The sequence below is a fragment of the Mobula hypostoma genome, chromosome 3 (assembly GCF_963921235.1).
Source record: "Mobula hypostoma chromosome 3, sMobHyp1.1, whole genome shotgun sequence".
Taxonomy (NCBI): domain Eukaryota; kingdom Metazoa; phylum Chordata; class Chondrichthyes; order Myliobatiformes; family Myliobatidae; genus Mobula; species Mobula hypostoma.
The window spans coordinates 94,687,475-94,759,563 of record NC_086099.1 but is presented as its reverse complement, the minus strand read 5'-3'; the positions used below and the strand labels follow the sequence as shown (position 1 = coordinate 94,759,563).

Here is a 72,089-nt window from a genome sequence, read left to right as displayed (position 1 = left end):
CTCTTCTTTAACCAGCAACACCACCCCACCTCCCCTTCCTTCATGTCTATCCCTCCTGAATATCGAATATCCCTGAACGTTGAGCTCCTATCCTTGGTCACCCTGGAGCCATGTCTCTGTGATCCCAACTATATCATAATCATTAATAACAATCTGCACTTTCAATTCATCCACCTTATTACGAATGCTCCTTGCATTGACACACAAAGCCTTCAGGCGCTCTTTTACAACTCTCTTAGCCCTTATACAATTATGTTGAAAAGTGGCCCTTTTTAATGCTTGCCCTGGATTTGTCGGCCTGCCACTTTTACTTTTCTCCTTAGTACTTTTTGCTTCTACCCTCACTTTACACCCCTCTGTCTCTCTGCACTGGTTCCCATCCCCCTGTTGTGAACTAACCTCCTCACGCCTAGCCTCTTTAATTTGATTCCCACCCCCCAACCATTCTAGTTTAAAGTCACCTCTGTAGCCCTCACTAATCTCCCTGCCAGGATATTGGTCCCCCTAGGATTCAAGTGTAACCCGTCCTTTTTGTACAGGTCACGCCTGCGCCAAAAGAGGTCCCAATGATCCAAAAACTTGAATCCCTGTCCCCTGCTCCAATCGCTCAGCCACGCATTTATCCTCCACCTCATCGCATTCCTACTCTCACTGTCGCGTGGCGCAGGCAGTAATCCCGAGGTTACTACCTTTGCGGTCCTTTTTCTCAACTCCCTTCCTAGCTCCCTATATTTTCCTTTCAGGACCTCATCCCTTTTCCTACCTATGTCATTGGTACCTATATGTACCACGACCTCTGGCTCCTCACCCTCCCACTTCAGGATATCTTGGACACGATCAGAAATATCCCGGACCCAGGCACCAGGGAGGCAAACTACCATCGGGGTCTCTGGACTGCGTCCACAGAATCGCCTATCTGACCCCCTTACTATCGAGTCCCCTATCACAACTGCCCTCCTCTTCCTTGCCCTACCCTTCTGAGCTACAGGGCCAGACTCTGTGCCGGAGGCAGGGCCACTGTCGCTTCCCCCGGGTAAGCTGTCCCCACCAACAGTACTCAAACAGGAGTACCTGTTGTTAAGGGGCACAGCCGCCGGGGTACTCCCCATCACCTGCCTTTTCCCCTTCCCCCTCCTAACCGTGACCCACTTGTCTGCCTCCCGTGGCCCTGGTGTGACCACCTGCCTGCAACTCCTCTCTATCAACTCCTCACTCTCCCTGACCAGACGAAGGTCATCGAGCTGCAGCTCCAGTTCCGTAACACGGTCCCTTAGGAGCTGCATCTCGATGCACTTGGCGCAGATGTAGACGTCCGGGAGGCTTGGAGACTCCAGGGCCTCCCACATCCGACACCGTAATAGATAGCCAGCTAGTTTAAATAATGTTCGCTATGCTAATGAATGAATGACACCTGTTAAACTCACCTCAACATGTCTTTTACAGTCATTTAACCCACCATGGGCAATAGAAAAGTCAGTGTTGCAAACAGTGCAGTGAGCAACACTGTCATTATTTTTGACCCCTTTCTGGCAGGGGTGAACTTTAGTGTAGTCTGGGGTGATGTACGTTTTATATTTTCTTTTGGGAACACTCTGCCAGGGTGCTGCAGGACACTAAACTGAACTGACAAACAGTGTGTGTGTGTGTGTGTGTGTGAGAGAGAGACTGAGAGACAGAGACTGAGACTGACTGACTCTCTCTCTCTGTAAAGTCAGTCCACAGAGAAAACTGATTGGTCTCTCTTTGTGCAAAGTAGACCTATCAGGATGCTCTCTCTGTCACTCTCTCACTACGTCAGTTGCTCTCTTGATCTCTCGCTCTTACCTCTCTCCCTCTCAAAAAAAAAATCAATTTCTGGGATATTGTATATAATTTGCGGGCGTCAGTGAGCTGCTGTCGATATGCGGGAGACTCCCTGAACTTCCGGGAGGGTTGAGATGGCTGAAAGGGTCTATTGGTTTTAACAATCTAAAATCTTGCTGTGCTGAGTAATGAAACCAATGCAGATTGAAATTACTTCAAAAGTGATTTTTGTATATTTTGGTTAAATGTTAATTTGGAACATTTTCATAATAATAGTGGCAGTGATTTTTTTGGGGGGCTTTTGAATTTTGACTGAGGGTTGTTTGAAAATGGCACTGAACATTGACCTATACATGAGATTCTGGCGCATCCAGAGTAACACACATAATGCTGAGTTCTTCCAGCATTTTGTGTTACACTGAACTTTGACCTTCAACTTTTTGGTGAATTGAATATCATTTGTTTGATTCATTTTGCCACTTGTTTTTCAAACATTCTCCATCAGCAATGAAGTGGCAAGAAATTTACTGAATTTTCTGCAATAGAAAAGATTAATTGTGTATCTTGGTTTTAATTTACTTCTGTGGTGATGAACAGGTATTTATACCAGGCAGTTGCTAATTGTGCCTTCTAAGCTGTTGGAATGGTTGTGCCTTCTAATTGGTCCAAACTTGGTCAAACCACTGTGAAATTTGCATTTCTCCCTGTAATGCACAATCTGTCGTGCATGGGGTGGGGGTGAAGGGAGCCATAATTTTCAAATCAAAAGTTGAGACACGAGGCAGTAGATGCTGGACTCTGTAACTAGAAATGAGATGGAGCCAGGTGGTGGTTGGGGGGGGGGAGGGGGGGATTGGTGAGGTTGGAGGTGAGAGAACAGACAAGGAGAGGGAGAAAAAATTGGCAGATGGAGCCAAGTTTGGGATGGGAGGATTGTCAGAGAGGGTTAGTATTACAGGCTGAAAGGTGAAGTGGAAGGGATGGAGAGGGTGGAAATAGAAAAGGGAGGAGATGGGAAGGATGGGCCAAGGGAGAAGAATACTGATGGATAGGTGTGTGGGTGATAGGTTCTCTCCCTTTATTCACCCTAACCATTCCCCCTTCACCACATCACCCCTGAGAAGTGGGCTCGCATAATTTGTGTCAGACTGGGTTTAAGTATTGGGGAGGGGAGAGGTAAGCTCCCACTGTAGTGATATCTACAGTACTGTAGGAACTTCACGAGGAGACAGGCTAGCTACTCACTAAGCCATTTCAAACCTATTGATTACATTTTAAACCACCCTGACTCCTGTAAGAACTCTTCCCTTCTCCCAGTTCCTCTGTCTGTATTTCCTCAAATGAGACTTTCTGTTCAAATGAGAAATGTCTCTAAAATGTGTTTCTGACCACTGTTTCCCCTCTATCATTATTTTTCAAAAAAAACTTTAACGATTTCCTGCACCTATGCTCTCACTTGGGATTTTATGATAAATCAGCTGAACTGCTGGAATCTCTTCACACTGAAGAATTTTGCTTGTGCTGCTTTCTCAATTTGTGTGCTGTATTCAAAGCAAACGATGTAGGTGATTCTTGTCCATCATCCATAAGATGGCCAATGGCAGCATTGAGATCATAACTTGAAACCAGATTTCGGTTGTCCCCATATAACGGGGGAGCCAGAAAAGATTCACCACTCAGCATTCGTTGCCCTTGACAGGAGGGGAAGCTCCTTCACTCGTAGGGTGGTGCAGATGTGGAACGAGCTACCAGTGGAAGTAGTAGATTGTAACGTTTAACAGAAGTTTAGATGCTTACATGGATGAGAGAAGGAGATGGAAGGCTATGTTTCAAGTGCAGTTAGATGGAACTAGGCAGAATAGCACAGACTATTTAGCCAAAGTCTGTTTCTGAGCAGAGCCTTTGACTTTCTATTGTGCCTCAGTCCAATTTTATTTCTTATTCTGTTTAAAAATTCATGGGAAGATGCTGCAACCACCAGATGAGGCAAAAATCTGAAATAATAGTGAAGTATGAATAATACTGCAGATATGGGCAGAGAAATGGGGGGAGAAGATGGTGACGCGATGACAGCGAGCGCGGCCACTTCGGTGATGAATATCTGTTATCTGTCAAGTAGGAGACCGTGCACAATCCTGATTTGATGGAGACAGACATGAGAGCACAGTGGAACATCTGAACATCTGGAAAACTTCTGAAATGTCTGCTTTGCTACTGTGTGGTAACCAGAATCTCCGGAGCTGAGGGCCTCGAAATCCTCGGCTTTGCGTGTTTCAGCAGCCGGGGAGAGGTCCAAGGCGCACGGGAGGCTGTATCGGAGAGGCTGCTCGGAAGCTCGGAGTTTTCGGACGGATGGACGCGGGGTCGGCTGCTTCCAAGGTATCGGCAAGTTGACGGTGCCTGGAGGTTTATGGCAGGGAGTTTCTCCCTTTTGCCCCCTGCTATCAGGGACTCAAGAGTCGATCGACTCGGGACTTTGAGACTTTTTTTTTACTCTGTCTATGGACTGTTCTTCAAATTATGGTATTGCTTTGCACTGCTGTAACTATATGTTATAATTATGTGGTTTTGTCAGTGTCAGTCTTTGGTTTGTCCTGTTTTCTGTGATATCACTCCGGAGAAACATATCATTTCTTAATGCATGTATGTATTTCTAAATGACAATAAAAGAGGACTGAGTGTTCTCATAATCTTAAAAAAAAACGGCAGATGGAGTTTAACCCAGATAAATGTGAGCCGTTGCACTTGGTAGGGCAAAAGCTTGGAAACAGTACAGTGTTAAGGCCAAGATCCTTAACAGTTTTACTGAGCAGCGAGATCTTGGGGTCCAAATTCATAGCTCCCTAAAAGTGGATACACAGGTTGATACCGTGGATAAGGAGACTTATAGAATGCTTTTATTAGTCAAGTTACAGGACTCTGCATACATTTCTTGTCACCTCTATAGGAAGGATGTTGAGCCTTTGGAGAGAACACAGAAGAAGTTTACCAGGCTGCTGTCTGTTTTAGAGGGCATGTGCTATCGTGAGAGGCTGGATGAACTTGAGTAGTTCTCTCTGGAAAGATGAAGGCTAAGGGGAGATCTGACAGAGGGTTGTAAGATTATGGGAGGCAGTGATAGAGTAAAAAAAAGGGGGGGGGAATCTTTCTCCCAGGGTAAAAATGTCTAATACTAGGACTTCCAGGTTGAGCATGGAGTGAGTAGGTGCATGTGAGTGTGGCTCCTGATTTTTATTGAAAATCTACCTGTTTATCTTTGCCGTACGATCGAGATAACTGAATATTTAACATATTTAACCCGGGATGTTGCTGGACACTCAAATGGCAAATAAAATGTACCTCTGAAGTAAAATTGAGGAAAAAGACAGCGAAGCCTCAAGCAAGAAAGCTGATGTTACGGTTATGGCGCTGTTGCATGGTGCTGGGCCTGCACCTGCACTACCTGATGACCTCCAGAGGCTTTGTTTAGTACTTCTTACTGACATGACGCAAGCAGTGCATTCTGCCCTGAAAAGAGAACTTGAAGAAGCGTTGTCACCAGTGAATGCCACATGAAACAAATTATGTCTTATTATGAGTCATACAATGAACATATTTGTGAGGTTGAAGACGGCCTAAATGATTACAGTGACCGACTGGTGAGCGCTGAAGTCGCCATTGCAGTGTTGCAGAGCGAAAACGCATTTCTGAAGGGGAAGCTAGATGACCTCAAAAATCAGTCCTGGAGATTGAATTATTATTATTATGATTATGAGGACATGCAGTCCCCTTTTATTCTCATTTAGTAATGCATGCATTAAGAAATGATAAAAATGTTTTTCCAGAATGATATCATGAAAACACATGACAAACCGACTTAAAAACTAACAAAAACCACATAATTATAACATATAGTTACAATAGTGCAAAGCAATACCGTAATTTGATAAGAACAGACCATGGCACAGTAAAAGTCTCAGAGTCTCTCGGAAGTCCCATCATCTCACGCAGACGGTAAACGTCCAGCGCCAACTTGCCGTTGCAGCATCCCAGAAGCATCTGACCACAGTCCGACTCTGAGTCCGTCCGAAAAACTCCGAGCCTCCGACCACCTATTCAGCACCGAGCACCATCTCTGCCGCGCATTTCGACCCCGTCCCCGGCAACAGGCGGTATGCAAAGCTGAGGATTTGGGGCCTTCGTCTCTGGAGATTCTCAATCGCACAGTAGCAGCGGCAGCAAAGCGGGCATTTCAGAAGTTACTCTAGATGTTCCTCTGCATTTTCATGACTGTCCCTATCAAATCTGATTGTGCACAGCACCCCTAGTTACACATATCGATATTCATTTGGAACGGCCGCGCGCTGCGTCGCGCCGCCATCTTCTCCTCCCAAGTCTATTTGAGAGTGGTCAGCATTCCTGAAAATTTGGAAAGTTCAGACCCTGTTAAATTTATGACCCAGTTTTTTGACAAGGTGCTGGGGACAAATTTATTCCCAAGGCCTCTCGTGCTTTCACGTGCTCACCGAGTCGGGCCTAAAGCATCCGGCATCCCTGAAGCCAAGCAAACGAGACCAAGAATGTTCCTGGTTCTCTTTCACTACTTTCAAGATAAGCAACGCATCATCAGTAGACAAAAACAGGGGCTGTATTTCCGCGGGCACCGGGAGTTTTTTTGAGGATTTTAGTGCTGAGCTGGGGAGAAAACGAGCAGCATTTAAGGAGGTGAAATCCCTGTTTTACGGGAAAGGGATCAGGTTTGGCCTCTTTATCCTGCCAGGCTCCAGGTCACCCATGATGGGGTAAAAAGTATAATTTCAATACACCAGAGGCAGCCAAAGAGTTTTACCGTTCGCGCTGGGGAGAAGAAGAACGAGAAGAGCAATGACTTTTTTTTTTCAGGTTATTCATGCAGCATTGAAGGGGCCTCCCGCCGAGGCAAACTTTAATTTTCACAATCCACTTCTTTGTTCATTTTTTCCAGTTTAATTTGTGGAAAGCGATCGGGTTGAACTGTTATGCTGCGGAACCTGATTAACAGGAACTTTCAACCAGCAAAATGTAAATATTTGGGATTTGCATCTCTGGCATTTAGTTTCCTAGTTTTTGTTTTTAATGTTTTGCTTGGCCTGTGTTATCTTTAGCCTACCTATATTAAAGGTAGAATAAATGAGTGTACAAATTTTAAGGAGGGGAGCCATCCTAGATTAGATTGCAAGTTTTGGTTGTATGGGGAACGCTTTGGAGGTTTTTTGTTTGGTAATGCCTGTCATCATCCTCAGTTGGGGAGGTAGATCTAGGTTTTGGGGGTTAATTGTCTTTTATTTGTGTAAAGGGATGGGGGGAGTGTTTTGGGGGATCACCATGGCAGCTTATTCTTTTGTGTGTTACGGATGAGCCAGACTTTCTTTTCATTGTGCGTTATTGAATGCAGTTTGTGCCCTCGCACTGTTTTGGATTGTAGGCCCTGTGTGTCTTTCGATATGGTTAACATACTGATGGAGGCCACCCTCTGAGGTTTATTTCTTGGACTGTAAAGGGGCTCAATGGTCCTGTTAAAAGAGCTAAAGTTTTCTCTCACCTGAAACAATTAAAAGCAGATATACTACTTCTACAAGAGACACATATAAGAGTGGAAGACCATAATAGACTCTGTAAAGTCAGGTTTTTCATTCCAGATTTAATAGTAGGTCCGGGGTGGGGGGTGGCAATATTAATCACCAAAAGAATGCAGTTTACACCATCTGATGTAATCAGTGACCCTAATGGTCACTTTATTATAGTCTCTGGCTCTCTCTTTCAGATACCTGTCATTTTGGTAAATGTTTATGCCCCTAATTGGGACAATGTCCACTTTGTGAATAATGTTTTGTCATTAATATCTGACCTGAATACACACCAGCTAATCTTTTCAGAAGATTTGAACTGTTAGCGACCCTGTAGGTAGCAGTCCTGCTATTGTGTCATTATTAGGTCAATTTGGAGCCTTCTCTGGCTATAAACTGAACCTTCAAAAAAGCAACAACAGGAATTCTGCAGATGCTGGAAGTTCAAGCAACACACATCAAAGTTACTGGTGAATGCAGCAGGCCAAGCAGCATCTCTAGGAAGAGGTACAGTCGACGTTTCAGGCCAAGACCCTTCATCAGGACTAAGCAAATGCTTTCCCATTAATAACTTGGCCCTACAGATCCAACAGGAATCTTTGCCTTTTCCTTTATCTCAAGATGGATCTGTATACCTAGGAATACACGTTACTCGCTCTTTTACAACTCTGTTTGAAGCTAACTACAGGCCTCAGGTTAGCCAAAAGAAGGCTGATTTTGAGAGATGGTGCAGTTTACCTCTTACTGTAGTTGGGAGAATTCAATCAGTGAAAATAACTATACTTCCCGGATTTCTTTATTTGTTCCAGTGCTTGCCAGTTTTCTTATCTAAGTTATTTTTCAAGTCGGTCAACCAAGCTATAACCTCCTTTATTTGGGAAAATAAGGTCCCAAGAGTTAATAAGTGCATTCTCCAAAGAGGTCGTGATGTAGGTGGAATGGGCCTTCCTAGCTTTATTTCATTATTACTGGGTATCGAACATTCAAAAAGTATTATTTTGGCTCCACCGGCCAGATATAATCTGGTGCCTGCTTGAGTCACAGTCTTGCCACTCCTCGTCTCTCCCAGCTTTGGTGTATTCTTCCTTACCATTGAAATCCTCTCAATTCACACCTAACCCGGTCGTGCTCTCTACCCTCAAAATCTTCAATCAATTTCACTGCCACTATAAGTTCACATCAGCTTCAGTTTTAGGTTCCATTCATAGAAACCATCTATTTCCTCCCTCTACTCTCGATTCAGTTTTTAGACAATGGGGTTTGAATGGTCTTATGTGCATTAAGGATTTGTACACTGATAATATATTTGATAGTCTTGATAACCTGTGCAGTAAATATGGTCTTCTGCACAATTATTTTTTTAAATACCTGCAGATTTGCCACTTTGTCAAGGAAAAATTTCCCTCTTTTCCTGATCTACCACCTGCTATGGTGTGGGGAAAAACTCACTGTTGGCTTTAATGATAAAGGGCTGATCTCTGAACTATACTCTCAGCTGATGTCTTTGGGAGTTCAAGATCTAAACAAAACTAAGAGTAGGTGGGAGGATGACCTCGGTATGGATCTGGCTGAGGAATATTGGGCAAAAGCATTGAATCCATTCCTCATCATCATGTGCTAGACTGGGGCTCATACAATTTAAAGTTTTACACAGAGTACATTTAAGTAAAGCCAGGCTTGCTGACATATATCCCGGGACAGAGGCTGGCTGTGTCAAGTGTTCCTTCTCTCCGGCTGGTTTGGTGCATGCATTTTGGTCTTGCCCTCGGCTTGATGGCTATTGGGCACTGGTTTTTAAAATTATCAGTGAGGTTTTGGGGGTGACACTGAGACCTTGCCGGTTTATAGCTGTATTTGGTGTGGCAGATGATGCTTTGGGTTTAAATGCAAACCAGTCGGATAGCATTGCATTTACATTTGGCCTGTAGCAGAATCTTGCTGGTCTGGAAATCTGCCACTCATCTGTTGCTGCTTGGTTAGAGTACGTAATATTTTGTCTGAAACTAGAAAAGATTAAATTTACTCTGAGGGGGTCTGTGAAAATGTTCTATTCAAAATGCGGACCTTTCTTGTCATATTTTGGGAGTCTTATGGAATTACCTACCAGTTGAGGGCATTTGATTGTACTTGGGGATTTTCCCCCTTTTAACGCGCATATGGTTTACCTCATAGGGTGGTTGATGCATTGTAATATGAGTATATTCTGGATCATCTGAGGTGTGGTGGATGTGTGTGGGCCTTTGTCTTGAAGGAATGTGGGGCATGGCTGTGAAATGTCTGTACTTGTATTTGTGAATTGTTGTATTGTAAATATATTAGCTGCCATGGTATGTTAAGGGAGAGTGGGTGAGGGGAGTTTTGTTTAAGTGTAAGATATAAAAGCAAAATGGAGGAAAATGTAATGCACTACGTATTCTGTATTGTGTCATTCCTTCAATAAAAATAACATTTTAAAGAAAAATGTCTAATACCAGAGGGCATGTATTGAAGGTGAGAGGGGGTAGGTTCAAAAAGGATGTGAGGGGTAAGTTTTTTATTCAGATTGGTGGATGCCTGGTATGGTGGTAGAGGAAAACACATTAGAGGCTTTTAACAGACATTTAGATAGGCACATGAATTTGAGGAAAATGAAAGGATAGGTACATTGTGTTGGTAGGAAGGATTTGATTTACTTTTGAGGTGGTTCAGCACAACATTGTGGGCTGAAGGGCCTGTTCCTGTCTGTGTTCTATTTTCAGAAAGGAGAAAAATTCTGCTGCTCTCAAGATTAATTTAGTTAATAATTTATATGTAATTTATATTAATTTAAGTTTATTAACTTATGATTCAAATTACATTTATTATCAAATTATGAATGTAGTATACAACCCTGAAATTCATCTTCCCACAGACAGCCACGAAACAAAGAACCACCATGTTCAAAGAAAAACATCAAACACCTGATGTGCAAAAAAAACAAATTGTGCAAATGGCAAGAAACAAGTGAAAAACACAAAATATGAAACATCGAACCACAGAGTCATTGAAACAGTCCGAGAATGTTCAGTTCAGTTCAGTTTAGTTTAGTGCTGTGTAGTTTGTTGATTACAGAGCCAGTCTGCTCCGATTAAAACTGCACAAAATAGCAATAAAAAAGGAGTAACCAGAAAGAAGCACATCATAACATGAACAGTAGTCCCCAAACCACATCCATTAAATATTGCCCAGACCCAAGATTCTGCTACAATACTCTGGCAGCATCTAGAGAGAACGAGAGGGAGACCAATCGAATGCAGGTAGACAGCACTCACCACCCACTTGCCTTCTGCTCTCGTCCTCATCGATGTCAATCTTGCTCAACAACCTAATCAGCAAGATTGGCGAGAAACGGAGTTGATCTTGAGCTTTCTGCATCTTGGCGACATACTCCACTCAAACTCACTGAACTCCCTCAGAGACAGCAAAGCGCCAGCTCGCTAAATTGGCCCAAAAACGCATTGTCAAAATGTAAATCACAGATTCTAATAGTAGCAGAATCCTATCTGAGAGTAGTAGTAAAAGATGTAGTTCTGTGAACTGTCTGAAGGGCGTTGTCTTTGGTGGCATTGTTTGCGGATGTCATGTTCGTGATGTACACTGCAGCTGCTATACACTGTGCTCTATGTATGTATGCCTGCCATGAACTTAACCTTAACTTGACACTTTCATGATAGCATTAGCCTTGTTTTCAGTGGGTTTCATTCATTTGTATTTATCGTATGACTCGAATATACCACCTTTGACCGAACAAAGATGAATTCATACTGCTTTAATTACACTATGATGTTGGGGTGTCTCAGAACTTTCCCTAAAACACATAAATTATCCTCGGCATCAGATGTGCTGATTACACGATCACTCTTGTCAGACAGAAAATTACTAGTGGGAGCTGGGTTACCTCTGTTGAGGATTTGAGTTTCTGCAGAAACACAACCATTTCTGTCCATTGACTGTGTAGTCCTTGTCACTGAGCCCTCTCAGGGAGGAGATTATCAGGTGCACAGGGGACGTACTCAAAGCCTCCTTGAGAAACTTCAAAGTCCCAACTAAGTCCCAGGAATCTCTGGTCCATGGTTGCTGAAAGTGGAGAAGGAACATTCAAAGGAGGGGAGGAGAAGATGGTGGCGCGACACTGCGCATGCGGCCACTCCGAAATGATATCGCATTTGTAAGTAGGTACCGTGCACAATCCTGATTTGATGGAGACGGACGTGAGAAGCACAGAGGAACATCTGGAGAAACTTCTGAAATGCCCACTTTGCTGCCGCTGCTGCTGTGCGATCGAGAATCTCCAGAGGGGAAGGCCCCAAATCCTCGGCTCTGCCTATTGCCTGTTGCTGGGGCCAGGGTCGAAGTGCTCGACAGATGGTGCTCGGTTTCAGAGGGCTGGTCGGAGGCTCGAAGTCTTCAGGCGGACTCAAGAGTCAGCTGTGGTCGGGTGCTTCCAGGGTGCTGCATCGGCAAGTTTGCGGTGCTGGAAGCTCATGGCAGGGAGAGTTTTTCTTCCTTCTACCATCTGCGTGAGATGATGGGACTTTCGAGAGACTTTGAGACTTTTTTTTTACCGTGGCCATGGTCTGTTCTTTATCAAATTACGGTATTGCTTTGCACTGTTGTAACTATATGTTATAATTCTGTGGTTTTTGTCAGTTTTTTTAGTCTTGGTTTGTCTTGTGTTTCTGTGATATCATTCTGGAGGAACATTGTATAATTTCTTAACACACGCATTACTAAATGACAATAAAAGAGGACTGCGTGTCCTCATAATCTAATCTAATCTAAAATGGCACTGAGACCCAAATGCTCATGTACTGGGAGCATAAGACCCTGGCGTTAGTGGTATAAGGAGTGGACTATTCCTCAATTTAATCATCTACATGCCATCTCTGGAACTATCTGTGGTTCCCACATTGGCCTCATCAGTCACCTCTGTTCCTAATTCTCTCTCTGAGCACCTTGACCAATATCCCTTGTAATTTCCACAGTCGTTTCATAGTTTTGAGGCAAACAAGCATGTATGTGGATTCTGGTGTAAATGCAGTTTTATTCACACACAGTTAATCATGCAGTGCATAACTATCTGCTTCGAGACCCGACTCCATTGGTAACACTGAGAACGTCCACGGGTGTCTTTTCTGAGCTCTCGGAGTCCACGGTTCTCTGCTTCACTGAGCTCTCGGAGTCCGTGGTTCTCTGCTTTTCTGAGCTCTCGGAGTCCACGGTTCTCTGCTTTTCTGAGCTCTCGGAGTCCACGGTTCTCTGCTTTGCTGAGCTCTCGGAGTCCACGGTTCTCTGCTTTTCTGAGCTCTCGGAGTTCACGGTTCTCTGCTTTGCTGAGCTCTCGGAGTTCACGGTTCTCTGCTTTTCTGAGCTCTCGGAGTCCACGGTTCTCTGCTTTCCTGAGCTCTCGGAGTCCACGGTTCTCTGCTTTCCTGAGCTCTCGGAGTCCACGGTTCTCTGCTTTGCTGAGCTCTCGGAGTCCACGGTTCTCTGCTTTCCTGAGCTCTCGGAGTCCACGGTTCTCTGCTTTTCTCAGCTCTCGGAGTCCACGGGTGTCTTTTCTCAGCTCTCAGAGTCCACAGGTGTCTTTTCTGAGTCTCGGAGTCCACAGTTCTCTGCTTTGCTGAGCTGTCGGAGTCCACGGTTCTCTGCTTTGCTGAGCTCTCAGAGTCCACGGTTCTCTGCTTTGCTGAGCTCTTGGAGTCCACGGTTCTCTGCTTTTCTCAGCTCTCATAGTCCACGGTTCTCTGCTTTTCTCAGCTCTCGGAGTCCACGGTTCTCTGCTTTGCTGAGCTCTCGGAGTCCACGGTTCTCTGATTTGCTGAGCTCTCGGAGTCCACGGTTCTCTGCTTTTCTGAGCTCTCGGAGTCCATGGTTCTCTGCTTTGCTGAACTCTCGGAGTCCACGGTTCTCTGATTTTCTGAGCTCTCGGAGTCCATGGTTCTCCGATTTTCAAGAAGGTTGATCTTCTGCCTCGGGTGACACTGGTGCTGTCTTCTCTCCCTTAGCTGGAGCCCTCGAAGTTGTCCTTCGCTGGCCGTGGGCCACACTGGCTTCACTGACTGCTGTCAAGTTCTTTACTGCTGACCGCCAGGGCAGAGTTATCACTTCCCTGACTTGGTTGTTAACAAGAGTGTTGATTTTACCCCTGTTAGTCATAGTCATACTTTATTGATCCTGGGGGAAATTGGTTTTCATTACAGTTGCACCATAAATAATTAAATAGTAATAAAACCATAAATAATTAAATAGTAATATGTAAATTATTCCAGGACATAAGTCCAGAACCAGCCGATGGCTCAGGGTGTCTGACCCTCCAAGGGAGGAGTTGTAAAGTTTGATGGCCACAGGCAGGAATGACTTCCTATGACGCTCTGTGTTGCATCTCGGTGGAATGAGTCTCTGGCTGAATGTGCTCCTGTGTCCACCCAGTGCATTATGTAGTGGATGGGAGACATTGTCCAAGATGGCATGCAACTTGGACAGCAACCTCTTTTCAGACACCACCGTGAGAGAGTCCAGTTCCATCCCCACAACATCACTGGCCTTACGAATGAGTTTGTTGATTCTGTTGGTGTCTGTTACCCTCAGCCTGCTGCCCCAACACACAACAGCAAACATGATAGCACTGGCCACCACAGACTCGTAGAATATCCTCAGCATTGTTCGGCAGATGTTAAAGGACCTCAGTCTCCTCGGGAAATAGAGACGGCTCTGACCCTTCTTGTAGACAGCCTCAGTGTTCTTTGACCAGTCCAGTTTATTGTCAATTCGTATCCCCAGGTATTTGTAATCCTCCACCATGTCCTCACTGACCCCCTGAATGGAAACAGGGGTCACCAGTACCTTAGCTCTCCTCAGGTCTACCACCAGCTCCTTAGTCTTTTTCACATTAAGCTGCAGATAATTCTGCTCACACCATGTGACAAAGTTTCCTACCGTAGCCCTGTACTCAGCCTCATCTCCCTTGCTGATGCATCCAACTATGGCAGAGTCATCCGAAAACTTCTGAAGATGACAAGACTCTGTGCAGTAGTTGAAGTCCGAGGTGTAAATGGTGAAGAGAAAGGGAGACAAGACAGTCCCCTGTGGAGCCCCAGTGCTGCTGATCACTCTGTCGGACACACAGTGTTGCAAGCACACGTACTGTGGTCTGCCAGTCAGGTAATTAAGAATCTATGACACCAGGAAAGCATCCACCTGCATCGCTTGTGGTCTACTGGAAACTTCTCCCTGCTTGACCAAATGGATAGAAAGATTGGACCACTGCAAGTCACTTCAAATGATGAAGAGTTTGGGGAAATGCAACCACCAAATAAAGTAAAGACATGAAATTTGGATCCATTGAATCTCTTTGCTTATTGTTTCTCTTTTTCTGGACTGACACCTACTGTTAAATATTCAGTCACCAGCCAATGGGTTTGCATGTCATAGGTAGCACCTATTCTTGCCATAGTATCATGAACTGGGAGCTCAGACTGGATGTATGGCCCAGCTAGTACAGTAATATGGATTTGGATCTTCCACTAGTCCAAGGTCAGCTTGGCCAGTCTTCCCTTTCTTCCCAGTTCACTGTTCTGAGGAGCTGCTTGGCCATAGTTCTGAACCCACAACACCAGACTGGAAAGGAGTCATTGTCATTCATCAGAGGCTGGCTAAGAAAAAGTTGTTGATTAATTCTGGCTGTCTTCATCCAAGTCCAGCTATTCATATACATGCAACAATCAAATGTCATAAAAGACTTGCTATGTGTGTTTTCCTTAGGAAATTGGTAAATATTGTTACTTATCAGCTGTCAGGGTCATATAGCACAGAAACAGTCGCTTTTGGTCCCGCCTATCCTTGTTGAACGAGGTTCCCATGTGGCTCATATCCCTCAAGACATTTCCTATCTATGTACCTGTGCAAATGTTCCATAAACAGACCACCCTCTGGGTGAAAAAGTGTCTCTCAGGTTCCTATTAAATCTCTCCCCTCTCACCTTAAACTTATGCCCTCTAGTCCTTGATTCCCCAATACTAGGAAAAAGACTGACCACAGAGATTCTGCAGATGCTGGAAAGCTTGAGCAAAACACACAAAATGCTAGAGGATCTCAGCAGGTCAGGCAGCATCTATAGATGAGTGTCCTAATCTTGATCCTGATGAAGGGTCTTGGCCCAAAATGTTGACTGTTTATTCCTCTCCCTAGGTGCTATCTGACTTGCTGAGTTCCTCTGGCATTATGAGTGTGTTGCTTAGGAAATGCAACCACCATTTGCATGTTTTGCATGGATTGCATTCAGCCTATCCATGTCCCTCATGATTTTATAGACCTCATCCCCATCCCCCTCATTCTTCTGAGCTCCAATGAGTAAGATCTCAGCCTGCTCAATCTCTCTTCATAACTCAGTTCCTCGTGTCCCAACAACATCCTCATAACGTCCTTGGCACATTTTCCAGCTTAACGATTATAACATCCTTGGCACACTTTCCAGCTTAACAATTAGCTGTAAGGCTGATCAACGCCTCCACCACTACTTTATTATTTCTCATCAGACACCTGATGTACAGACTAGTATCACTTTATGGACATACAACTGATTTATGTATTTTATGTGTTTACTGTATATTTATTGTGTATTGTTATTATTATTGTGTTCTTTATCTTTTGTGGTTTTTTTTAGCTGCTCTGGATCTGGAGTAACAATTCTTTCATTCTCTTTACACTTGTGTAGAGGAAATGACATTGTAACCCTTTCACCTGGCTAGAATATAGACATGGCTTGATAGCTAACTCGGCTAACAGCCACGTAACTTGGCAGTGAGAAGGCCACCTTTCATAAACAATGTATGTCTAGGGTCGGTATAACTTAGGGTTCAACCAAACAGGAATGTCGTGATGTTCCGATTAAACAAACCTCGATTTGAGCGAATAGTATGTAAATACTGTCCATACACAGTTATCGGTCGTCAAGAAATAACAGATTGTACACCACATAAAATGATAAAGAAAGTATATTTACAAATTTCAGCTTTATCAGACAGTTATTAAAAGAAAGAAAAATGTATAAAAGGGCCATTACAGTTAAACCCATCTAAATCTGCACATAAACGTTGGAGCTCGTCTCTTCCAAAGCCACGTATAACCATTACTCGCGGAGTCCAACACACAGTCTGCATGGAAGCACCAGCCACCATCCAAACTCCTCTTAAAGTCCATCTTGAACAAATTCGCTCTCTCTCTCTCAGGAGTAATAGCTCTCCTCCTTGGAGCCAGTGACCTGCCACAAAGCACTTCTTTCAACAAGGAATCTCCTTCCCACGGCATTCTGTGGCATCTTCCCTTCTGTCCCGCTCCACAGCTCCCGCCAAAAAGCCCCCACACCAGACTACTGTCCATCACAAATCTCTTTCCGCCCTGCTCTCTCTAGAACTTTCTCCAGATCCCACCATCCTGATTGGCTAACACAACATTCCTAATTTGAAAAGCAGGGCTACTTATCTTTAGCCGAAACAAAAGCATTCTACCAGCAGGACACACTGATTTTGCAGAAAATTGCTAAAATGAAAAACCTAAAGCATAGCAGTAGAAATCCTAACCAGGACATTACACTCCTCCCCCCTCCACCAAAAGTAGTCATGTCCTCATAACTGTGGAACTTATTAAACCATTATTAATAACAGTATTCAAATGAAGTTTGTGATTTCAGGACCCCCCAATCCATTTGTAAATGGAAGTGGCATATCTCACCGTGGGAATGGATGGAACACTGTTTCCCAGGTGCATCCGCTGCCAGCCAGCTAGGGGTTTCCTGACTCCCTGAGACTTCCTTATCTCCTCTTCAGTTTCTCCAGCTTCAGCCACTCCTTGTGACCTTTCCTATCCACTAGAGGATGCCTCTCCTGTCTACCACTCATACCTTCCGACAGCTCAGGTCCCCCTGCTCCATGACTGAGCTCAGCTTCCTTCAGCCCAAGTAGTTGTTGCCAAACATCTTCAACCTCTGTTGGTGCCAGCCGACAAGACCTCTCTCGGTGTCCTCAGTCACTTTAAGAGTGTGGCAAGTACTCTTGGAGCAACCAACATCAGACTTGTCAGTAGAAAGGCATCTCTGCATTCCAACATCTTCTCAGTTAATCTCCTTTTCCTTTCCTTGGGTATTGGTAAGTCAACAAAATTGCATGACTTCAACATCAACTTCCCTGAGCCAGGAGATGGTTTCTCATCCGTTTCCCCAGAAAGCTAGACACTACCATCACAGGAAAAAAAGGGGCAATCGGCACACCACATCTGAGGGTAACATCTCTTTCTGAGGCTTTCCTGACGATCACTGTTACCCTGTTTGCATAGACACCCAAAGATTTCTGCAGTTCAGGTCTACCAGCACTCCTACAGGTAAGCGTGACTCTTCTTCCTGATCTTCAGGGCCGTCCACCTGGATGGCCAGGTCATCCAGGGCCGTCCACCTGGATGGCCAGGGCACTTCAGCAAATCTGGGGCTTCCTGTCACTCTAGCTACTCCTCCAGATGGTTGATTGCCCCCGTCGTGGCACAAACAGTGCAGCAGCTACTCCAACATGAAAATGTAGGAAGACAACTTCTCTTCTTCCTCCTGAAATGTGTGCCTAAACTTCATCCTAAAATCAGCTACACTTCCAGCAAAGCCAAAAGCATCTTCCAGAGTTTGCAAGTAATTAGCTAATGTGGCTAATGGGTTTTCTGCCTTTAGGAACCTCTCTATATCAGCCGCTGGACCCTTTAAAGTCTTTACCAGTCTCAGTTTTTTCATATTTTCTGAGAACTACCATTCATCCAGTGACTGAGATGTCTGCTCTGCCCAGACCTCATATTCTTCTTCCCCATTAGGTGTGGGCTTGATCCCAGAGAACACACCCAGCCTACAATAACTTTGGCTCTCCGCAGGTACATTTCTGCATTTATCAACCAGTGATCTAGTAACTGAAGCCAGGTCAGAATTTAAATCAACCACTGAAGGACCCCTTAGATCTTTCACATCAGACAGCTCCTTTCCCTCACTTTGCAGAAACGAGAACATCTTGTCTTTAATGTCTTCACTCTCAGCTACATCCCCCCTCTCTAAAAATATGGACTGCCCATGGCCCCACCTCTCCAGGGTCATTCCAACCTATCAGATAGCGCAACTTCAGTCATGTCACTGCTAGTCTGGACTAACTCCACATCCTTACCAGCTGACTGACCAAAACACTATTTAATCAGCGTAACTTTCCCCAACACCTTTAAGAACTCAGCACTCTCAATAGCAGTTCATCGGGAATTAAAGTATCTACCCCGCCCAACCCTTAATCCCTATGGCATCCATAATAAAATACCTTAGTCACTTTCCCCAGTGCAAGATTAAACACGGGCTTAAGCACACAAACCACTTAATCAACATTAAAACAGCAATCACACAGCATCTGAAAACTCCTGGGCAAGCCCCCACAAATGTAACCCTCTCACCAGGCTCGTATACAGACTCGGCTTGTTAGCTAACTCTGGTAACAGTCACGTGACTCAGTGGTGACAAGGCCTCCTGTTGTAAATAATACATGTCTAGGGTCAGTGTGATCAACCAGACAGGAACATCATGATGTTCTGATTAAAGAAACCTCAATTTGAGCAAATTCTGCCCATATACAATTGTCAGTCAGCAAGAAATAACAGATTATACACCATATAAACTTATAAAGGAAGTATATTTACCAATTTCAGCTTTATCAAACAGTTATTAAGAGAAAGAAAAGAAAGAAAAAATATAAAAGGGCCCATTACAGTTAGACCAGTCTAAATGTGCACGTAACGTTGGAGCTCATCTCTTCCAAAGCCGAGTATAACCATCACTCATGGCGCTGAACCCATGGTCTGTGTAAAACCACTCGCCACAATCCAAACTTCCCTCAATGTCCATCTCAAACCAACCGGCTCTCTCTCAGCAGTAATGGCCCTCTTCCTTGGAGCCACTCATCTGCCCAAAACACGCCTTGCAAAAGAGATTCTCCTTCCCACGGCATTCTTCAGCATCTTCCCTTCTGTCCCACTCTGCAGCTCCCACCAAAAAACCCAAACCAGACTACTGTCTGTCACAAATCTCTCTCCACCCCACTGTCTCTAGAACTGCTAAAATGCAATTCCTACTGCATAACCAGGGCATTACAACATTAAACACTCATGGAATTTGACTTCCAAAAAGGAACACAATATCCATATGTGTCTCACCAACACCTTATAGAACTGCAACATAACATCCACATTTCTATACTGGATGTACTGACTTATGAAGGGCAGCTTGCTGAACTCCTTCTTCACCATCCTGTCTACCTGTGACAGTACTTTCAGGAAACCAGGTACTTGTACTCCTACATCTCTCTGTTCTACCACACCCCTCGGGGCCATACTGTTTACTGCAAAACTCCTTCCCTTACTTGTCTTCCCAAGTATGTACAACACCTCACACTTACCTTTCTTTGTCCCACATACTCAGCTCATCAAGCCCCCTCCGTAAATCCCGATAAATATCTTCACTATCTACAATACCACCTATTTCAGTGACATTTGCAGACTTACCAACCCTGCCTAGTACATTCTCATCCAAATGACTGACATCGATGACAAATAGCAATGGGCCTGGCACCAACTTCTAGGGAACACAGTTATTCAATCGTGATAGGTCACTTTGACCAAAACTCAATTTTCTGGGCTCCTCCACTTGGCTCTTCATGTGTAAAGGACAGATCTTTGTTTCCAATAGACAGGTGTGGGTGTTTTCTCTATCACCTGTCCTCTAAATTTATTTGAACCCACAGGAACTGTGGAGCAGGGGCAGGGTGGTGGTGGGAGGAGCATAATAGAAGACAAGGCTCACCAAGCAGCACAACCCAGAATTCTGTTTAAACTTCATTAAATACCACAAAATAGTATAAATACCTAGAAAAATATGGTATTAGGTTCAATTGCTAAAGACTAAATGTAGTAAGACCATAAGGTATATGAGCAGAATTAGGTCATATGGCCATCAAGTCTGCTCCACCATGTCATCATGCCTGATCTAGTTTTCCTCTCAGCCCCAATCTCTTGGCTTCTCCCAATACCTCTTCATGCCCTGACCAATCAAAAATCTATCAACCTCTGCCTTAAATATACCCAATAATTTGGCTTCCAAAACTGCCTGTGGCCATGCATTCCACAGATTCAGCAAATTTTTGGCCAAAGAAATTCCTTCTCATTTCGGTTCGAAAAGGACGGCCTGTGGCGACCCACTTTCTGGCACACACGAACCGGCTCACGAAACAGCAGGCGCAGGCAGAGGGTCGGCCCCAAAAAGGGCGCCAGGCCATCTTCACCAGCAGGGGGAAAATCCCGCGTGCGGAACGGGTCTGGGAATATGCATTCCCCACAGCAGTCCTGCCCAGGGAGGGCGGGAACGGGAAGGCTTTAAAGCAGGCCGTGAAGTTTGAATAAATCTCTTTCATCGCAACTCCAACTCACCGACTCCGTGTGGTTATTCTAGCGCTGTGTGTAGCACACCGCTACAATTGGTGACCCCGACGGCCCAAACGATATTTGGACCAGAGATGACCGACGCTGCATCTGTTCACGCAGTTTCGTTAAAACTGCCAAGCTTTTGGCAGCTGAGAACCTATCTGTGGTTCGAACAAGCAGAAGCACAATTCCACATTCGGCAGATAACCTCGGAGTCCACTCGCTACTACTACGTGCTGAGCTCCCTCGACCAGGAGATAGCTGCACAAGTTGAGGAGTTTATACAGTCGCTCCTGGAGAACGGCAAATACACAGCATTCAAAGCCCTGCTCATGAGGACTTTTGGATTCTCACGGCTCGAACGAGCACGCCGCTTAATGCACCTGGATGGTTTGGGAGACAGGCCGCTGTCGGCATTAATGAACGAAATGCTGGCCCTGGCTGAAGGGCACAAACCCTGCCTCATGTTTGAGCAGGCGTTCCTGGAGCAACTGCCCGAGGACATACGCCGCTGCTGTCCGACGCAGATTTCAGCGACCCACGGGAGGTGGCGGCCCAGGCAGATGCGCTGTGGAATGCCAGGAAAGAGAGAGGGGCATCCGTCGCACAGATCACCAAGCCGCGTGCCCACCGACAGACCAGACCAGGCCCGGCAGCAGAGCCTACAAAACCCAGCGACGGGAGTGAGGAGCCCAACGAACAATGGTGTTTCTACCACCAGCGGTGGGGCACAGAGGCCCGCCGCTGCAGACCGCCCTGCAAATTCCCGGGAAACGCCAGGGCCAGCCGCCGCTGATGGCTACGGCGGCTGGCCATCAGGACAGCCTCCTGTATGTCTGGGACAAGCAGTCGGGACACCGCTTTTTGGTCGACACCGGAGCGGAGATCAGCGTCTTACCTCCAATGAGTTACGACACCCGCAACAGAGAACCGGGACCCACCCTGAGGGCCGCTAATGGCAGCACAATACGAACCTACGGCACCCGCACGGTGCGGCTACAGTTCAGCTCCAGCCGGTTCACATGGGACTTCACACTGGCCGCCGTGGCCCAACCACGCCTGGGGGCGGATTTTCTACGAGCCCACAGCCTGCTGGTCGACCTGCAAGGGAAGCGATTAGTCCACGCCAAGACTTTTCAAACGTTCCCCCTGGGTGAAGCAAAGATGCCAGCCCCACACCTGGACTCCATCACGCTGTCCGACAACGAATTCACCTGGGTCCTGGCAGATTTCCCATCAGTACTGACACCGCAGTTCACGGCAGCCATGCCCAGACACGGAGTACAGCACCACATCCCGACCCAGGGACCACCCCTCCTCGCCCGTGCTCAAAGGCTTCCCCCGGACAAGCTCCGACTGGCGAAGGAGGAGTTCAAGAAGATGGAGGAATTGGGGATCATACGACGGTCCGACTGCCCATGGGCCTCCCCCCTGTAAATGGTGCCCAAGGCAACGGGGGGCTGGAGACCATGCGGTGACTACCACAGATTGAACGAGGCTACAACGCCAGACTGCTACCCTGTGCCGCACATTCAAGACTTTGCAGCAAACCTACACGGCGCAAGGATCTTTTCCAAGGTAGACCTCGTCCGGGGATGCCATCAAATCCCGGTACACCCGGACGACATCCCCAAAACAGCGCTCATCACCCCGTTCGGACTTTTCGAATTCCTCCGAATGCCGTTTGGTCTAAAGAATGCCGCACAGACTTTCCAGCGGCTAATGGACGCGGTGGGACGCGACCTGGACTTTGCATTCATCTATTTAGACGACATCCTCATAGCCAGCAGTAGTCGGCAGGAGCATCTGTCCCACCTCCGCCAGTTCTACTCCCGCCTGAGCGAATTCGGCCTTACAATCAACCCGGCCAAATGCCAGTTCGCACTCGACACCATGGACTTCCTGGGCCACAGGATTACTAAAGACGGGGCAACCCCGCTGCCCGCCAAGGTAGACGCGGTCCGCCACTTCCCCCGACCCAACACAATCAAAGGCTTGCAGGAATTCATGGGTATGGTGAATTTCTACCACCGTGTCCTCCCCTCAGCAGCCCGAACCATGCGCCCCCTGTTCACTCTGATGTCGGGTAAGGGCAAGGACATTACCTGGGACGAAGAGGCTGCAGCCGCTTTTGTTAAAACCAAAGAAGCCTTGGCAAACGCCGCGATGCTAGTGCACCCCAGAACGGACGTTCCTACTGCCCTCACAGTGGACGCATCCAACACAGCAGTCGGCGGAGTGCTGGAACAACTCATCGAGGGTCGTGGCAACCGCAGGCGTTCTTCAGCAAACACCTACGACCACCTGAACTCAAATACAGTGCTTTCGACCGGGAGCTATTGGCACTATACCTGGCAATCCGACATTTCAGGTACTTCTTAGAAGGCAGGCCCTTCACCGCGTTCACAGGCCACAAACCGCTTACCTTTGCGTTCACTAAGGTGTCCGACCCCTGGTCGTCCCGCCAGCAGCGACATCTGTCCTACATCTCCGAGTACACGACGGACATCCAGCATGTCTCTGGAAAGAACAATGTCGTGGCAGATGCACTTTCCAGACCTACCGTACAGGCCCTGTCCCAGGGGGTGGACTATGCAGCGCTGGCAGAGGCACAGCAGGCAGACACTGAGATCCCCAGTTACAGGACTGCAGTCTCCGGTTTGCAGCTCCAAGACCTCCCCGTAGGCCCAGGTGAGAGGACCCTACTATGTGACGTAGCTACCGGCCAACCCCGCCCCGTCGTCCCAGCAGCCTGGCGCTGGGGGGTTTTCGAATCCATTCACATCTTAGTGCACCCCTCCATCAGGACAACCGTCCGGCTGGTCGCCAACAGGTTCGTGTGGCATGGGCTTCGTAAACAGGTCAGTGAATGGGCTGAAACGTGCATGCAGTGCCAAACGGCCAAGGCTCCGCCGCAGCGGTTCGAACCCACCCGCCGGAGGTTCGATCACATTCATGTGGATATCGTGGGGCTCCTGCCAGTGTCACGAGGAGCACGGTACCTCCTACTATGATAGACTGGTTCACCAGATGGCCAGAGGCAGTCCCGCTCACCGAGACCACCTCCGAATCCTGTGCCCGAGCACTGATCGCAACCTGGGTAGCCCGCTTCGGGGTACCGGCCCACATTAACTCTGACAGGGGCGCCCAGTTCACCTCCAGCCTGTGGTCAGCGATGGCCAGCCTTTTAGTATCGCAGCTACACCACACAACTGCCTACCACCCACAGTCGAACGGACTAGTGGAGCGCTTCCACCGTCACCTGAAGTCGGCTCTCACGGCCCGCCTGAAAGGGCCTAACTGGGTGGACGAACTTCCTTGGGTCCTGCTCGGAATCCGCACGGCGCCCAAGGAGGATCTGCACACCTCGTCGGCCGAGTTGGTGTACGGCGCGCCCCTGGTCGTCCCAGGAGAGTTCATACCAGCCCCAAGGGGGCAAGAGGAAGAACCCGCAGCAGTCCTGGACAGACTACGGGAGAGGCTCGGTAACCTGGCCCCCATACCCACTTCACAGCACGGACAGAGCCCGACCTGCGTACCCAAAGACCTGCAGAACTGTAAGTTTCTTTTTGTACGACGGAGCGGACACCGGGCACCACTACAGTGGCCCTATGAGGGACCGTTTAAGGTGATCAGGAACAACGGGTCCATGTTCGTGCTGGACATTGGGGGGAGAGAGGAGGTTTTCACGGTGGACCGACTCAAACCGGCCCATGTGGACTTGGCGCAGCCGGTCCAGGCTCAGGCACCGCGGCGCAGGGGCAGACCTCCCAAACAGAGGCCGATCCAGACTGTGGACATTGGGGGAGGTATCGCCGGTTCTGGGGGGAGGTTATGGGGCGACCCACTTTCTGGCACACACGAACCGGCTCACAAAACAGCATGCGCAGGCAGAGAGGCTGGCCCCAAAAAGGGCGCCAGGCCATCTTCACCAGCAGGGGGAAAACCCCGCGCGCGGAAAGGGTCTGGGAATATGCATTCCCCACAGCAGTCCCGCCCAGGGAGGGCGGGAACGGGAAGGCTTTAAAGCAGGCCGCAAAGTTTGAATAAACCTCTTTCATCGCAACTCTAACTCACCGACTACGTGTGGTTATTTTAGCGCTGTGTGTAGCACACCGCCACAGCCCCTCTATTCTGACGCTGTGTCCTCTGGTCTTAGACTCTCCCACCATAAGAAACATCCTCTCCACATCCACTCTATCGAGGCCTTTCACCATTCAATAGGTTTCAATGAGGTCACCCCTCATTCCTGTGAATTCCAATGTGTACAGGCCCAGAGCCATCAAACATTCTTCATATGAAAAGCCATTCAATCCTGGATTAATTTTTGTGAACCTTCTTTTAACCCTTTCCAGTGTCAGCACTCCCTTCTAAAGGGCCCAAAACCACACACAACACTCCAGGTGAGGCCTCAGCAGTGCTTTATAAAGCCTCAACATTACATCCTTGCTATTATATTCCAGTCCTCTCCAAATGAATACTAAATAAATGCTAATGTGACCTCTGTACTGTGTAACATGGACTGCATTAATGTTTAACTGTAACTATGACATCCACCCATTGTGTGCTCTCTGAGCAAGCAATTCTATCCACAGTTCCCATGCAGTAACTATAAATATTACTCATGCTTATGTCCAGATGCTTGTGTATACAACTCATGCTGAAAATTATTTGGAATTAACTTTATCAAGCCTGCCGTGATCCTCCTAATTTTATAATGGAAAGGTCTCGCCCATAATTCCCTTTACTCCAGATGCAAAGGTTATTGGAAAACATTTTAACTCTGTTTTCTAAGTGTTTATGTTAAGTGTGCTTTTCTTGCATATTAGGTGTTCATTCAGAGGTTGACCATGCCTTTACTATGCATTAAGTGTCTGTTACTGAGTGCGTGGGATTACTGTGGTATTTGGGATGTAACCATTGAATGAAACCTGTATACTTTTAACCCCTGGAGAAAAACGAATGTAGCCAAGTAAGAGAGATAAGAGCAATTGATTTATTAGTGAGAGTAAAAAACTTACAGAGGTATGCTAACCCAGAAGGGCTATAAAGAATGCTGTGTGAAAACGACAAATGGGCAGTCAGTGACAGACTACACAGCCTTGTCCACTGTCTGTCTCAGCTTTACTTTGCAAATTAAAGTTTAAACATCTCTTGAAGAATCTTTGGCGCTTCCTTGTCATTTGTGAAACCACGACAAACCTGGCGTAGTCGGCAGGATCGGGAAGAGACCCGTGGAAGAAGGAAACGGCAAATTGAGGGCGCTTCCCGGTCCCTGGGGGACCTCCACAGAGCTAACAGAATTCAGGGTGCACCCAAACAAAGGTAAGTGCTTTTTAGTGACAATTTGGACTAAGAATTCTGTTGGTTTTTGGGGAGATCCCGGGGACTCAGAAGTGTGAAACAACTGCCGAAGGGTCTCTCTGATTCAAAGAATCTGGCAGAATTGAGGGTTAGAAGGAGGCTCGAAGGATTAATCAAGAACACTGCAGCGAGGGGGGTGAGTATGAATAAAGTAATAAGAAGTTAAGTGAGAAAAATTCCACGTGGTGTTGGTGAGTCCCTGTGGATTCCGCTTCGTACGAGACGAAGGTCTGAACGGACAGGGAAATAAAGGTAAGGTAAGTCCCTATGGATACCGCTTCGTACGAGATGAAGGTCTGAATGGACAGGGAAAGAAAGGTAAGGTAAGTCCCTATGGATACCGCTTTGTACAAGATGAAGGTCTGAATGGACAGGGAAAGAAAGAAAAGAGAAAATCCTTGTGAATACCGCCTTAAGAAAAGTTAAGGATCTGAATAGGCGAGGTGCAAAAAGAAGGTTCTGCGGATACCGCCCGAGAAAGGGTTCTGCACGGACAGAACAGAATAGAAGATAAGGATAGCTTAAGTAGATAATTTAGACGCGGGTGAGAAGAAACCATAAGGCTAGATAGAAAATAGGTTACAGAAAATAGTATTACTTTGGTGTGAGATGCCAAGAATACCTTGAAAAGGGGAAGAACAATATGACAGGGAAAGGAACAGCAGTAGAAATATTGAGTAGAATATTCCCGGAGTGTCAAGGTAAGATCGCGGAAATTTCAGAAAAATGGGAAAAAAGAACCAAAAATCTGGTCACGAAGTGGCCGAAAGAAGGAACATTTGATGTAAGTTTATGTGAGGAAATGGGGGCGCTGATTAAAAATTATAAACCAAGAGATAAATCTAAAAAAAGGGAGAAAAAAAGAAAGTAGGAGATTAAAATTCTTTCAGATGGAGGGAGAAAGATTGAGAAAGAAAGGACAACTATCAGTAGCAAGTAAAGAAGACACTGAGAAACAAGAAAAGCAGTTTGGTAAATCACAGGAGAAACGGAATAAAGAGCAGACTCTATACCCAGACCTGAGAAATGTAGAAACCCCTCCCCCTTATTACGAGAAGGAGACTCTTAAACAGTGCCCTGTATTAACATGAGAACTAGAACTGGGGGTAAAGTTTAAAGTCTGGGAGAATGAGGAGGAAAGAAGGAAATATGAGGAGGAGAGAGGGGCACTGTGGAAGGAGATACAGGAAGATAAGAAAAAAGTAGAACAAGAAAGTAAGACAATAAGAGAACGTTTCAAAGAGTTGCAGGAATTGAGGTTGAGGAAAAATCAGGAGGAATTCCTGTTACAGGAACAGGACACTGAACAGGCTGAAAAAGAAGATGATTTATCAGAAGAGCAAGAGTCAAGTAATGAGTATGAGGGTATAAGAGAGTGTAGACGGGATAGAAGAGGAGTTCCTTGAAGGGGAAAAAGAGAGAGTGGAAAGGGAGATAAGAGAAGCGGAGAAAGAGTATAAGAGATTACAGCGGAAATTGGGTTTGCAACAACAGTTTGAGGAATTCGCGAGGACCCGAGCAAATGCTAGCCTGAATCAGAAAGAGAGGACTCTAAGGAAAAGTCAAGAGAAAATAGGAAAACAAGGGAGAGAGCAAACCCCGGAGAGATTTGTGTGGCAGCCAGTAAGTACGAGGTCAGAAGGGGATGAGGAGTCGGATGAGGAGGAAAATCAGAATATGGGGAGAGAAGGAAAAAAAGTGATGCCTTTGTTAGTAAAAGGATCAGGACAAGTACAGTATGTTCCTTGGGGCTCCCAGGACCTGGAAGGGCTGAAAAACACCCTGCCTAGCTTACATGAAGGAGCAGGGAGGTGGATTAGAGCTTTTGAAGAAGAAACTACGGGACGGTTATTGGCTATGGGAGATTTGAAGGCACTGCTGATAAGGTTGATGGGAACCTCTGAATTAAAAGAGTTGATGGAAACGGCTGGACTACTAAATGCGTTCAGCCCAATGACTGACGGGACCAGCTTTGACCAAGTGAGGCAGAGGGTATGGCAGGCCCTCAGGAAGTTTTACCCACCCAAAGTGGACCCCAAAGCTTTGAAAGGGGATCTGCTGGGGGACACTGAGAATCCAGCAGCCTATGTAGAAAATCAGTTGAAAAGGTGGAGGTTGGAGACTGAGCAAGAAGTGGAAGACAACTCGTTTATGACCATGCTGTTCTGAACCGCCGTTTTGGAAGCAATGCCTCTGCAAGTTAAATCTAAATTGGAGGAAGTGGTCGGACTGATGTCAAAGAACTCACAAGAATTTAGAGACCACGTACTCCATGCGGTTGAGAAATATCAGAAAGACAAACGGAAGCTGATTGAGAGCAGGAAGAGGTGCAAAGAAAGCTCACGCAAATGCAGCTTGAAGAACTCAAAAAGAAAGAAAAAGAGAAGGGAAAAAAGATGCTGCCAGTAGCACCCGATTTGAGTGCAACCGTTGAAATGAATGAAACACCACTGTATGGAGGAACCGGTCGTGTTGTCAGACAGGGGCCAGAAAACCCCATGCCAATAATAAACGTCTTTGGAGGAGCACTCCTACGAATGCCCTATCAGGAACAGAGTAAATTTAAACAGCAGCCCAGACAGGACTGGAAACTCCAAGGAGGGGGACAGAGAGGTTATGGACAAGGAGGGCCAGTGAGGAGACAAGGGGAGAGAGAGATAGAGAGACTGTGCTGTGGGTGTAACCAGCCAGGACATATGAGAAAAGACTGTCCACTCAGGTTATGGCCCGTCACGTACCAACAGGGGCCGATGAGAAGGGAACCGCAGGTTAGCCAAGGACCAGCCCCCACAGGCTCAGGCGGACCCGTGAACCCCTGTGCAAGATGCTAGGGGTGCCCAGAGAACCCAGGTGGGAAGGGACATTACCAGGGAGGCGGAAGAGGAACCCATTGTTCAGGTTATGTTAGAAGGGCAATTGACACCCATGATGATAGACACTGGAGCCACAGTATGCCCTCCACCTTCCCATGTCAGCAAAATTTATTAAGACTGTAGGGTTCTCAGGGAAAATACAGTTAACACAATATACAGCTCCAGTACGGTTGGGGATGGGCAGTAAAATAGTTCTGCCAGTATTAGTGTCCAAAGGAACCCTGATTAATTTGCTAGGCAGAGATGCCCTATTAAAACTAGAATTGAAATTAGAATGCACTGGAAATGGGTTGAGTGTGGAAAGAGCCAATACTCAGTTACTAGTGTGGGAAATCAAGAAAGCTAATGTTTTCTGGATAGGAGACATAGAAGATCAGATCTGGGAAACCTGGGAAAAATGGAAAAAGGGCGTGCAGGTCATATTGCCCAAGGCGGGAAGCACCTATGTCTGAGTTACACTGCACAGTAATTTTTGACGAGACTCAGAGTAAGGAGTTAGAGCAGAGATGGCACGAAGGGTCATGTACCCGGCAGCACCTAACAGGAGAGGCTATAATAATTGGAAAGCAAGGGGCAGCCCTACAAGTCAGGTGGAACACCTTCTTGGAGAAATGGTATAGAATACTGGAGGCTGTCCCCCACATGACGTTGCTGGTGAATGAAGGATACCAGTCCAGAGACCTAGGACCCTTAGTAAAACGCACTGGAACCGTAATAGTTTGGAGGGAAATCATACAGGAGGTATGGGCATCGGGAGACAACAGCTACATTAAAATATTGGTAGCTATAGATATGACAGGAACTATAAAGGAGGTCGAAGTAATTCCTCAGCTGCACATGTCACTATTGGAAAAGGAGAAAGGTCAGGGAAAAGATAACAGGCTGGATAGGTTACCATCTATTCTGCGGTCGCAACATGACACGGACGTAGGGAGAATGAAAACAGCAAGTCCGGTCGAAATAAAACTGAAAAAGGGAGCAGTTCCACCTTGGAGACCACAATACCCTCTAAGACCAGAAGCAGAGGAGGGAATAGCGCCCACGATACAGGGGTTGCTCGACGCAGGCGTACTTAAGAGGATAGATAGTCTGTGTAATACCCCGCTGTTGCCCGCCTTAAAAGCGGACAAATCCAAATGGAGACTGGTACATGATTTACGAGCGGTAAATGAGGTAGTGGAGGACCAGCCAGCCGTAGTCCCCAACCCGCACACGCTTTTCACTAACGTTCCGCCGGAATCAAGCTATTTTTCAGTGATTGATTTGTGTTCAGCTTCCTTCAGCATTCCCCTGGCCGACCAGTGTCAGTATTTATTTGCATTTACATACAGAGGTAACAAGTATACCTATACTAGAATGCCGCAAGGATTTAAGCACTCACCGCACATTTTTAATCAAGTATTAAAGGCAGACTTAGAGGGTATACAATTGGAAAGTACATCAATACAGTATGTGGATGATTTGTTAATTTGCCCCGAAAGTGAGGAGCAGTGTGAACAGGATACTTAGAAAGACTGGCGTATGGAGGACATAAGGTATCCAAAAAGAAGTTGCAATTCTGTAAGCAACAGGTAGAATACCTAGGTAGGGTAATCTCCAAGGGAATGAAGGCGATAGCGCCAAGTCAAATTGAGGCAAACGCTAAAGCTCCTAAACCCCAGACAGTAAAGCAGATGATGACGGTTTTAGGATTAACAGGATACAGTTCAGATTGGATTGGGGAATATGCTGAAATCGTAATGCCATTAAGGAAAATAATGAAGGAGGCAGGACATACAAGTTTGAAGAGTGACTTACAGTGGAACGAGGAGGCGGAAATAGCGTTTAATACTGTTAAACAGGAATTGCAGTCAGCCCCAGTGTTAGCTTTGCCTGACTATGAGAAGGACTTTCATTTGTATGTATCTAACCGGCAGGAAGGCTATGTCGCAGCGGTTCTAACACAAGAGACGGGCACAGGAAAAGCAAAACAACCAATAGCATACTATAGTGCGAAATTGGATGAAGTCCCTCGGGTACCCACCCTGTTATCAGGGATTAGCAGCATTATACTATGCCTATGAAAAGGCATCATCCGTGACCATGGGCTACCCTGTGATCCTGTACACACGCCACAAGGTACCAGAATTACTGGAAAGAGGTAAATTCGTGTTGACACCAGCCAGAATAACAGCATATCAGATGTTATTGACATTTCCAGATATAACTATACAGAGATGTACTACCAGTAATATAGCTGATAACGTCCCCTTGGGTCATGAAGGAGAACCCCATGACTGTGTAAGGGAGACAATGGCATTTGCCAAATTAAGAGCAGGTTTACAATCCGAACCACTAGAAGAGGAAGATAAAAAGGTTTTGTTTGTAGATGGCTCCTGTTATAGGGATTATGATGGAAATCATGCAGATTTCTCAGTAGTGCAGCAGGATCAGACAAGCTTTAAGACTATTAGAATGGAAGCTTTCCCCCAGTCGTGTTCTGCCCAATTAGCGGAAATCAAAGCCCTGACAGCAGCGTGCGAAATGATGGAAGGTGAGAAAGTAGACATTTATACTGATTCGGCATATGCGCATGGAGTGTGTCATTTGTTTGGGGCAGTGTGGAAACAGAGAGAATTTAAGAAGAGTAATGGAGATCCCATATAGCACTGTCAGCAAATTTTAGATTTAATAACAGCGATGATGAAACCCAAAGCGCTGGCTATAGTGAAGTTTCAGGTACATAAAAAAGGAAACGATGTAATAACTAAGGGAAATCAAGCTGCAGACGAAGCAGCCTGGAAAGCATCTGGGTGTACCTCGGCTATCACTGCGCCCCAGGTAAGCTTGGAGCCGGAACCTATGGTAGAGGACCTGATTGAAATACAAGGTAAGGCAACTTTGGCAGAGCAGACAATGTGAAGACGAAGGGGGGCCAAGCAGAGCCCAGACGACCTGTGGAGCACGGAGGACGGTCTATTAGTAGCACCCATCCCATTGTTGACTATCCTGATCTCAGAAGCGCATGGGATGGATCATTGTGCAAGGGGGGAAGTGATAAGGAAAATAAAGAAGGACTGTTTTTGGTCGCCTTATTTACAGGCTTCAGTAGACCATGTGTTGTCACAGTGCGAGGTATGTGTACAGAATAATGTTCGGAAAGGAATTACAACCCCAATAGGTCATATACCCGTGCCCGAAGGGCCATTTAAACATTTAGTGATTGACTACGTAGACATGATAAGGACAGTAAGAGGGAAAAGATACATGTTGGTGGTAATTGACAGATTCAGCAGATGGTTAGAAGCAGTACCCTCGAAAGATCAAGGGGCAGGAACAGTGGTAAAATTCCTGACAAACAAGGTGATCCCAAGATTTGGAATACCTAAAGAAGTCAGCTCAGACAATGGTTCAGTATTTATCCAAAAGGTGGTCAAATTAGTATTGCAAGCACTAACAATAAAGCAGAGGTTTGGACGCATGTATCATCCTCAGTCACAGGGCATGATGGAAAGAATTAAAGGGACTCTAAAAACCAAACTGAATAAAATTTGTGCGGGTACTAAGCTCAACTGGATTGACGCGCTGCTGTTAGCGTTAATGAGTTACCGCATGCAAATTAATCGATTGACGTGTCTAACACTGCATGAAATGCTAACCAGAAGGCCCATGCCAGTGCCCCAGTGGAGAGGACCATACAAAGGGCCTAGCTTGGAACAATTGGAAGTAGAACTAAAATAATACATGCAGCAACTAACCATGATACATTAGTCTATCTATGCACAGGAAAAACGGAAAAAGCCAGAGATCGTGCAAAGGGAAGGACCAATCAAGCCAGGAGATCAGATCTATATGTGAGCTTTTCGAAGAAAGTGGAACGGACCAAGAAGGGAAGGGCCTTTTACGGTAGCCAAGGCGTCACCCACCGCAGTTCAAGTAGAGGGACGTTCCACCTGGTACCATCTCAATCACTGCACCAGAGCAATCCCGCAGGTACAGTCAGGTGTGGAGCCGAGGTAAGTAGTGAAGAGGAACGGGTAGCAGGGGACAGACAAGAAGAACAAGAAGTTGTCACTGTACCACAGGAGTTTGATTAGACCATAAGGGAAGTTTTTGGGTTTGAGAACTGGTCTGATGACCCAAAGGATGAGGTTGTGGATAGTAGTACTCCTTCAGACAGTGAGGATGACTTGGGAGTGACCAGTTTTGCCCCTTGGTGTGATACACCCACAAACCCCTGTATGGACTTGGAAACCATTAATTTGGCCGATATGGCATAGGAATGTTAGGATTCCGCAAACCTTAAAAGAAAGGAGTAAGCGGAGCGCAACAGTTACCTCTTTGCAGTGGCAGCAGACACGTACTAGCCAGTGGTACCAATGGGCACAATGCACAGCAGGAATGATGGAGAGACAGAATTGTTATCCGTGCTCCAGGGCGAAGCCTGTGCAATACGCAGCCCCCATGCCTTATAACTCCTCCACCTGCACGCAATGGCAAAAGGAGCAGAGGGGGCAGTGTGCGTGGCAGTATCCAAGTGTGGTCAAGACTTGCAGTATGGGAATTTGTAGAGGGACGGATCCTTGTTATCAGAAATGTATTGATAACACCCCATATTGCCCTTATTGGTGTATGCTCTATCCCAAGCCTCCTCGCATTCGATCGAAATGTGCTCGCCCATAAATGTAATTACAGCAGACCTTGGGCCATTAGTAAAAGAAGTCAGACCTCCATAGTGGGAAAACTGATAATGCAGGATCATTTGAATTATGAATGCTTTACACGGACAGGTGCTTTTTCGGTCGGCCATTTTAGGGGTAACTGCGTGCAGACTTGGGATGTAACCCCAGGCCGAAGATACATAGTAGGTACCCCTCCACCCGAAGGTGCGTTGGATGTCCAGAACATTCCCCTTAGTTGGGCAGGTACATGTACACGGGTTATGCTGATGCAAGAAGTTGTAATATCCCCTGAAGTACAATTTGACGCTCCAAAGCAGCAGACACTGTGGCGGAAGAGGCGAAAATATGAACCTGATCCAATGATCCAAATCGACAGTATAGGACAGCCGAGAGGTATACCTAACGAGTTTAAGGCGAGAAACGAGATTGCTGCTGGCTGGGAAGCGATTATACCTATAATAAGGGTTAGCAAAAACATTGAGTGGATAAATTATATGTATTATAATCAACAGAGATTCATTAACTACACCGATGATGCGCTGGAGGCACTAGGACAACAGCTGGATGCAACTAGTAGAGTGGCGTGGCAGAATAGACAGGTGCTAGACTGGCTGTTGGCAGAAAAAGGAGGAGTTTGTGTAATGTTTGGAGAACAGTGCCATACTTTTATACCAAATAACACGAGTCCGGAGGGATCATTTACCAGAGCAATGAACAAATTGAAAAGTTTGAGAAGAGAAGTTAGACAGAATGCAGGGTTCAGACATCAGCTATTTGACTGGTTAGATAGTAAACTAGGGGGATAGGGAGCATGGCTAACCAAGATAGCGATAACTGTAGGTATTGTATTGGTAAGCTGTGCGGTTGTTTTGTGCTGTTTTCTTCCGTGTCTCAAGTCTCTTATAGTGCGGGCCACAACAAAACGCTTTCTGATGCTCCTGGAAATTGCTGAATCAAGCCCAGTGGAAAGAGAAACACCGATGATATACTGTTACAGCTTACACGACATGCAAGGTGTACAGGAGCGAAATGATAATGTGGCAGTAGACTGTAAAGGCTCCTGAGTCTTTTTTCCTGTCTCAGACACCAAGGGACAGGTTTTTGGCTCAGTGGCCTAGGAAGGTAGGGAGAGAACACTTCGAGTTCTAAGCACAAGAAATTATGGTTTGACCCAGATTTGGGAGTAAATTCTGGAGTTTATTTGAGCTTTTGTGTGTGTAGTCAGAGTTTCCTCTCTGTATATGTGAGACTTTGTAAGTCTCAAAGGAGGGATTATATTGGAAAACATTTTAACTCTGTTTTCTAAGTGTTTATTTTAAGTGTGCTTTTATTGCGTATTGGATGTTTACCATGCCTTTACTATGCATTAAGTGTCTGTTACTGAGTGCGTGGGATTACTGTGGTATTTGGGATGTAACCATTGAATTAAACCTGTGTACTTTTAACCCCTGGAGAAAAACATGTAGCCAAGTAAGAGAGATAAGAGCAATTGATTTATTAGTGAGAGTAAAAAACTTACAGAGGTATGCTAACCCAGAAGGGCTATAAAGAATGCTGTGTGAAAACGACAAATGGGCAGTCAGTGACAGACTATACAGCCTGGTCCACTGTCTGTCTCAGCTTTACTTTGCAAACTAAAGTTTAAACATCTCTTGAAGAATCTTCGGCGTACTTCCTTGTCATTTGTGAAACCACGACAAACCTGGCGTAGTCGGCAGGATCGGGAAGAGACCCGTGGAAGAAGGAAACGGCAAATTGAGGGTGCTTCCCGGTCCCTGGGGGACCTCCACAGAGCTAACAGAATTCAGGGTGCACCCAAACAAAGGTAAGCACTTTTTAGTGACAATTTGGACTAAGAATTCTGTTGGTTTTTGGGGAGATCCCGGGGACTCAGAAGTGTGAAACAACTGCCGAAGGGTCTCTCCGATTCAAAGAATCTGGCAGAATTGAGGGTTAGAAGGAGGCTCGGAGGATTAATCAAGAACACTGCAGTGAGGGGGGTGAGTATGAATAAAGTAATAAGAAGTTAAGTGAGAAAAATTCCACGTGGTGTTGGTAAGTCCCTGTGGATACCGCTTCGTACGAGACGAAGGTCTGAATGGACAGGGAAAGAAAGGTAAGGTAAGTCCCTATGGATACCGCTTTGTACGAGACGAAGGTCTGAATGGACAGGGAAAGAAAGAAAAGAGAAAATCCTTGTGAATACCGCCTTAAGAAAAGTTAAGGGTCTGAATAGGGAGGTGCAAAAAGAAGGTTCTGCGGATACCGCCCGAGAAAGGGGTCTGCACGGGCAGGACAGAATAGAAGATAAGGATAGCTTAAGTAGATAATTTAGACATGGGTGAGAAGAAACCATAAGGCTAGATAGAAAATAGGTTACAGAAAATAGTATTACTTTGGTGTGAGACGCCAAGAATACCTTAAAAAGGGGAAGAACAACGTGACAGGGAAAGGAACAGCAGTAGAAATATTGAGTAGAATATTCCTGGTGTGTCAAGGTAAGATCGCGGAAATTTTAGAAAAATGGGAAAAAAGAACCAAAAATCTGGTTATATTAAAAGAAAAAGGATTGTAAGGTATAAAATTGGCCCTCTTGAAGATCAGAGTGGTCGGCTTTGTGCGGAACCAAAGGAAATGGGGGAGATCTTAAATAGATTTTTTGCATCTGTATTTACTAAGGAAGCTGGCATGAAATCTATGGAATTGAGAGAATCAAGTAGTGAGACCATGGAAACTGTACAGATTGAAAAGGAGGAGGTGCTTGCTGTCTTGAGGAAAATTCAAGTGGATAAATTCCCGGGACCTGACAGAGTGTTCCCTCGGACCTTGAAGGAGACTAGTGTTGAAATTGCGGGGGCCCTGGCAGAAATATTTTAAATGTCGCTGTCTACGGGTGAAGTGCCGGAGGATTGGAGAGTGGCTCATGTTGTTCCGTTGTTTAAAAAAGGATCGAAAAGTAATCCGGGAAATTATAGGCCGGTGAGTTTAACGTCAGTAGTAGGTAAGTTATTGGAGGGAGTACTAAGAGACAGAATCTACAAGCATTTGGATAGACAGGGGCTTATTAGGGAGAGTCAACATGGCTTTGTGTGTGGTAGGTCATGTTTGACCAATCTGTTGGAGTTTTTCGAGGAGGTTACCAGGAAAGTGGATGAAGGGAAGGCAGTGGATATTGTCTACATGGACTTCAGTAAGGCCTTTGACAAGGTCCCGCATGGGAGGTTAGTTAGGAAAATTCAGTTGCTAGGTATACATGGAGAGGTGGTAAATTGGATTAGACATTGGCTCGATGGAAGAAGCCAGAGAGTGGTGGTAGAGAATTGCTTCTCTGAGTGGAGGCCTGTGACTAGTGGTGTGCCACAGGGATCAGTGCTGGGTCCATTGTTATTTGTCATCTATATCAATGATCTGGATGATAATGTGGTAAATTGGATCAGCAAGTTTGCTGATGATACAAAGATTGGAGGTGTAGTAGACAGTGAGGAAGGTTTTCAGAGCCTGCAGAGGGACTTGGAGCAGCTGGAAAAATGGGCTGAAAAATGGCAGATGGAGTTTAATACTGACAAGTGTGAGGTATTGCACGTTGGAAGGACAAACCAACGTAGAACATACAGGGTTAATGGTAAAGCACTGAGGAGTGCAGTGGAACAGAGGGATCTGGGAATACAGATACAAAATTCCCTAAAAGTGTCGTCACAGGTAGATAGGGTCATAAAGAGAGCTTTTGGTACATTGGCCTTATTTAATCAAAGTATTGAGTATAAGAGCTGAAATGTTATGATGAGGTTGTATAAGGCATTGGTGAGGCCAAATCTGGAGTATTGTGTTCAGTTTTGGTCACCAAATTACAGGAAGGATATAAATAAGGTTGAAAGAGTGCAGAGAAGGTTTCCAAGGATGTTGCCGGGACTTGAGAAACTCAGTTACAGAGAAAGGTTGAATAGGTTAGGACTTTATTCCCTGGAGCGTAGAAGAATGAGGGGAGATTTGATAGAGGTATATAAAATTATGATGGGTATAGATAGAGTGAATGCAAGCAGGCTTTTTCCACTGAGGCAAGGGGAGAAAAAAAACCAGAGGTCATGGGTTAAGGGTGAGGGGGGAAAAGTTTAAGGGAACATTAGGGGGGGCTTCTCCACACAGAGAGTGGTGGGAGTATGGAATGAGCTGCCAGACAAGGTGGTAAATCCGGGTTCTTTTTTAACATTTAAGAATAAATTGGACAGATACATGGATGGGAGGTGTATGGAGGTATATGGTCCATGTGCAGGTCAGTGGAACTAGGCAGAAAATGGTTCGGCACAGCCAAGAAGGGCCAAAGGGCCTGTTTCTGTGCTGTAGTTTCTATGGTTCTATGGTCACGAAGTGGCCGAAAGAAGGAACATTTGATGTAAGTTTATGTGAGGAAATGGGGGCGCTGATTAAAAATTATAAACCAAGAGATAAATCTAAAAAAAGGGAGAAAAAAAAATAGGAGATAGAAGTGTTAAAACTCTTTCGGATGGAGGGAGAAAGATTGAGAAAGAAAGGACGAATATCAGTAGCAAGTAAAGAAGACACTGAGAAACAAGAAAAGCAGTTTGGTAAATCACAGGAGAAACCGAATAAAGAGCAGACTCTATACCCAGACCTGAGAAATGTAGAAACCCCTCCCCCTTATTACGAGAAGGAGACTCTTAAACAGTGCCCTGTATTAACATGAGAACTAGAACTGGAGGGAAAATTTAAAGACTGGGAGACCGAGGAGGAAAGAAGGAAATATGAGGAGGAGAGAGGGGCACTGTGGAAGGAGATACAGGAAGATAAGAAAAAAGTAGAACAAGAAAGTAAGACAATAAGAGAACGTTTCAAAGAGTTGCAGGAATTGAGGCTGAGGAAAAATCAGGAGGAATTCCTGTTACAGGAACAGGACACTGAACAGGCTGAAAAAGAAGATGATTTATCAGAAGAACAAGAGTCAAGTAACGAGTATGAGGGTATAAGAGGGTGTAGACGGGATAGAAGAGGAGTTCCTTGAAGGGGAAAAAGAGAGAGTGGAAAGGGAGATAAGAGAAGCGGAGAAAGAGTATAAGAGATTACAGCGGAAATTGGGTTTCCAACAACAGTTTGAGGAATTCGCGAGGACCCGAGCAAATGCTAGCCTGAATCAGAAAGAGAGGACTCTAAGGAGATGTCAAGAGAAAATAGGGAAACAAGGGAGAGAGCAAACCTCAGAGAGATTTGTGTGGCAGCTACTAAGTACGAGGTCAGAAGGGGACGAAGAGTCGGATGAGGAGGAAAATCAGAATATGGGGAGAGAAGGGGAAAAAGTGATGCCTTTGTTAGTAAAAGGATCAGGACAAGTACAGTATGTTCCTTGGGGCTCCCAGGACCTGGAAGGGCTGAAAAACACCCTGCCTAGCTTACATGAAGGAGCAGGGAGGTGGATTAGAGCTTTTGAAGAAGAAACTATGGGACGGTTATTGGCTATGGGAGATTTGAAGGCACTGCTGATAAGATTGATGGGAACCTCCAAATTAAAAGAGTTGATGGAAACGGCTGGACTACTAAATGCGTTCAGCCCAATGACTGACGGGACCAGCTTTGACCAAGTGAGGCAGAGGGTATGGCAGGCCCTCAGGAAGTTTTACCCACCCAAAGTGGACCCCAAAGCTTTGAAAGGGGATCCGCTGGGGGACACTGAGAATCCAGCAGCCTATGTAGAAAATCAGTTGAAAAGGTGGAGGCTGGAGACTGAGCAAGAAGTGGAAGACAACTCGTTTATGACCATGCTGTTCTGAACCGCCGTTTTGGAAGCAATGCCTCTGCAAGTTAAATCTAAATTGGAGGAAGTGGTCGGACTGATGTCAAAGAACTCACAAGAATTTAGAGACCACATAATCCATGCGGTTGAGAAATATCGGAAAGACAAACGGAAGCTGATTGAGCAGCAGGAAGAGGTGCACAGAAAGCTCACGCAAATGCAGCTTGAAGAACTCAAAAAGAAAGAAAAAGAGAAGGGAAGAAAGATGCTGCCAGTAGCACCCGATTTGAGTGCAACCGTTGAAATGAATGAAACACCACTGTATGGAGGAACCGGTCGTGTTGTCAGACAGGGGCCAGAAAACCCCATGCCAATAATAAACGTCTTTGGAGGAGCACTCCTACGAATGCCCTATCAGGAACAGAGTAAATTTAAACAGCAGCCCAGACAGGACTGGAAACTCCAAGGAGGGGGACAGAGAGGTTATGGACAAGGAGGGCCAGTGAGGAGACAAGAGGAGAGAGAGATAGAGAGACTGTGCTGGGGGTGTAACCAGCCAGGACATATGAGAAGAGACTGTCCACTCAGGTTATGGCCCGTCACGTACCAACAGGGGCCGATGAGAAGGGAACCGCAGGTTAGCCAAGGACCAGCCCCCACAGGCTCAGGCGGACCCGTGAACCCCTGTGCAAGATGCTAGGGGTGCCCAGAGAACCCAGGTGGGAAGGGACATTACCCAGTGATAACAAGGGAGGCGGAAGAGGAACCCATTGTTCAGTTATGTTAGAAGGGCAATTGACACCCATGATGATAGATACTGGAGTCACGTATACCTGTGACACTAGCAGTATGGTGGAAGTTCAACAATGTTGGGACTCGAGAAACCGAGTTATAGAGTGCCATTGCTAGGGAGAAAGTGCTTGGAAAGCTGAAAGGTCTGAAGGTAGATAAGTCACCTGGACCAGATGAACTACATCCTAGAGTTCTGAAAGAGGTGGCAGAAAAGATTCGAAACATAGAAAGTAGAAACCCTACAGCACAATACAGGCCCTTCAGCCCACAAGGTTGTGCTGAACATGTTCCTACCTTAGAAATTACTAGGGTTACCCATAGCTCCCTATTTTTCTAAGCTTTATGTACCTATCCAGGAGTCTCTTAAAAGACCCTATCTTATCCACCTCCGCCACCATTGCTGGCAGCCCATTCCACGCACTCACCATGCTCTGCGTAAAAATCTTACCCCTGACGTCTCCTCTGTACCCAAGCACCTTAAACCTGTGCCCTCTTGTGGCAGCCATTTCAGCCCTGGGAAAAAGCCTCTGACTAGCCACGTAATTATTGCCTCTCATCATCTTATACACCTCTATCAGGTCACCCCTCATCCTCTGTCGCTCCAAGGAGAAAAGGCAGAGTTCATTCAACCTGTTTTCATAAGGCATGCTCCCCAATCCAGGCAACATCCTTGTAAATCTCCTCTGCATCCTTTCTATAGTTTCCACATCCTTCCTGTAGTGAGGCGAGCAGAACTGAGCACAGTACTCCAAGTGGGGTCTGACCAGGGTCCTATATAGCTGCAACATTGCCTCTCGGCTCCTAAATTCAATTCCATGATTGACGAAGGCCAATGCACCGTATGCTTTCTTAATCACAGAGTCAACCTGCGCAGCAGCTTTGAGTGTCCTATGGTCTCAGACCCCAAGATCCCTCTGATCCTCCACACTGCCAAGAGTCTTACCATTAATACTATATTCTGCCATTATATTTGACCTACCAAAATGAACCACTTCACACTTATCTGGTTGAACTCCATCTGCCACTTCTCAGCCCAGTTTTGCATCCTATCAATGTCCCACTGTAACCTCTGAATGCCCTCCACACTATCCACAACACCCCCAACCTTTGTGTCATCAGCAAACTTACTAACCCATCCCTCCACTTCCTCATCCAGGTCATTTATAAAAATCACAAAGAGTAAGGGTCCTAGAACAGATCCCTGAGGCACACCACTGGTCACCAACCTCCATGCAGAATATGACCTGTCTACAACCACTCTTTGCCTTCTGTGGGCAAACCAGTTCTGGATCCACAAAGCAACATCCCCTTGGATCCCATGCCTCCTTACTTTCTCAATAAGCTTGCATGGGGTATGTTATCAAATGCTTTGCTGAAATCCATATACACTACATCTACTGCTCTTCCTTCGTCAATGTATTTAGTCACGTCCTCAAAAAATTCAATCAGGCTTGTAAGGCACAACCTGCCCTTGACAAAGCCATGCTGATTACTCCTAATCGTATTATACCTCTCCAAATGTTCATAAATCCTGCCTCTCAGGATCTTCTCCATCAACTTACCAACCACTGAAGTAAGATTCACTGGTCTGTAATTTCCTGGGCTATCTCTACTCCCTTTCTTGAATAAGGGAACAACATCCGCAACCCTCCAATCCTCTGGAACCTCTCCCATCCCCATTGATGATGCAAAGATCATCGCCAGAGGCTCAGCAATCTCCTCCCTTGTTTCCCACAGTAGTCTGGGGTATATCTCATCCGGTCCTGGTGACTTATCCAACTTGATGCTTTCTAAAAGCTCCAGCACAATCTCTTTCTTACATGCTCAAGCTTTTCAGTCTGCTGCAAATCATCACTACAATCACCAAGATCCTTTTCCATAGTGAATACTGAAGTAAATTATTCATTAAGTACCTCTGCTGTTTCCTCCGGTTCCATACACACTTTCCCACTGTCACACTTGATAGGTCCTATTCTTTCACATCTTATCCTCTTGCTTTTCACATACTTGTAGAATGCCTTGGGGTTTTCCTTAACTTCTCATGGCCCCTTCTGGCTCTCCTAATTTCCTTCTTAAGCTCCTTCCCGTTAGCCTTACAATCTTCTTGATCTCTAATATTACCTAGCTCTCTGAACTTTTTGTAAGCTTTTCTTTTCTTCTTGACTAGATTTACTACAACGTTTGTACACCACGGTTCCTGTACCCTACCATAACTTCCCTGTCTCATAGCAACGTACCTATGCAGAACTCCACACAATCCCCTAAACATTTGCCACATTTCTTCCGTACCTTTCCCTGAGAACATCAAGTTCCTGCCTGATAGCCTCATAATTCCCCTTACTCCAATTAAACACTTTTCTAACTTGTCTGTTCCTATCCCTCTTCAAAGCTATTGTAAAGAAGGTAGAATTATGATCACTATCTCCAAAATGCTCTCCCACTGAGAGATCTGACACCTGACCAGGTTCATTTCCCAATACCAAACCAAGTACAATCTCTCCTCTTGTAGGCTTATCTCCATATTGTGTCAAGAAACCTTCCTGAGCACACCTAACAAACTCCACCCCATCCAAACCCCTTGCTCTAGGGAGATGCCAATCGATATTTGGGAAATTAAAATCTCCCACCACGACAACTCTGTTATTATTACACCTTTCCAGGATCTGTTTCCCTATCTGCTCCTTGATATCCCTGTTACTATTGGGTGGCCTATAAAAAACACCCAGTAGAGTTATTGACCCCTTCCTGTTCCTAACCTCCACCCACAGAGACTCCATAGACAATTCCTCCATGACGTCACACTTTCTGCAGCCGTGACACTATCTCTGATCAACAGTGCCACGACCCCACCTCGTTTGCCTCCCTCCCTGTCCTTTCTGAAACATCTAAAGCCTGACACTTGAAGTAGCCATTCCTGCCCCTGCACCATCCAGGTCTCTGTAATGGCCACAACATCATAGCTCCAAATGCTGATCCATGCTCTAAGCTCATCCGCTTTATTCATAATACTCCTTGCATTAAAATAGACACATCTCAAACCATCGGTCTGAGCGCGTACCTTCTCTATCACCTGCCTATCCTCCCTCACACACTGTCTCCAAGCTTTCTCTATTTGTGAGCCAACCGCCCCTTCCCCAGTCTCTTCAGTTCGGTTCCCAACCCCCAACAATTCTAGTTTAAACTCTCCCCAGTAGCCTTAGCAAACCTTCCCGCCAGGATATTGGCCCCCCTGGGATTCAAGTGCAACCCATCCTTTTTATACAGGTCACCCCTGCCCCAAAAGAGGTCCCAATGATCCAGAAATCTGAATCCCTGCCCCCTGCTCCAATCCCTCAGCCACGCATTTATCCTCCACCTCATTCTATTCCTATACTCACTGTCGCATGGCACAGGCAGTAATCCCGAGATGACTACCTCTGTGGTCCTGCTTCTCAACTTCTTTCCTAACTCACTGTAGTCTGTTTTCAGGACCTCCTCCCTTTTCCTACCTATGTCGTTGGTACAAATATGTACCACAACCTCTGGCTATTCGCCTTCCCACTTCAGGATATCATGTTTGTGATCTGAAACATCCCGGACCTTGGCACCTGGGAGGCAAACTACCATCCGAGTTTCTTTCCTGCGTCCACAGAATCACCTATCTGACCCCCTAACTATAGAGTCCCCCATCACTACTGCCATCCTCTTCCTTTCCCTACCCTTCTGAGCCACAAGGCCAGACCCTGTGCCAGAGGCATTAGCAATGATCTTTCATGAATCAATGGTTCCGGAGGACTGGAAAATTGCAAATGTTACTCCACTCTTGAAGAAGGGAGGGAGGCAGAAGTAAGGAAATTATAGGCCAGTTAGCCTGATCTCAGTGGTTGGGAAGATGTTGGAGTCAATTGTTAAGGATGTGGTTTCAGGGTACTTGAAGACACATGATAAAATAGGCCAAAGTCAGCATGGTTCATTTGGGAAAATCTTACCTGACAAAGCTTTTGGAATTCTTCGAAGAAATTACAAGCAGGATAGACAAAGGAGAATCGGTGGTTGTTTTGTACTTGGATTCTCAGAAGGCCTTTGACAAGGTGCCATACGTGAGGCTGCTTAACAAGTTATGAGCCCATGGTGTTACAGCCAATATACGAGCATGGATAGAACATTGGCTGATTGGCAGGAGGAAAAGATTGGGAATAAAGGGAGCCTTTTCTGGTTGGCTGCTGGTGACTAGTGGTTTTCCACAGGGGTCTGTGTTGGGACCACATCTTTTTAGGCTATACAGGTTTCCCCCGCCATCTGAAGGTAGAGCGTTCCTATGAAACGGTTCATAAGTCGGAATGTCGTAAAGCGAAGAAGTAATTACCATTTATTTATATGGGAAAATTTTGTGAATGTTCGCAGACCCAAAAAATAACCTACCAGATCATCGCAAGATCACCAGACAAAGGAGCAGAAGTAGGCCATTCGGCCCATCGAGTCTGCTCCGCAGCTCCCCCATGAGCTAAACTATTCACCCACCTAGTTCCAATTTCCGGCTTTTTCCCCATATCCCTTGATACCCTGACTAATTAGATACCTGTCAATCTCCTCCTTAAACACCCTCAATGATCGGGTCTCCACAGCTGTATGTGGCAACGAATTCCATAAATCCACGACCCTCTGGCTAAAAAAATTTCTCCTCATCTCTGTTTTAACTGGGTACCAAATAACACATAAAACCTAAAATAGCAGTAACATATAGTAAAAGCAGGAATGATATGATAAATACACAGCCTATATAAAGTAGAAATACTTTTCCACAATCATTGCTGCACTGTTGTCCGTAGCGAAAATCTCACGCAAGTGCCGTCGGCAGAAAATCTCACGCAAGCACTGTTGGCAAAAACACTCTCTCCAGTAACCTTTAAGCTACGAAGCTGCCAAATCATACCAAATAACACATAAAAATACACAGCCTATATAAAGTAGAAATAATGTATGTACAGTGTAGTATCACTTACCGGAATCGGGAAGACAGCTTGCTGAGCACACTGATGATGGTGTGTTAGACTGAGTCGTCGGAGTCTGGGTGGTGCAGTGGTCCCCATCCTCTGGGCAACGAACCAATACCGATCCGTGAAGAATGCAGCGGTAGCCGGGAGGCACACAGCACATCTTTAAGAAAAAAGCCGAAATAAACATGATAATTAATTAGGTGCCGCCCGGCACGTAATTGTCGGCCCAGATCAGAGGTGTGTGCTGTGTGCCTCCCGGCTACCGCTGCATTCTCCGCGAATCAGTATCTGTCCACGGCCCGGGGGTTGGGGTGGTGGGACACTGGGGTGTCATCTCGTCATCATCTGTTTCCATTAGGGCAGGCAGCTCATCTTCTCCTATGACTTCCCGCCTCGATGTCGAAGGTCGAGGTTCGTCGTCTGCTATGGCTGATGTGGAAGGCTTGCTTGACTGCTGAGCCTCGCGCATTTTTCTATCATACAGTTCTTTGTAAGGACTCAAACCATCCTGCAAATAACCCCTAAACCTATGTACCCTTTCAAAATTAAAGTCGTACTTTATCATTGCTGCGAAAATCTCACGCAGTTGCTTCACGTTCATTTCGCTACTGCACTTGGTTTTGATTGCTATCCTTTCCTCTTCCAATTGCATCAACTCTTCATCTATCAGTTCTTGGTCATGAGATGCCAAAACCTCTTCAACATCATGTTCGTCAGCTTCCACAAGCCAAACTCACTTTGTCCTTGCTTCATTCACCACGATCAAAATGCTTAATTATGTCTAGTTTTACGCTAAGTGTAACACCCTTACGAGCTTTTTCAGGCTTTTCCAATACCTCAGAACTCATCTTGGTAACGGCTGTTCTCAGGCATGTGATTAAGCAATGCGGTGAGAATGCAGTTCCGAATCCGGGGGAGAGCGGCTGCTTGGGGCGCGCGCTGATTTTTTTCGTAACAGTGAAAACACCTTCTGTTAGCGAAAACAGGGAACTAATGTAGGTCTTTCGTAACAGTGAGGTTTCGTAAAACGAACGTTTGAAAAGCGGGGGACACCTGTAAATCAATGATGCTGGTGGTGGAGGGGTAGATGGTGTTAAGGAAGTAGAGCAGCTACAGAAGGACTTGGACAGTTTAGGAGAATGGGCAAAGAAGAAGCAGATGGCAGTGTCGAGAAGTGTATGGTCACATACTTTGGTAGAAGAAATAGAAGTGTAGACTATTTTCTAAATGGAGAGAAAGTTCAAAAATCTGAAGTGCCAAGGGACTTGTGCAGGATTCCCTGAAGGTTAATTTGCAGGTTGAATCAGTGATGAGGAAGGAAATGCAATGTCAGCTTTCATTTTGAGAGGACTGGAATATTACCAAATAGGATATACAATATCTGGTAAGATGGCAGCATGTGTGAATACCATCAGGGGCCAAACAAAGGTGCTTTTTCCTTTGTAAAATTTGTCTTTTACGATCCAAGGGCAGTTCTACTCCAAGAACTTGGGGTACTGCAGGGCCACTCCAACAGAGAGCTGCTCGCTGATCGAAGTAGCTGGACTGGTGTCGGCAGTGGAGCCGGCTGAGGTGTCGAAGGGGCCGGTCAGGATATCGGGAAATAAGACGATCGGGATGTTGGAGGAGCTGGTTTGGGTTCGGAGGAGCTGAACTGGCTGCAGACCGTGTTGATAGCCACTACTCAGAAGCATCGAGGTTGGTGCAGTATAACCTTGGGAAATTGTCTACGACATTTCATTTACAATTGCAAGAATCTATGATATTGTAAGTTGCTGCAGGCCCATTGCCCTTGTCCCTTGTCTGGTGGAGGGACAGACATCATGGGAGCTTCAATTGGAGTGAAGACTAGGCCTCAGTGCCTTGGGCTTGCCTGCTACTGCAGACCAGGTGAGAGAGACACTGTCGCGTTACTGTGTGGTGTCCGCGCTCAGCTGGGGCCTGGCCTCTCCTATCGGTGCTGCCCTCCTGTGTTCAAGCAGTGGAATGACAAGCTGGACTGCGTACATCTGCACACTGCTGGGAGACTGCACCACTGATCGCCGGACATTGTCGCTCAGGGTCTTGGACTATTTATGTATTTTTTTCTGAATGAATATGCTTTATTGCTCGCTATTTTGAATTATGTTACTCACCATTTTGAATGTTGCATGCTATTTTGAATGTTTTGCACCTTGGCCCAGGGGAACACTGAATCATTCAGCTATACCTATGTATGGTTGAATAATAATTACACTTGATTTGATTTGATAAAAGCAAGGATGTAATGTTGAGGCTACAGCATATGAGGCACTGGTGTAACGTCACTTGGAGAATTATGAGCAGTTTTGGGCCTCTTGTCTAAGAAAGTATGTGCTAGCATTGGAGAGGTTTCAAAGGAGCTTCACGAAAATGATTCTGGGATTGAAAGGCTTGTTATATGAGAAGTGTTTGATAGTTCTAGGGCTGTACTGACTGGAATTTAGAAGAATGAGGGGGAATCTCATCGAAACCTATACAACGTTGAAAGGCCTCAACAGAGTAGATGTGGAGATGATGTTTCCTATGTTAGGGGAGTCTAACACCAGAGGACACAGCCTCAGCATAGAGGGATGTCCTATTAGAATGGAACTGACGAGTAATTTCTTTAGCCACAGAATGGTGAATCTGTTGAATTTGTTGCAACAGATGGCTGTGAAGGCCAAGTCATTGTGTATAGTTAAGGCAGAGCTTGACTGATTCTTGATTAGTCAGGGAATGAAAGGATACAGGGAGAAGGCAGGAGATTGGGGTTGAGAGGGAAATGGATTAGCTGTGATGAAATGGGGGAGCAGACTTGATGGGCCAAATGGCCTAATTCTGCTCCCATATCTTATGGTCTTATGATGATTAGATTTATGGAACCTCCCCCTTTGATGGTACCACTTTCATCCTGTTAGTTTTCAGTGTCCAATATCAAACTGTTTGATGTTAGGCCCTTAGCACAACAATTTGTTAGCAGAGTAAAGTCCAAACCCATCCAGAAAAGTTGGCGAATGGGTTTTTCTTCAGTGACAATCCTGATGTTTGCTATTTTCAAAGGGCATTGAGAACATAACCAGCCATTCTATTATCAAAGTCCTTACTTATGTGTTGACTTGTAAACATTTAGTAACAATTACTCCATAGGATCCAGAGAAAACATTTTGAGTTTGTATATGCAGGTCTTTCAATGCCAAGAAAATTAACTTCTTATTTTATTTTTATTTAGAGATACAGCATGGAACAAACCCTCGAGCCCAGTAAGCCACACCACCCAGCAGCCCACCTGTTTAACCCTCGCCTAATCTCAGGACAATTTACAATGACCAATTAACCACCTAATGGGGAGCGAGAATTGGAGGAGCAAATTTGTAAGGAGATAGCAGATATTTGTAGTAAGCACAAGGTTGTGATTGTGGGAGATTTTAATTTTCCACACATAGACTGGGAAGTCCATACTGTAAAAGGGCTGGATGGTTTGGAGTTTGTAAAATGTGTGCAGGATAGTTTTTTGCAGCAATACATAAAGGTACCAACTAGAGAAGGGGCAGTGTTGGATCTCCTGTTAGGGAATGAGATAGGTCAGGTGATGGAGGTATGTGTTGGGGAGCACTTTGGGTCCAGTGATCGCAATACCATTAGTTTCAATATAATTATGGAGAAGGATAGGACTGGACCTAGGATTGAGATTTTTGATTGGAGAAAGGCTAACTTTGAGGAGATGCAAAAGGATTTAGAAGGAGTGGATTGGGACAAATTGTTTTATGCGAAGGATATAATAAAGAAATGGAGGTCACTTAAAGGTGATATTTTGAGGGTACAGAATCTTTATGTTCCTGTTAGGTTGAAAGGAAAGGTTAAAAGTATGAGAGAGCCATGGCTTTCAAGGGATATTGGAAACTTGGTTCGGAAGAAGAGAGATATCTACAATAAATATAGGTAGTATGGAGTAAATAAGGTGCTCGAGGACTATAAAGAATGTAAAAAGAATCTTAAGAAAGAAATTAGAAAAACTAAAAGAAGATACGAGGCTGCTTTGGCAAGTAAGGTGAAAATAAATCCAAAGGGTTTCTACAGTTATGTTAATAGCAAAAGGACAGTGAGGGATAAAATTGGTCCCTTAGGGAATCAGAGTGCACAGCTATGTGTGGAACCAAAAGAGATGGGGGAGATTTTGAACAATTTCTTTTCTTCGGTATTCACTAAGGAGAAGGATATTAAATTGTGTAAGATAAGGGAAACAGGTAGGGAAGTTATGGAAACTATGATGATTAAAGAAGAGGAAGTACTGGTGCTTTTAAGGAATATAAAAGTGGATAAGTCTCCGGGTCCTGACAGGATATTCCCTAGGACTTTGAGGGAAGTTAGTGTGGAAATAGCAGGGGCTCTGACAGGAATATTTCAAATGTCATTAGAAATGGGGATGGTGCTGGAGGATTGACCTATTGCTCATGTTGTTCCATTGTTTAAAAAGGGTTCTAAGAGTAAACCTATCAATTATTGGCCTGTAAGTTTGATGTCAGTGGTGGGCAAATTAATGGAAAGTATTCTTAGAAATAGTATATATAATTATCTGGATAGACAGGGTCTGATTAGAAACAGTCAACATGGATTTGTGCGTGGAAGGTCATGTTTGACAAATCTTATTGAATTTTTTGAAGAGGTTATTCGGAAAGTTGACGAGGGTAAAGCGGTAGATGTTGTCTATATGGACTTCAGTAAGGCCTTTGACAAGGTTCCACACGGAAAGTTAGTTAGGAAGGTTCAATCGTTAGGTATTAATATTGAAGTAGTAAAATGGATTCAACAGTGGCTGGATGGGAGATGCCAGAGAGTACTGGTGGATAACTGTTTGTCAGGTTGGAGGGCGGTGACTAGTGGTGTACCTCAGGGATCTGTACAGGGTCCAATGTTGTTTGTCATATATATTAATGATCTGGATGATGGGGAGGTAAATTGGATTAGTAAGTATGCAGATGATACTAAGATAGGTGGCATTGTGGATAATGAAGTAGGTTTTCAAAGCTTGCAGAGAGATTTAGGTCAGTTAGAAGAGTGGGCTGAAAGATGGCAAATGGAGTTTAATGCTGATGAATGTGAGATGCTACATTTTGGTAGGACTAATCAAAATAGGGCATACATGGTAAATGGTAGGGCATTGAAGAATGCAGTAGAACAGAGGGAATCTAGGAATAATGGTGCATAGTTCCCTGAAGGTGGAATCTCATGTGGATAGGGTGGTGAAGAAAGCTTTTGGTATGCTGGCCTTTATAAATCAGAGCATTGAGTATAGGAGTTGGGATGTAATGTTAAAATTGTACAAGGCATTGGTAAGGCCAAATTTGGAGTTTTATGTACAGTTCTGGTCATCGAATTATAGGAATGATGTCAACAAAATAGTGAGAGTACTAGAATGTTACCTGGGGCTAATTTGCAAGGGGTATGGGACCCGGAGTGATAGAGCAGTGAAAGAAGTGCATGGAGTAAAGCCAGATCTAACATATAGAGAGGCTTTGAGGAAAGAGAAGCAGAATAAACGGTGTAGAGGTAGTAAGGCAGAAGGGCTGAAGTGTGTGTACCTCAATGTAAGAAGCATCAGGAACAAAGGTGATGAACTGAGAGCTTAGATACATACATGGAATTATGATGTAGTGGCCATTACAGAGACTTGGTTGGCACCAGGGCAGGAATGGTTTCTCAATATTCCTGGATTTCAGTGCTTTAAAAGGGATAGAGAGGGGGGGAAAGGGGAGGAGGGGTGGCATTACTGGTCAGGGATACTATTACAGCTACAGAAAGGGTGGGTAATGCAGCAGGATCCTCTTTTGAGTCAGTATGGGTGGAAGTCAGGAACAGGAAGGGAGAAGTTACTCTACTGGGGGTATTCTATAGGCCCCCTGGTAGCAGCAGAGATACAGAGGAGCAGATTGGGAGGCAGGTTTTGGAAAGGTGCAAAAATAACAGGGTTATTATCATGGGTAACTTTAACTTCCCTAATTTTGACTGGCACCTGATTAGATTCAAGGGTTTAGATGGGGCAGAGTTTGTTAAGTGTGTCCAGGACGGATTCCTGTCACAGTATGTGGACAGGCCAACTAGGGGAATTGCCATACTAGATCTAGTACTAGCTAATGAACCGGGTCAGGTCACAGATCTCTCAGTGGGTGAGCATCTGGGGGACAGTGACCACCGCTCCCTGGCCTTTAGCATTATCATGGAAAAGGATGGAGTCAGAGAGGACAGGATAATTTTTAATTGGGGAAGGGCAAATTATGAGGCTATAAGGGTAGAACTTGCGGGTGTGAATTGGGATGATGTTTTTGCAGGGAAATGTACTATGGACATGTGGTCGATGTTTAGAGATCTCTTGCAGGATGTTAGGGATAAATTTGTCCCAGTGAGGAAGATAAAGAATGGTAGGGTGAAGGAACCATTGGTGACAAGTGAGGTGGAAAATCTAGTCAGGTGGAAGAAGGCAGCATACATGAGGTTTAGGAAGCAAGGATCAGATGGGTCTATTGAGGAATGTAGGGAAGCAAGAAAGGAGCTTAAGAAGGGGCTGAGAAGAGCAGGAAGGGGGCATGAGAAGGCCTTGGCGAGTAGAGTAAAGGAAAACCCCAAGGCATTCTTCAATTATGTGAAGAACAAAAGGATGACAGGAGTGAAGGTAGGACCGATTAGAGATAAAGGTGGGAAGATGTGCCTGGAGGCTGTGGAAGTGAGCAAGGTCCTCAATGTAAACAACAGGAATTCTGCAGATGCTGGAAATTCAAGCAACATACATCAAAGTTGCTGGTGAACGCAGCAGGCCAAGCAGCATCTATAGGAAGAGGTGTAGTCGACGTTTCAGGCCGAGACCCTTCGTCAGGACCCTTCCTATAGATGCTGCTTGGCCTGCTGCGTTCACCAGCAACTTTGATGTATGTTGCTTGAAGGTCCTCAATGAATACTTCTCTTCGGTATTCACCAATGAGGGGGAACTTGATGATGGTGAGGACAATATGAGTGAGGTTGATGTTCTGGAGCATGTTGATATTAAAGGAGAGGAGATGTTGGAGTTGTTAAAATACATTAGGACGGATAAGTCCCCAGCGCCTGACGGAATATTCCCCAGGCTGCTCCACGAGGCGAGGGAAGAGATTGCTGAGCCTCTGGCTAGGATCTTTATGTCCTCATTGTCCACGGGAATGGTACCGGAGGATTGAAGGGAGATGAATGTTGTCCCCTGGTTCAAAAAAGGTAGTAGGGATAGTCCAGTTAATTATAGACCAGTGAGCCTTACGTCTGTGGTGGGAAAGCTGTTGGAAAAGATTCTTAGAGATAGGATCTATGGGCATTTAGAGAATCAAGGTCTGATCGGATACAGTCAACATGGCTTTGTGAAGGGCAGATCGTGTCTAACAAGCCTGATAGAGTTCTTTGAGGAGGTGACCAGGCATATAGATGAGGGTAGTGCAGTGGATGTGATCTATATGGATTTTAGTAAGGCATTTGACAAGGTTCCGCACGGTAGGCTTATTCAGAAAGTCAGAAGGCATGGGATCCAGGGAAGTTTGGCCGGGTGGATTCAGAATTTGCTTGCCTGCAGAAGGCAGAAGGTCGTGGTGGAGGGAGTACATTCAGATTGGAGGATTGTGACTAGTGGTGTCCCACAAGGATCTGTTCTGGGACCTCTACTTTTCGTGATTTTTATTAACAACGTGGATGTGGGGGTAGAAGGGTGGGTTGGCAAGTTTGCAGACGACACAAAGGTTGGTGGTGTTGTAGGTAGTGTAGAGGATTGTCGAAGATTGCAGAAAGACATTGATAGGATGCAGAAGTGGGCTGAGAAGTGGCAGATGGAGTTCAACCCGGAGAAGTGTGAGGTGGTATACTTTGGAAGGACAAACTCCAAGGCAGAGTACAAAGTAAATGGCAGGATACTTGGTAGTGTGGAGGAGCAGAGGTATCTGGGGGTACATGTCCACAGATCCCTGAAAGTTGCCTCACAGGTGGATAGGGTAGTTAAGAAAGCTTATGGGGTGTTAGCTTTCATAAGTCGAGGGATAGAGTTTAAGAGTCGCAATGTAATGATGCAGCTCTATAAAACTCTGGTTAGGCCACACTTGGAGTACTGTATCCAGTTCTGGTCGCCTCACTATAGGAAGGATGTGGAAGCATTGGAAAGGGTACAGAGGAGATTTACCAGGATGCTGCCTGGTTTAGAGAGTATGCATTACGATCAGAGATTAAGGGAGCTAGGGCTTTACTCTTTGGAGAGAAGGAGGATGAGAGGAGACATGATAGAGGTGTACAAGTTAATAAGAGGAATAGATAGAGTGGATGGCCAGCGCTTCTTCCCCAGGGCACCACTGCTCAATACAAGAGGACATGGCTTTAAGGTAAGGGGTGGGAAGTTCAAGGGGGATATTAGAGGAAGGGTTTTTACTCAGAGAGTGGTTGGTGTGTGGAATGCACTGCCTGAGTCAGTGGTGGAGGCAGATACACTAGTGAAGTTTAAGAGACTACTAGACAAGTATATGGAGGAATTTAAGGTGGGGGCTTATATGGGAGGCAGGGTTTGAGGGTCAGCACATCATTGTGGGCCGAAGGGCCTGTACTGTGCTGTACTATTCTATGTTCTATGTTCTATGTTCAATCACCTAAGTTACAGAGAAAGGTTGAACAAGTTGGGTCTTTATTCTTTGGAGCGTAGAAGGTTGAGGGGGGACTTGATAGAGGTATTTAAAATTGTGAGGGGGATAGATAGAGTTGACGTGGATAGGCTTTTTCCATTGAGAGTAGGGGAGATTCAAACAGGAGGACATGAGTTGAGAGTTAAAGGGCAAAAGTTTAGGGGTAACACGAGGGGGAACTTCTTTACTCAGAGAGTGGTAGCTGTGTGGAACGAGCTTCCAGTAAAGGTGGTTGAGGCAGGCTCGATATTGTCATTTAAAGTAAAATTGGATAGGTATATGGACAGGAAAGGAATGGAGGGTTAAGGGTTGAGTGCAGGTCCGTGGGACTAAGTGAAAGTAAGCATTCAGCATGGACTAGAAGGGCCGAGATGGCCTGTTTCCGTGCTGTAATTGTTATATGGTTGCTAACCGGTACGCCTTTGGACTGTGGAAGGAAATCGGAGCACCCGGAGGAAACCCACGCATTCACGGGGAGGACTACAAAATCCTTACAAACAGTGTCAGAATTAAACTCCAAATCTGATGCCCTGAGCTGTAATAACATTGTATCACTGTTATGTTACCCACTACACTTCACATGGCAAGGGTAAACACGTTAACATTAAACTAATCCATATTAGACACCATGTACAAAATAAACATAACACTAACCCGGGATTGGCAGACTGAAAAATAGTAGTGGCACTGTGGCAGTGTTTTTAAGGTTGATTCAAGAACCTGATGGCAGTGAAGAAGAAGCTGCTGTTGGACCTCAAGGTATAGTTCTTCAGGCTCCTGTGCCTCCTCACAGAGGGGTGGTGCAGATGGTGGGACCCCTGACGATGGATACCACCTTCTTGAGACATTGCCTCTTGTAGATGTCCTTGAAGGTGAGGACATGCTGGAACTGGTTGAGTTTACCACTCTCTGTAGCCTCTTGCATTCCTACGCTTTGGAATTTCCATAACGGGCCATGATCTCACCAGTCAGAATGCTTTCCATGTAGAAGTCTGTCAGAATCTTTGGTAAAATGCTCAATCTCCCTGAACTTCTAATTAGGCATGCTGGTGTGCCTTCTTTGTGGTTGTATCTATCTGATCGGTGCAGGAAATATTCTCACCCAGGATCCTGAAGCTGCTCGCCCTTCCCTGACTTCACCTTGCTAACGTCTTTGGTGGTCTTGCTGACACGGAGTGCCACACAATCAGCTGAGCTATCTCACTCCTGCACACGGCCTCATCTCCATCCATGCTTCAGGAGTTTATCTCAGCTTGTTTGACAGACCACAGATCTCCTTGGTTGTTTGTGGAAAGGTAAGTTAAAATGTTTGTCACTTGTCGGCTCCTTTTCACTTACCATAAATTAAGTTAACTCGCTTGAGGTTTGACACCAGTGTGAATTCCTGTGTTGGTATTTTTGTAAATGCCCTCTTATTTAGACAGCAACATCTTCAAACATCAGGCAACTGCATCTGTGTGAATGCAGAATGTGTACTTCCAAATGAGATTTGCAAATTTTTCCTTGCCTAAGAGTTCACGTTCATAATTATTGTTGCTTGAAGATGTTGACCATTGTAGCACACCATGTCCACAGACATTCAAAACTTCTCTTGATTAAATCATAAAACTGGCTGTCCTCTTCACGAACAGAGGCTATTTGCACTGCTTGATATATACAGTGCCTATAAAAAGTATTCACCCCACCCCCCCTTGGAAGTTTTCATGTTTTATTCTTTTACAACATTGAATCACAGTGGATTTAATTTGGCTTTTTTGACACTGATCAACAGAAAAAGACTTCCTCGTCAAAGTGAAAACAGATCTCTACAAAGTGATCTAACTACACCATGAAGACAAAAAAACACTCCAAGCAATTCTACTTGAAGGTTATTGAAAAGCACAAGTCAGGAGATGGATACAAGAAAATTTGCAAGTCACTGAATTATCCCTTAGAGTCAACCATCAAGAAATGGGAAGTATATGGCATAGCTGTAAGTCTGCCTAGAGCAGGCTGTCCTCAAAAACTGAGTGACAGTGCAAGAAGTGGACTAGTGAGGGAAAGAGACCCAAGACAACTCTGAAGGAGTTACAAACTTCAGTGGCTGAGATGGGAGAGACTGCACATATAACAACTGTTCCCCGGGTGCTTCACCAGTCACAGCTTTATGGGAGAGTAGTGAAGAGAAAGCCACCTTTGAAAAAAACTAACATGAAATCTCGGCTAGTTTGCCAGAAGGCATGAGGGAGACTCTGAAGTCAGCTTGAAGAAGGTTCTATGGTCTGATGAAACCAAAATTGAGATTTTTGGCCATTAGACTAAATGCTATGTTTGGCATAAACCAAAAACCATATAGTGTCAAAAACACACCATCCCTACCATGAAGCATGGTGGTGGCTGCATCATGCTGTGAAGATGTTTCACTGCAGCAGGCCCTGGAAGGCTTGTGAAGATAGAGGGTTAAATGAATGCAGCAACATACAGGGAAATCCTGGAGGAAAACCTGATGCAGTCCGCAAGAGAACTGCAACTTGGGAGAAGATTTGTTTTCCAGCAAGACAATGACCCCAAGCATAAAGCCAAAGCTACACAGGAATGGCTTAAAAACAACAAAGTTAATGTCCTGGAGAGGCCAAGTCAGAGTCCAGACCTCAATCCAATTGAGAATTTGTGTCTGGACTTGAAAGGGGCCGTTCAATCATGATCCCCATGCAATCTGACAGAGCTTGAGCAGTTTTGTAAAGAAGAATGAGAGGAAATTGCCGTGTCCAGATGTGCAAAGCTGATCAAGACCTATTCACACAGACTCAAGGCTGTAATTGCTGCCAAAGGTGCATCTACTAAATACTGACTTGAAGGCGGTGAATATTTATGCAATCAATTATTTTGTGTTTTATATTTGCAATTAATTTAGATCACTTTATAGAGATCTGTTTTCACTTTGACATGAAGGAGGCTTTTCTGTTGATCAGTGTCAAAAAAGCCAAATTAAATCCACTGTGATTCAATGTTGTACAACAATAAAACACGAAAGCTTCCAAGAGGGGAGAATACTTTTTATAAGCACTCTGTTTGTGTGTGTGTGTATATATATACTGCATAGGCAATGCCATGCTAACAATAGGACTGTGACCTTAAAGTCCTGTTATCTCACGTACCTATTGATTGTAGCATAGACATTACGTGGTTAAACTGGTCTCATAGTTGAAGGCGTTGCCACCCTCCCTTATCAGACTGAAATTGCTGATATATGCCGCATATCAGTTTGTTAAATGTCTTTACACACTCCCTTGACAACATCCAGCTGGGAGCATCTGATTGGAGCTTTGGGGGGGATTTTTTGAGGATATTTAACTTTCAATGGACAATTGTCTGTCTGTGAACTAAATTAGAATTCCCCAAAGATCTCTTGACCTCAATAAAATAAAAGATTGAGTTGTACGAAATACTACTCCAGAATATCGTTGGCAAGATTTCGCAATTTTTTTTGTCAACAAGTGTCTGTGGAGGACCCGTGAGCCGGGTTCCTAAGAAAACCATCCCTTCTTTCCGGAATCAAACATTGGTTACCCTACTTTGTGGCCTTATCACCCCAGCAAACCTCACCCCAACCCCCAACAACACAGAAAGTTCTGTCTGCAGCCAATCAGCTTCCCAACCCACATCTTTAGGATGTGGAGGAAACCACATAGTGACAGGCAGGATGTGTAAATGCCACACAGACAGCAGGACTGAATCCCTCTGTTAATCAGAAGCTAAAGCAGCATGTACCGCTATAGTGAGGTATACAGGCATAGTGAAGTCACAACACTCCACCATAGCTGGGAGAGTGTTTGTACTTTTGTGTGCTTGTGCCTTTAAGGATGGGCAGCAGTGAGGAATTCAGGCAGCAATGCCCACCGTCCCCTAACACACACAGCACTGAAGTGTTTAGTTTTCATTTTGGAGCTTTGTGGAACTGCATGAGGGGCCAGGCAGCAGTATTTACACGTGATAAAGAAACTCCACTTACTAACTCCTGGGTAGGTTTAAGGAACAAGAAATGCTGCAAAGCTCTGATGGAGCTTGTCTACATCCCTTTGGGTTTATAATGGAGATGGTAGCTAGGGAGGGAGGTGTGGGAAAGCAGGAATATATAAACACGGTGACGGGGAATCACGACAAAATAACACAGTGTGGAAGGAGCAGGTAGGTTATATCGTGAAAATAACCGATTTCCAGGATGGAGTGAGGAAAATGCCCTGAGACTTCCATTTTCAGCATAAGTGACAACCCAGATATAAACAGTGCCTAAAGTTAAACTGGTTGTGCAAAGTATATCTCAAGTTGGTGGTTGTCCACTCTGTCCAACAATGGCAGGAAACATGTTCAGGAGAATTTTTAAACTGAAAACCCATTGCACTGGGGCAGTTTCACTCTCATGACATTGGAAATGAAGATCCAGTGGTATGAACAAGCGTCACAAACTGGGATCTTCCTTGGTTTTGGTTTACTGACCATGACATCTTCTGTGGCTTGCCATGTCCTTCGCTCTCCACGGAGCGTTACAGTACCGCCTTCCTGGCCGTTGATCTCAACCAGGGCTGACTTCCCATGCTAGGACAGGCATGACCCTGTCTCACCGGGGTGTGATGCCACCGGCTACCCTCACCTGGTTTAGCCCACCTGTCTGAGCAGTATACCAGGGTGTGGCTGCTGTCACATGCAAACAGCCACCTGGAGCTGCAGGTGAGAGCTGAGTGCCTGGTGGAGCCCACAAGGTGAGAAAGCTGCCCCAGAATGGACATAACAAGCCCCTTCAACAAAGATGCCCCCCCTCCCTGGACACCCCATACAGCCATGTCTCAAGTTAGATACTGTACAGTTTATACTTCACTGGGGATAAAATCTGCCATGTGCCTGCACAGCAGGTGTCTGTATTAGAATGAAAGTTTTTAAAGTGCTTGATAAGCACAAATACCTCCCAACATCACTTTACTCAGTCACATTCAGTTAACCTGAATATAGCACTCATAGTACAAGGGTCCATCCCATGGTACCTGGCATAGAAGTTACACAACGATGGTGCTCCACTTGTTGCTAAGCTCCACCATGTAATAAAGATACTTATGTGGTGTACTATACATTCTTGTGAAGGTTGTTATAGCCAGGGGTGGAAATGGGGACAAGCTCCCACTACCTACTAAATGCTTCCTCAAATAGCCTCTCTCAACCAAGTCCATCTCCTGGCCTACACATGTGGCTTAGCTGCTAAGCCCAGCAGAACCATCCCTACTGACAGAAAGAGAAAAGGCGGGTTACTGGCGCCTTAAAATCAGTCACTTTGGGCAGATGAGGCACTTCAGCCGTGTTTGGCAGCTCATCTCAGAGAAGGGAAACTTTGATCTCAAACCTCCACCGCCATGTGGCTATACCCACTCACGGGGAAGGCTTTGGGAGTAACTCCCGAGGGAAAAGTCCAGAGCTGGAGTCCCTAAGGCAGTCCTACATTGAGTTCAATGCTGACTGACAATGCCTGCGATGCTGCTGGTACCAAACTGTATCGGTCTCTGCCGTTCCTTTGGGTTCACCAGATGTGTGGAGAAGGGGAGCTTGCTACATGGGCAGCAGCTTGCTCTCCATATCGTAGCTTTGCGTATGTAGGCAGTTTGGATGCAACTTCCATGGCTGACCCTGATCAACTTATTTCTCATGTAGCACCATGGTCCTGAAAAACGTTGTCTCATTTTTACTGTGTACTGTACCAGCAGTTGTGGTTGAAATGACAATAAAAAGTGATTTGACTTGTCAAACAACATGGGAAACTTTATTATATTTCCAATAAACCTCCTTTATAAACATGAGAAAGTCTGCAGATGCTGGAAATCCAAAGTAACACGCACAAAATGCTGGAGGAACTCAGCAGGCCAGGCAGCATCTATGGAAATAAATAAACAGTTGATGTTTTGGGCTGAGACCCTTCTTCACCACTGAGAAGGAAGGGTGAAGATGCCAGAATAGAAAGGTGGGGAAGGAGGCTAGCTGTAAGGTGATAGGTGAAGCCAGGTGAGTGAAAAAGGTCGAGAGCTGGAGAAGAAAGAATCTGATAGTAGAGGAGAGTGAAGCATAGGGAGAAAGGGGAGATAGAGGGAACCCGGGGGAAGTAATAAGCGGGTAAGAAGAAGTAAAAGGTCAGAGTGGGGAATAGAGGAAGGAGGAAGTTCCTTCTTTATTTTTGCTGGATTCCCTGCACTGAAATTCATTTCCTTGACCAGTTATAGTTTCCCACTGCACCATCCTGGGTTGAAATTCCACATTAACAAAGACGCACGTTGGTCACAGGCAAACAAACTTTAAAATTAAAAGCATGATAATCTGTGCAGTTGTTATAGCCATATGATGTTTTCTGCATATTAGTCATTTCCCACCACTGCTTTACATCATTTAATGACTAATATTGAGAAATGTATTACTTGGAAAATATTTAAATCAGTAACATGCAATTCTCTTCTGGGTTTTTGTCCGATATGATTTGCTTTAGATTACAGTTTCGGTTATGACTTGAGGGAGTGGTAGGGTGGGGAGTATCAAGTTTTAAACTTTACAAGTCAGCATTGAAATTGGAAGCAATTATTTTTTTAAGTGAGAATCTGTGAGAACCTGGTAAGGTTTAAGGATTACTTAACGCTTAAGTGATTACAACTAGCATTTCACTTATTAAATACAAAATGTTTGCTGGTTTGGGTCTATGGTGAATCTACAGTTGGAAATGTTTAAGAACCATTGGTTAAGATATCAAGAGAAACTTGTCCAGTGAGAATTTATTGTCTAGAAAGTTGGGGAGAGCAGATTCAAATGTTTTTCAAAAAGGAACACGAAAAAAAGGAACCTGAAAGGGTAAAATAAAAATTTGCATTGCCGTGAGCAAAGGTTGCTATAAATCCAAAGCTGGAATGGTATCTTCCCATTTAAAGAAACATTCTACTGTACATCTGTTGTTTATTTTCTTTTGTGAGGTTCATAAATTAATGTTTTACATTCCAGTCAAGTAAATATGAGAGATTAAAAATAAATTGACCAAAGTAAAGTGGGCTGAAGCTGAGTTGTTAATGGGCAAACATTAAAAAAATTTGAAGTATTGTTGTGATACAAAGCCGGGACACGCAACATCCAAAACGCTTGAAGAAGCAATGTGCCTATTTAGGCAGTTCCTTGTGTGATGAACCCTTTGGATCAACGGGAGACCCCTAAGGCACCAGATCTCGGCATTTACTTCACCTGAATATCGTTAATTTATCTAGTTGTGGCTTGCTCCCTGAATTTCTTTTTGTGCCAATAATTGGTAACTGGGAGTTTCTCGGTGACCTTGCACTATTTACATTACATGTACTAGTCATTTCTTGCTGTCTTGAACTAGCCTTTCCATAGTGATGGGCGGGCGTCCATTCCGAGTGACCAGTATATCTTTGTTGATTCTTTTGTGAATAAACTCAGTGTTTTATACTCGAGCCTCCGGTTACTCCTCGCCTGAGTTCATCGTTACAGCAAGACTGGTCCAGCCTGGACCCATGGAAGAGCGAACTGCTGCATGCAGCATTGGCCTGTCAAGGAGAAGCTGTTGGGAGGCATGAACACCTGTTCCAGGAGATACTAACCTCACTGCTGAAGTTCTCCGAGACTGAGGCTATGTTCTTCTGAGATTGGTTCAGGTTCTGGTTCCCAGCAACCCTGCCACGCACAGACTGTCTTAACTCTCATGCAGAGTCATTCAACCTACTGGCCCCTGAGCATTTTGATGGTAACCCGGAGTCTCGCTGGGGAATTTTGATACAATGCTCCTTAGCATCTGAGTTCCCTTCAGATCGAAGTAAGGTGGCATACATCATCTCACTCCTTTTGGGCAATAGCACAGAGAAGGATTCGCCTGCTTGATGTAGGCCTCTTTTGCTAAAACAATGAGGAAGGTGTTCAATCATGCCAGCCGTGGGTCGGGGGGCAGTTGATAGGCTCCTCCATCTACGTCAGGGTGTCCTGTCTGTGGAGGACCACTCTATAGAATTCCACACCTTGGTGGTAGAGAGTGGTTGGACAATGGAGATGCTGACTGCCGTATTTCATCAGGGTCTTTATAATCACCAGAAGGATGTTTTGGTGGCCAGAGACCCAGCTGAAGACCTGCGGAGTCTCCTAGATCTGGCAATCTGAATTGATAATCCCCTATCTGAGAGGAAGTGGGAAAGACATGGTGAAGTTTCCCAAAGAACTTCCTTGCACACCTGTTTATCTTCAACATTGTGATCAAAGACTCCACCCAGACCGCCACTGACCACTCCCGAGGAGTCATTGCAAAGAAGCAGAACGAACAGCAGAGACAGATGTGCTGCGTGTACTGTGGAGAGAATGGGAATCAGGTTTTATTATCACCGGCATACGTTGTGAAATTTGTTAGCTTAGCAGCAGCAGTTCAATACAATACATGATAATGCAGAAAGGAAAAAATAAGTAAGTCAATTGCAGTAAATATGTGTAAACCCCGGGCTTGCCCAGCTCGCGTTTGTCTAGGGGAATCAGCCTTCGGCCCCGCCAAACTGGGTAATCACGTTTGTATGGATGCTGTGTGATGTACCCCCAGTTACAAACCCACAACGCAAAATATCAGACAGTACACCTTATGCAATTAAATGATAGACTTTATGAATCTTAATCTGAATATAGGGTTGGTAATGAAAATAAACGAAACAGAAAAAAGGGCCCAAGTCAAAGTCAAAGTCCCAGTTCGAGCTCACTCAGTAGTCATCCTTCTACCATTGATCTCCTCCAAACATCGCCAACCTTCGGACCCTCAGATCCCAGTCCACTCCGTCCGGTGTCCTACCAGCTCTCTCCACACGCGTCTTCCCTCTTCATCTCTCCCCGCCAATAAGAACTGCGAAAACCCAGCTCCCAGACGCACAAGAAAGACAACATTTTCTCAGTGACTAACCCCTGCATACCAAACCATGTTATCTCCAGCCATAACCCAAACATTGTTGCCACAGAGAAACCGTTACATCCGCAGTGAACATTACAGAGAAGCCTTTACATTAGCATTAGCAGTGAAACATTACAAAGAAGCCATTGCATTTGTATATTGAATAAATTAAAATAATGCAAAAAAAGTAGAAATTGTTTGTGTGTATATATGTGAGGTGGTGTTCATGGGTTCAATATCCACGTAGAAATCGAATGGCAGAGGAGAAGAAGCTGTTCCTGAATCGCTGAGTGTGTGCCTTCAGGCTTCTGTGCCTCCTTCCTGACGATAACAGTGAGAAAAGAAACATAGAAACATAGAAAATAGGTGCAGGAGTAGGCCATTCGGCCCTTTGAGCCTGCATCACCATTTATTATGATCATGGCTGATCATCCAACTCAGAACCCTGTACCAGCCTTCCCTCCATACCCCCTGATCCCCATAGCCACAAGGGCCATATCTAACTCCCTCTTAAATATAGCCAATGAACTGGCCTCAACTGTTTCCTGTGGCAGAGAATTCCACAGATTCACCACTCTCTGTGTGAAGAAGTTTTTCCTAATCTCAGTCCTAAAAGGCTTCCCCTTTATCCTCAAACTGTGACCTCTCGTTCTGGACTTCCCCAACATCGGGAACAATCTTCCTGCATCTAGCCCGTCCAATCCCTTTAGGATTTTATACGTTTCAATCAGATACCCCCTCAATCTTCTAAATTCCAACGAGTACAAGCCCAGTTCATCCAGTCTTTCTTCATATGAAAGTCCTGCCATCCCAGGGATCAATCTGGTGAACCTTCTTTGTACTCCTTCTATGGCAAGGATGGCTTTCCTCAGATTAGGGGACCAAAACTGCACACAATACTCCAGGTGTGATCTCACCAAGGCCTTGTAGAACTGCAGTAGTACCTCCCTGCTCCTGTACTCGAATCCTCTCACTATAAATGCCAGCATACCATTCGCCATTTTCACCGCCTGCTGTACCTGCATGCCCACTTTCAATGACTGGTGTATAATGACACCCAGGTCTCGTTGCACCTCCCCTTTTCCTAATCGGCCACCATTCAGATAATAATCTGTTTTCCTATTTTTGCCACCAAAGTGGATAACTTCACATTTATCCACATTAAATTGCATCTGCCATGAATTTGCCCACTCACCCAACCTATCCAAGTCACTCTGCATCCTCTTAGCATCCTCCTCACAGCTAACACTGCTGCCTAGCTTCGTGTCATCCGCAAACTTGGAGATGCTGCACTGAATTCCCTCATCCAAGTCATTAATATATATTGTAAACAACTGGGGTCCCAGCACTGAGCCTTGCGGTACCCCACTAGTCACTGCCTGCCATTCTGAAAAGGTCCCGTTTATTCCCACTCTTTGCTTCCTGTCTGCTAACCAATTCTCTATCCACATCAATACCTTACCCCCAATACCGTGTGCTTTAAGTTTGCACATTAATCTCCTGTGTGGAACCTTGTCAAAAGCCTTTTGAAAATCCAAATATACCACATCCACAGGTTCTCCCCTATCCACTCTACTAGTTACATCCTCAAAAAATTCTATGAGATTCATCAGACATGATTTTCCTTTCACAAATCCATGCTGACTTTGTCCGATGATTTCACTGCTTTCCAAATGTGCTGTTATCACATCTTTGATAACTGACTCCAGCAGTTGCCCCACCACCGACGTTAGGCTAACCGGTCTATAATTCCCCGGTTTCTCTCTCCCTCCTTTTTTAAAAAGTGGGGTTACATTAGCCACCCTCCAATCCTCAGGAACTAGTCCAGAATCTAACGAGTTTTGAAAAATTATCACTAATGCATCCACTATTTCTTGGGCTACTTCCTTAAGCACTCTGGGATGCAGACCATCTGGCCCTGGGGATTTATCTGCCTTTAATCCCTTCAATTTACCCAACACCACTTCCCTACTAACGTATTTCGCTCAGTTCCTCCATCTCACTGGACCCTCTGTCCCCTTCTATTTCTGGAAGATTATTTATGTTCTCCTTAGTGAAGACAGAACCAAAGTAATTATTCAATTGGTCTGCCATGTCCTTGCTCCCCATAATCAATTCACCTGTTTCTGTCTGTAGGGGACCTACATTTGTCTTTACCAGTCTTTTCCTTTTTACATATCTATAAAAGCTTTTACAGTCAGTTTTTATGTTCCCTGCCAGTTTTCTCTCATAATCTTTTTTCCCCTTCCTAATTAAGCCCTTTGCCCTCCTCTGCTGAACTCTGAATTTCTCCCAGACCTCAGGTGAGCCACTTTTTCTGGCTAATTTGTATGCTTCTTCTTTGGAATTGATACTATCCCTAATTGCTCTTGTCAGCCACGGGTGCACTACCTTCCTTGATTTATTCTTTTGCCAAACTGGGATGAACAATTGTTGTAGTTCATCCATGCAATCCTTAAATGCTTGCCATTGCATATCCACCGTCAATCCTTTAAGTGTCATTTTCCAGTCTATCTTAGCTAATTCACGTCTCATACCTTCAAAGTTACCCCTCTTTAAGTTCGGAACCTTTGTTTCTGAATTAACTATTTCAAAAGGGCATGTCCTGGGTGATAGGGTCCTTAATAATGGACACTGCCTTTCCAAGGCACTGTCCTTGAAGATGTCCTGGATATTATGGAGACTAGTGCCCAAAATGGAGATGACTAATTTAACAACCCTCTGCAGCTTCTTTCAGTCCTGTGCAGTAGCCCCTCCATACCAGACAGTGATGCAGCCTGTCAGAATGCTCTCCACAGTACAACTATAGAAGCTTTTGAGTGTTTTAGTGGACAAACCAAATCTCTTTAAACTCCTAATGAAATATAGCCACTGTCTTGCTGCCTTTATAGCTGCATCACTATGTTGGAACCAGGTTAGATCCTCGGATCTTCACACCTGGGAAACTGCTCACTCTCTCCACCTCTGATCCCTCTATGAGGATTGGTTTGTGTTCCCTCGTCTCACCCTTCCTGATGTTCACAATCAGCTCTTTTGTTTTACTGACATTGAGTGCCTGCTTGCTGCTGTGACACCATTAAACTAGCTGGTATATCTTGCTCCTGTACACCCTCCCATCTCCTTCTGAGATTCTACCAACAATGGTTGTATTATAGATGGAATTTGAGCAATGCCTAGCCACACAGACATGGGTATAGAGCGGGAGTAGAGCAGTGGGCTAAGCATACTCCCCGAGATGTGCCAGTGTTCATCATCAGCGAAGAGGATATGTTATCACCAATCCATACAGATTGTGAGTCTTCCGGTTAGGAAGTCGAGGATCCAGTTGCAGAGGGAGGTACAGAGGCCCAGGTTCTGTAGTTTATTGATCAGGATTGTGGGAATGATGGTGTTAAATGCTGAGCTATAGTCAATGAACAGCATCCTGACATAGGTGTTTGTATTGCCCAGGTGATCAAAGGCCATGTGAAGAGCCATTGAGATTGCGTCTGCTGTTGACCTGTTGTGGTGATTGCAGTGGGTCCAGGTCCTTGCTGAGGCAGGAGTTAATTCTGGCCATGAACCTCTCAAAGCATTTCATCACTGTCGATGTGAGTGTTACTGGGCGATAGTCATTAAGGCAGCTCACACAACTCTTCCTGGGCACTGGTATAATTGTTGCCTTTTGAAGCAGGTGGGAAATTTTGACCATAGCAGTGAGAGGTTGAAAATGTCCTTGAATACTCCCGTTAGTTGGTTGGCACAGGTTTTCAGAGCCTTACCAGGTACTCCATCGGGACCTTCTGCCTTGCAAGAGTTCACTCTCTTTAAAGACAACCTAACATTGGCCTCTGAGACAGAGATCACAGGGTCATCAGGTGCAGCAGGGATCTTCACAGCTGTAGTGGTGCTCTCCCTTTCAAAGAAGGCATAAAAGGCGTTGAGTTCATCTGGTAGTGAAGCATCGCTGCCATTCATGCTATTGGGTTTCACTTTGTAGAAAGTAATGTCCCGCAAACCCTACCAATGTTGATGTGCATCCAATGTCACCTTCAAACTCACTTAGAATTGTCTCTTTGCTCTTGAAATAGCCCTCCACAAGTCATACCTGGTTTCCTTGTACAGACCTGGGTTGCCAGACTTGAATGCCACAGGTCTAGTCCTCAGCAGACGATTTAGCTCCTGGTTCATCCATGGCTTTTTTTGGAATGTATAGCAAGTTTTTGTAGGCACACATTCATCCACACGGGTTTTAATGAAGTCAGTAATAACTGCAGCATACTCATCCAGATTTGAAGGTGAATCTCTGAATGCGGACTGGCCACTATTGCTCATCTTGCCCCAAATTATCGGTAAAACTCCCAAGACCATCCAGGAAGGGGAGGTCTGTGATGGTCTCTAATTTTTCTCCCAGCTACTTCCAGTGTGATGCTACCCTCTCTTTCCTCTTGGAGGGAACATCAGCATGACTTTGGAGCCTTTGTGGGTGATTTCCGAGATCTGGCCAGGTAACTTGAAGTGCCCTTTTCCCATCTAGACCAGCTACTCTTTACCATGGCTCTAGATGGAAGATCATTGGTCCTGGGACAAATTTGTTTATTTTTACCTCTCCTCTCAAACCTGCTGCTGAACGGCATGTGAGATCTGTTCAATTTTAGCTTGTCTACTCCCCTGAGATTCCACTCATTCTTGGTCATCCTAGGCTGGCTTTCCACAACTCTGATTAGTCCACTGGTGCCAGCTAGGGTTGGTCAACCTCATGCTCGATCAGCTGTTTGCCCGTCCAAGTTGCCTTCAGGACCTTCTGAGCCAGATTCTTTTTACCTGAATTGTCTTGCATACTCCCTGAATTGCTGGAGGTACTTGGCAAGAAGAGGGCCACCACACTTCCACCTCATCAGGATTAGGATTATGTTATCAATTTGCTACCTGGTGCTCTTCCTCCTGGGGGAAGACTTTATTCTTATCTGCCCCTGAGAGGCTATGGAAGGGGAAAATTCAGAAGGGACTGGTGTCTTGATTTATTTGACCATCCACAACCCCTGCTGGTGCTGGGTTCTATTTTTCTGTATCTAAGAAGGATGGTGGGTTAAGGCAGTGTATGATTACATATAGAGATCTAGACAAGTTCACCATCAAGAATCGATACCCACTTTCACTCATGAACTCAGCTTTTCAGCTGTTATGGGGGCAGGTGTGCTTATTAAGATTCACCTTCGGGAGGGGGATGAGTGGAAGAAGGCCTTCAGCACTCCCACTGGGCATTATGAATAGGGGCTGGTGCCCTTCGGCCTGGTGAATGCTCTGGTGTACTCCAGACCTTTATTCATGATGTGCTCTGGGAGGTGCTCATTTTGTTTTTGTTTGGCTGACGTACTGATCTACTCAGTTCCTCTGAGAACATGTCAAGCATATCTGATGTGTTCTCCAACGCTGGCTTGTTGTTGTTCCTCTCCGCGCCTTGCGGCACATCAAGGAGCAACCTTGCCATTTTTTAGCAGTTCTTTCTTTTCGAGGCAGCATTGCTAGCTCGACAATCAACCCAACACAGATGGAAAGCCTGCAAGGAGCCAGCCAGACTTGGGACCATTCACCTTGATGTCTGGTGTGGATGCCAATACAGCACAGGCCGGCTTAAGAATCAACTATATGTCAAACTCAGTGAATTTTGTGTTTCTAGTTTCTTTTGGTTTTGTTATCTCAAATGGAAGGTTCTGTATGTAATTTGCTAAAACCCAAGCTGTACTGAATTGGCTGCAGCCAGCCCCTCTCAAACAGCTCCAATGCCCTTTGGGTATTTCCAATTTTTATTGATTCATCTGTAATTTCACTTCCATGGTAGCACCATTCGCCAGTTTAGCTAAAGGAGCTGCTGGGTCTTTCCCCTGGACCCCGGAGGCCAAGTCAGCTTTTGCTGAACTGAAAGATTTGTAACTGTAATGTTGAAACAGGTTCGCGGGTGAGACAGAAAGCACTGATGATGCGTAAGTATATTAATCATTTATTTACAAACAGTATAAATTTGACCTAACATTTCATGTTCCCCAAGTTACAGAAACAACAAACCAAATCACCTTTTTGAACACTCATTCAGCTCAACTATCACGAGGATCGTTACAGAGAATCTTTCCTACCAAATGCAATAAGCATATCCAACAGTTCATCTCTGTGCGTCACGCATCATAGTACAATAGTCTCAGTTTTATTATGTTGTACATTATTACTGCACAATGGTACATTATTGTGTATATTGTTCTGTCATTTATTACTTAAGTCTACACACTGCTAAGTGTATTTTTAAATGTTGCTGCTGTAACAAAAGAATTTCCCACGAGATCAATAAGTACTTATTACTATAATATTCAACAAACATAATTAAAACTGCATTCAGAGCATACCTTCCCAATGGCCATGGGCCATGCACACTGCTTGCCTTAAACGGGGTTGGTGGGTGGGGGGGGGGGAGAGAGAACCTCCCACATGTGCTCTCTATATAACCAGGATATTTGAAACTAGATGCCAGGCATCTATCCGATAGGAAAAGCAGCTGCAGTTTCTAGGTTAACCAATCACGATGGAAGCAACTTCTGACAATCAGAATAAGGCAAGCCCCCCCCCCACAGGACAGCCCACCCCTTGAAAGTTGTGCACGTGATGATCCAACCTTCAGACTAGTATGACCCTCGCAAGCTCCCAACTAAGCTACATGTAAAACAGAAGTACGATACTTAATACTGTAAACTCAATAGTCATCTCCCCATATACTCCAGCAGTCCGCCAGCCTCCCTGTGCCCCAAAAGGCCACCAGCCCACCTGCAGTGTAATAGTCACCTCCCCATATACTCCAGCAGTCCGCCAGCCTCCCTGTGCCCCAAAAGGCCGCCAGCCCACCTGCAGTGTAATAGTCACCTCCCCATATACTCCAGCAGTCCGCCAGCCTCCCTGTGCCCCAAAAGGCCATCAGCCCCACCTGCAGTGTAATAGTCAATCAGCTGGGCCCCCACTGGATCTTATACACTGACTTTGAGATGTGACCAACCAGGTGAGTGACGTTACTCGTCCCATCAGGAATGTAGGTGCAGCATTCTTGACTAATAACAGTACAAGGGCCACTTTGCTTTGTAAGCAGGTAATCTAAGGCCATTGAAATCAGCTCCCAGGACAGAAGCTGAGAAAGTCTATCATTCAAAGCCTTCCATCCTTTGTAATAGCCCCCTTACTGACCAGTACAGGCAAAGTGCTCATCAAGGGCCCTGGGGTGGTATATGTACAGCACCCACATATCAGCTAACTGCACCACCCTGCAGAAACCGCAGGTAGGCTTAGGAACTGCATAGTTAGTAAGTACCATTCAGCTTCACAACAGCATTGGGCATAAACACAGCCATCCCAGGATACTCTTTCTGCTCAACATACCACCTACACCAACCCTCTGTCAGGTGGGGATATCACCTTAATAGTCAGAACTCCCAATTATACAAATGGTACGTAGGGAAATGCCAGCCCTTATAGTACTTACTCCACCAAGGCTTGAGGCCGTTTCCATACTCTGGGTCAAGGTCGGCTGGAACAGACTACTCCCTCCCAGCTCCCCAGAACAGAATGCCAAAACCTGAGAAGCTAGGTAATTTCCCCCAGCAGTCCTTTCCTTGTCAAAGGGATCGATATCAGTGGCCTCCCTTCTGGGGTGTAGTAAGGAGTTCTCGTACAAATTCAGCAATCTGACCTGTTGGTCCAGTGTGCAAATTCAAACGCCATCCCCAGGAATGTACCACAAGAATCTCCCACCCCAAGTCAGCACCCACCACTTTGTCATTCTGTAATGCAGGGAGATAAAAATGTATTTGCTCCTGATCAATCACGGGATATTTAGAAAACACAAAACAGCAGAACTACTAGATTTGCTCCCCAAATGCTCTATTCCCTCTGAAATGTGGGCATCTCATATCCGGAATAATGTTGCCCAAATTTCTACCCCATCAACTCAAATTTCATATAGCCAGTATGAAATGAGTCACCCCTAAAACCTATTACATAGGGAAACAAGTAACAAAGAAACAGATTAAGACACAATAAACGCGAAACAGATTTTTAAAAACAAGAAACAAAGTTACAGATTAGACCACAAAACACAAAACCCAGTCTGGACTCCCCCTTAAAACTTTGTATAGAACTGCAAAAAAATTTAAAACAAACCATTAATTTCTGACAGAGAAACAGCATTTATTAGAGAACAACTAAGAGGGAAAAAGCAACTAGGTGGAGACCAACACATTCACAGAATCTCTTAAAGGCAAAGTCCACACACAGAAAAGCAAACTGACACATGTGGTCACACCTCACATTCCTCTGCATTAAAATCCTGCACACTCTATTTACAGGGAAGAGTCATGCAGGTCGAATGACCCCTTCCCTACAACACTGAGGCACGACAGTGCTACCCCCTCCTCACTCCCCACGATTCCCACTGCTGGGAAATGTTAGCCGATATCCTTTGCAGGGCGTCCTGAATGGAACGTGAGGAATCTAGCAGAGGGCAAAAGAAACTCTTATCTTCAGAGGACTTGATGAACGACCCTTCCCCCTTAACAGTCTCTCTTTCTAGCTTCCCCATACAGAACATCCTCTACATTCCATAGAAGGTAGGGGGTAGAAACCCCATTTACCTGCTGCTCCAGAACCCCAGCTTTGAGCAACACTGAAAACATTTCCTTACGGGACATGCAGGATCTCCCATTCCCCATCTGCTGATCCAGTTTCCGTAGCTGGCTACGGGCACCCTATTCTACATACTCTAAACTGTATGATACTTGAATCGCTGTACTCATAGGATGACCAACAGCTGGTGCTATTAAAGACAGCACCACCCCTTTTACTGGAAAAACTGCCTCCGTAACCATTCCAGAAGTCAATTCGATATCCTCTGGTGAGCTAATTCAGTGATAAGAGCCCACTTGTGTAGAACTTTAGCACCCTCGTCTACTGTGCTCCACTCCACTTGCAGTTTTAAATTCTATTCAGTAAGAGAATTATACTTAAATTTAACCGCTGTCGTTACTCGAACCCATAGTGATGCATTACGCTCGGGGGAAGCAAGCAGTGTTCCCAGGTCGTTATTGATCACGTGTTGGGACGACAGACTCCCTAAGGTGCCCACCTCTATTAGATAGGCTCACTCTGGTACCCCCCCCCCCGCCCCATTCCATAAT

General features: G+C 45.3%; 1 long non-coding RNA gene across 1 annotated transcript; it reads right to left on the bottom strand.

Annotated features, from left to right (window-relative positions):
- Nucleotides 1–59,739: 59,739 nt before the first annotated feature.
- On the bottom strand, nucleotides 59,740–71,680 carry LOC134343474 (uncharacterized). Its single transcript, XR_010017235.1, has 3 exons — nucleotides 71,547–71,680; nucleotides 62,207–62,319; nucleotides 59,740–59,868 (listed from the first exon to the last, which is right to left on the bottom strand). It is a non-coding gene; the product is annotated as an uncharacterized LOC134343474 (long non-coding RNA).
- Between the last annotated feature and the right edge of the window lie 409 nt (nucleotides 71,681–72,089).